The sequence below is a fragment of the Pinus tabuliformis genome, chromosome 2_1 (genome assembly GCF_031772625.1).
Source record: "Pinus tabuliformis cultivar Carrire ecotype Pingquan chromosome 2_1, CPIR1, whole genome shotgun sequence".
In the NCBI taxonomy this organism is placed as follows: domain Eukaryota; kingdom Viridiplantae; phylum Streptophyta; class Pinopsida; order Pinales; family Pinaceae; genus Pinus; species Pinus tabuliformis.
The window spans coordinates 42,532,635-42,604,723 of record NC_142299.1 but is presented as its reverse complement, the minus strand read 5'-3'; positions in this window follow the sequence as shown (position 1 = coordinate 42,604,723).

Below are 72,089 nucleotides of genomic sequence, written 5' to 3'. Positions count from 1 at the left end.
AAATATTGCCTCCTCCTCCTCCTGAGGCAACTCTTGGATATCGTCAGAAGAACAAAAAGACGTAAACTACCAAATCTAGTACTTCAAGGGCTACTCCTTTTGGTCCTCCATCTAAAATAGATCCACCAGAATCATCTCTTCCTATGAGTACTGAACCCGAGATTACTTCTTCATTTGTTGGTGAGTCTGACATAATCGAAAAAAGCACCTAGTATTTTATTACCTGAGGTTATTGAACTTAAGTATCTTGAATCAGAAACATTACTACCTGAGCTTATATAACCTCGGTTAACTACGTCTATTACTTCAAGGCCTTCTTCTTCTCTTCCTCTGTCTCAGACCCAACTACAACCCATATATATTGGACCTGATGTTGAACCACTTCAACCGGGTCTTGTGAGCATTAAGGAGATTCCTTAAGAAGAGCCTCGACCCTCCTCTCTTATCCATTTGAGGGGAACTCCTCTTTACAAGGCCCATACCTTTCCTTCTCCTCATACTCCACCACAAGTCCCTTTTTCTGGTTCATCTCCTTTCAACTCACCCTTGAATTTCCCTCGACAATCATCTTTAGGAAATTTAACCATGACTGAGTCTGTTATGGTTTCTCATCTCGTATCTACTACCATTACCAAGAAAACCCATGTTGCAACTTCATCCATGTTTTCAACATCGCCAAAGACACATTTATATGGTGTCCCATCCGTCTCGCCTGGTTCCCAATAATTATACGGTACCTTTTTTAGTGCAACATCCAGTCCATGGACTTATCCCATGTCATCCTCTTCTAGAATCTCATCTGGCACTTCTTTGTTGAGTGCTACATAGTCTTCTCATTCTCCTCCATCTAAACCTACAATTGAGCAGCATTCTTGTCCTTATGTCAGTGGGTATGAACACCTACAACAACCCAGTCTACCTCATATTGATAACCCTCCTCTTGGGGGGCAATTTCCTTTGTATTCCCCTCCTCTTTCAGCAGGGGGAACCTATTTTCTGAATATTCCCATATCTTGGCCAAATATCAAAGTTATTGCTCAGCCTCATTCGAGTCCTCCACATTTAGTAATGGCTAGCAATTCTTGGAAACCTACATTTTCCATACAACCTAGCTTGGTTGTGAATAAAGTTCAAACCTCTCAACCCATTCCATCTACATATCATATTCCTACTTGTCAACCTATACCCCAACCTGTTCAAGCTCAAGTTAATGCAAGCCAACCTTTACAAGTTGCATCTATTCTACCGGTATTTGGGGCTTCCTAGACCCCACTTACCTAGACTCTTCAAGGTATCTTACAACCCCTACCACTTGGTCATGTTATTCCTCAAATCTAAGTGGTTCAACTTGTATATGGTATAGCACAGACCCAACCTAGCCAACCTTATGTTGGAATGATGCAAACTCCCACGGGGCAACTGTATCAAGGTATCCCTCAAATGCCTTACCAAGGTCAGCAAATCAAAACCCAACCATTTCAACCTTTAGATGGTTATCCTAGAGTTGGGCATCAAGGTTATATGTATCCGGGTTATCAAAATCCTCCCTATCTTGAAGCACAAATACCTATTTCTCAGGCCATCCCATCTTACCTAGTGTATCCTCCAATGGAATTCAATAGGGAGTTGTCATTTGAAGCAACTCTTAAATTGTCAAACCTGACCCAACTTACAAATGATCTCATTTTCCATTCTCCTCGGTCGTTGGTTATTCCTACGAAATTTCCTAGTGATATCCCTAAGTTCAATGGAAATCCTAGGGAAGACCCATCTACACATTTTATGACTTATAATTTATGGTTTTCTTCGAAATCTCTAAATTATGACTCTATATGTTTTCATATTTTAGAGCGCACACTTACCGGTATGGTAGCACAGTGGTATATCGAACTACCATGGTCTTCATTCAACAATTTCAGTGCCTTAGCAACCACATTCTTAGCTCATTTTCAGTTACTCATTTAATATGAGACTAGAACTGAACATTTGACCAATTTCAAACAATCTGATTCCACTCACATTTCTGATCACATTTATAAGTGGAAACATTATCGTCGTTTGATTAAAACCTTTGTTCCTAATCAACTATTAGCCAAATGGTTCACTAAGTCTTTATTAGCACCTATCACTAAAGATTTTGTTAAGGGAGGAGTTGTGACCGAAGAGAAAGTAACTGCTTGTGCCCAATATTTGGAACTTGTTTATGCACGAACTGGCATGCTTTATGATAAAATACCCAATGCTCTGCGACTCGGACAAACTGTTCCCCCATCTTCCGGTAAAGAATCACATGTTGTTGATGGCGTGATTGCTTCTTCTAGAAAATAGTTGATGAGTAAACCATCTAGTTTGAATCTTGTTGTGCTTTCCAAAAACCCCTCCTCCACTACTCCTACGGCTTCTACTTCTGAGATCAATTTTGTTTAATCCACAAAAGAAAAATCTCAACAACTAGGAAGTAATAAGAAAGGCAAAGGTAAAAAGAAGAAAGATAATCCTTGGGACAAACTGACTAACCAGTCTTCTGAAGAAAAGTGGATACCTCGTTATCCATGCTTAATTTTTAATGAGGAGCATTTCACTCGTGATTTTCCACATCGAGCGGAAGTAAATCAATTCCTTAAGTTGTTATTTTTTCTTAGGGCTATATTTTTCTTTGCTTTGATAATTACATTTTATCATTTCATATTACTTTCACCCCATGAAATCATAGCATTATTCATATTTACATCATTACCGAGCAACATTTTTGTAAGCTTCGGTAAGACCCACTCATATTCCACATTACAACATTTTTACAACCTCTCCGCAGGATTTGAACTTGGCTGGGCGGTGTGAAAGCCATCCGCCCCAGCCATTACATCATGCACGTCATGTGCAGCATTACCGAGCAACATATGCATATAGAAAGAGTAATATCATCATCAATGTAGCAGAACATAAAGGAACAATAGAAGAAAATCATTCACACATAGAGACATTAGGTTTGGTTAGAGACCATGGAAAAACTCACTATGGGGAAAACCCTTTCAAATTATTATTCTTATTAGATTGTCATTGAATGATTCAGAAAAAGAGAGTACAATGATCCATATCTTCATTCATACAACTATCCAACAAAGATCAACTAAATAATATCCATGAAATGAACCCAACAATGTTCATACTCAAAACCTTGACTTAGAAGCCTGTAATGAATTGTTATTGTCTATGGTCAATTGTCGAACACTGCAGTCAATGAGTGGAAGCTTTGGACAGCTGAAATTTCAACCTTTAGGTCCTATACGCATGGAGGAGGAGGTATGTGAGTGACTGAGAGGATCTTGTTTCTCCCTTGAGCCTGTAAGCCAATGACTGCAATCAAAATCATCCTTTGGAAAGCCTACAACTGTGACTTAGAAACCCTAGATGTCAGTCGCATGGAGGACGTGTTGTGCATGCAACTGAAAATATTCAATCACACAGATGAGCCAACCATCTAGTGACTACAGTCGATATCTCTCTATGTCATGCCTATGACTAAGGCCCAAAACCCTAAAACATAAATGCAAGCTTTGGACCCTAGAATTTCTTCTTCGTGCAAACCAATTCTCCGTGGATGTGCCTCAGATGTGTGCGAGCCAAAACCAAGAAAGAGAATAGAATAATGTCTTATGATTATGTCCAAATGAGGTTGAGGTCACTTGTATTTAGACCCTTCCAAGGGTGTCCATTTTTATTTAGGGACGACCTGATCAAATATGCACATGTGAGCTTTTAATTCAAAAGTACACTTTCCCTTGTCCAAATTGAGCACTTCAATAGTCAAAATCGGTCCTCTTGAAAAGAGGAATCGAGTCCCATGGTTGGAATTTATCACTGAGCTACCAAATTAACACTCCCTCTCAGTTAGGGAGAAATTCCAAATGCATCATGTAATCATCACAAATATATTGTTGTCAAATCATATCCAATCTCAAGTATCTCATCATCAAATGTCGTCACTGCTCATCTTAGTTCATCTCTGCTTATTCATGCTCATATCTTGATTTCCTTTGCTCATATGAAGATTCTTGAATCTAAGCTACCACACTCTATTCATCAGGGAGCCACTACTACCACCCATAATCATTGCCAGCGGGGAGCCACTACTACCACCCAGAATCACTACCAACGGGGAACCCAATGCTATCACCCAAGAAACATCAGCGGAGAGTGAATTCTACGACTCACATCATCATGAGAGGGAATATCATCAAGGAGAACATCTAAACCTGAAACCACATTCGGTAGCACATATCAACCCAAAATCTCATGGGGGATTTAAACATATATGACCCCATATCAAGAAATAGGTGATATAGGGGAGCACATATCAACCCATCCTATTGCCTGTCGATCTTCCCAGTAATGACCCTCAATAGTCATATGGTAGAACACCTGCATCATAATCTATGGTTGGGCTAGATACCCAACTTACCAAAAGGTAAGGATCACATGCCCTAATCCTCCTCAACCTGTTGGCCAGATGGGGAGGGACAATCCCAACAAGCCTCAATTGTGGGTATGATGCCAACTGGGGTATACTCTGCAAAGACCAAGATATGGGAGAAACATCTCCAACCTATGGGTAATCAAATAGGGGTGATACCATATTTTCCATAGATCCCTCAACCACAGGAGCCCTTCATCTCAATTCCAAAACCTAGGAGCTCAAACAAGGGGGGAAGAGTTGGCTCAGTGTCCTCGATTAGCGATGCTCTCTACATATTAGCAACATATCATCGTATTCATATCTACTAATCACATGTCTCAATAGAATATATATCTATATATATATATATATATATATATATATATATATATATATATATATATATAACAAAAAAGATACCATAATCATCCTCCCTCGTACGGAGGTAGAAACCACAAGCCTAATCTTGTCTCGTACAACAACCTCGTCTTAATATATGAAGTTATCTAATTCTCAGCTATATACAAGATTCTATGCCAATCAGATCCACTCAATATTATCGCAATGTATCCATGTCATATCCAGAACTTGCTCAAATGGATCTTCAAAGAGATTCTTCATCCTGTCTCATAGCTAGCCATGCTCGAAACATCGTATTCAACCTCGATTGTGCTTAAAGCTACAGACTTCTCATCCAAAACATAATGGTAGATGTCATACTAAGGCAACACCCAAATGTACTTATCTCATCAACAATGATCCCAAATAGTATTGGTACATCCACGCAGTCACATATCGCAAGGAGAATATCTCAGACCAAAAATAGATCATCCTAGGCAAATATCTCAATGTGACCTCGGTGGTAACTCAATGTGTATGAAGCGGTTGAATCATGCATTGGCTCAGAATATACAGACAGGTGTTCACGTGGAACATCAATGCTTCAATCAACTATCGGTTTCCACTTTCTTTAATAGGTTCACTATATAGATTTTATTTTCCCAACTTCAGGATGTGATACATCATGCCATGATCCTTCATTTCAAACTTCAAAGGCCATCTCCCTCTTGCTTTGATCATAAGAGGCTCATTTCCATTCAAGAATACGTATATAAAACCAAAATCAAAGCCATACCTTGGATCGCTTTTGATGTTTGGATCGACACATCATCTTGGCTTTACCAGATAATTGTCAATGTGGACATATTAGGATCGGGGAGCTTGCTTCATACAAAGTTGTATGCAAACATAACACTTTACCAAACAATATGCTTAGCCTTACATAAAACAATATTGTGCAATCAAATCAACTAATTTATCTTATCAAACCTTTAGATGCCAGAGAAAAAACTAATATCTAACTCATCAATATCACTATATCAAATTCTTTAGACTAGGTGACAGGTAGAGCTCACATCCAAATATCAAGTTATGACTTCATCTATTGTCATGCCAAAAAAAAATTATTGACCAAGAAATATCAAACCCAACTTCATCATGTCATCATCATTATCATAACATAAAGCATTGATGTCATTAGTTGCAAATGCATACATCAAGGATAAGTCATGCAGGTTCCATCCATTTATTGTGAGATTGCTTCATATTGAATCACAATTGTTTATACTTCAACCAATGTGTCAAAGCTAATGATGTCAACACATAATATCTATTGAGTACCAATATAAGTCTCAGAAAGTCACTATGCCCATATAACATTGTTATCAAGGCAAATCATCAGTCATCAAATCAAATCATTAGTCATGAGGTCAAAACCAAAAATTTGCTATCATAGTGAGATATATAGCCCACAACATATCTTAACATCAAGTCAAAGTTATAAATAATTATCAAGCATCATGTCAAAACTCCAAACACTGCTTATCTATATCAATCAGCCAAATCTAGTTAAACCCTTGCAATTGTTATCAAATATTGTCATACATAAGCCTCAATGGTTAAGTCATAATGACATATTGATATGCATATCCCGGTCACCTGCATACAAAATTTTAGTCAACATATTCATATTCTCTATAGTAATTCAAACATTCCAACTTCCTTGCTCATAGGACATTCTAATGTTTGCTCCATATCTATAAGATTCTCATATTGTTGGTGTATTCCTAATTTTATGGATAAGACTTTAACTTTGTGACCTTCAGGAATAACCACACCCATAGGCTTTCTTCCATGTGGTTGACGCGTAAAGTAAGGAAAACTCTTTCTTCTCAGACCAGAAATTTGTTGTAGACCAATAATATCATATATTTGTCTATTCATGTCCATAAATATTACTTCAACAGTAAATAATCTTCTACAAATATAATTCAAATGATAATAGGATCTTATGGAGGGTTTCTCCCTCTTAATGAGCAACCCCTTCAGCCATTAATATTCAATTCATCAACCTATCTATAATACTATCATGCATCAGCAAAACTGTTAGATCATGGAATTGAACTGTACCAGGTTCTAAAATATATATCCATGTCATCATCATCCTATACGAACATGGTATCGAACTTTCATCAAAAGTTAGAGTCTTATGATTATGGCAACAAACAAGTGTAACATCATACTTCAAGGATCGTGAACAAAATAGTACTTTCATCAAGTCATGTCATTATTACTAAGATCATCAAAACCTAAACACAATCAACAAGAAGATAATGAATATCAATCTCATTGTTACACTTCTATCATCATGGTTATCATGCTTATCACAAGCATTATCAATAGTGTCAAGCTACCATATATAAGGATCAATGTGCAAGCCTTATTTATGAGATCAAGATATCCAAAATAGTAGATGTTAGCCAAACATCAAGTATATCAATATATCAAAAATCAATATTTCTAAGTAGCCTCATAGAATCAAGAAATCCATCATGTCTAAAAAGTCAGATACTTGTTCAATGCCAAATGCACCATTTCATCATAAGAACCATGAACCCTTATCTCTTTCATATGTATGTATGAGCCATTTTTGAAGGGGGAATTTTCATCAAACCTTAGGGATAACCTTTCCATCAATATTGTACCTGAAACATAACATTGAAACAATACACCATAGATACCTTGTAGTATGCATATACATATGCACCTTATTATTTGACATTGGAAATGAGAGCACCTTTTCAATTTCTTTGTCATGGATAGTTGTAGCTCTTCTCTTCCTGCACAAGACATGTTTTCGTGCATTTCAAATTATCCTCAAGAAGGAACCAATTATCACATCTCATCAAGAAGTTAGAGGTATCCAAATACTCTCATATACATGCAGGAATTATACGTAATAATAAGATCAATAAATCTAAACGAAAGTAAATGCATAAAGGAGCATCATAAATCCGAAAGAACTTATCTTCAATGAGAGGTGATCATCTCTCTCTTGAACCAACCATCAAGAGCCATCATTGTCCATTTTCCACTTGTTTCCTTCAATATATTCATCAACTTCATCAACAACCAAGCCTAATAGAAATACCCCATCTAGGGCTTCATCAAATCTGTCACAAATGCTTAAGAATATTCACACAACCATGTTATGGTTTATATATTTCATATCTTATACATTTTCCATAAAACAGGGTCCTCACGAACCCTAACCTCATAATATCCATCAAATCGTAGTAGCCAAATTTGTTTAGGGTTTCCTTCAAACCCTAGAATTATTTTAGGCCTCCTCCATCTTCTCATGCTTCCATCAAAGGTGTCTTCATAGGGGTGATATTCAATGACTTCTATTCATCCCAACTCTGAAACCATGTTAATTTTGTTAGGGATATATTTTTCTTTGCTTTGATAATTACATTTTATCATTTCCATATTATTTTCACCCCATGACAGCATAACATTATTCATATTTACATCATTATGTAGCAACATATGAAATTATATAGAAAGAACAATATCATCATCAATGCAATGGAACATAAAGGAAGAATTGAAGAAAAGCATTCACACATAGAGACACCAGGATTGGTCGGAGACCAAGGAAAAACCCACTATAGGGAATACCCTTTCTTCTTATTAAATTGGCATTAAATGACTCAACAAAAGAGATTACAATGATCCATATTTTCATCCATAAAACTATCCAGCAAATATCAACTAAACAATATCCATGAAATGAACCCAACAATGTTCATACTCAAAACGTTGATTCAGAAGCCTATAATGAATTGTTATTGTCTGCGGTCAACTTTCAAACACTACAGTAAATGAGAAGAAACTTTGGAAAACTAAAATTTCAACCTTTGGTTCCCAATCACATGGAGGAGGAGGTATGCGAGCAACTAAGAGGATAAAGATGCTCCCTTTAGCCTATAATTCAGTGACTACAGTCAAAATCAGTCTTTGGAAATCATGTGAATGTGACTTAGAAACCCTAGATGTCAGTCGCATGGAGGATGTGTTGTGTGTGCAACTGAAAAGATTCAGCTGCATAGATGAGCCATCTAGTGATCGACTGTAGCCAATATCTCTCTATGTCATGCCTATGACAGACGCCCAAAACCCTAAAACTGAAATGTGAGCTTCGGACCCTACAATTTCTTATTCGTGCGAACCAATTCTCCGTGGACGTGCCTCAAACCTATGCAAGCCAAAACCAAGAAAGAGAATATAATAATTTCTCATGATTCTGTCCAAATGGGTTTGAGGTAACTTGTATTTATAGCCTTCCAAGGTTGTCTAATTTTCTTTAGGGAAGACCTGATCAAATATGCACATGTGGGATTTTAATTCAAAGTATTATTTCTATTATCCAAATTGAGTGCTTCAATAGTCAAAATTGGTCCTCTCGAAAAGAGGAATCCAGTCCCATGGTTGGAATTTTTCACTAAGCTTCCAAATTAATATAATTCATTCTCTACACCTGTTGTGTTGACAGATCCCTTTCCTAATTAGGAGACTAACATGGTTGATCGAGTTCCTGCTTCCTCTTCCTTGGTTATGATTCTTTCCACCACCAAGTCGAAAAATGACGATATGGTGGCAACCAAGAATAAATAATATGGTAATATGAATCCCTTGAATGGTTAGGCTATTGATCAAGCTTCTAGTTCTACCACATCTCCATCAGATTCTACTCCAAATGTGATTCCTACTGAATTGACAATTAATCCTCCCTAGGGCATTATCCATAAATCTGCATTAAACCCTCATGCGAGAGATGCATAGAATTATAACATAGTTGAGGATATGGCTCAAGCTCCTTCAACTATGTGAACTCTCGAGGTGTTGCAAAATTGTCCTACTCAAAAGAAGGCTTTACTTTCCGTAATTTTATGTATTGGTCCCTCATATTCTAATCTTGTAGTCCATAAGAATCATATGCCTCAACTTCCATCCCAATTATATTTCATGATTCAGATTATTGTTTGAAATAAGGCCATCCATTAAACCATTGTGGATGAAGGAGCTTCAATCGGTATCATGTCACTTTCTTGCTAGAAGGCCATTGGTTCTCCTTAATTAAATCATTGACCAACTACTCTAAATGCTTTTGATGGAAGAGGCTTCAAGCCTTATGGAATTTTGACTTTATCACGAGTTGAATTAGGTGGCAAGGCAGTGTCAGTAGAAGTCAAAGTTATTGACAGATCGTTAGATTATAACATTCTACTAGGTCGTATGTGGGTTTATGCTATGGTTGTTGTTGTTTCACCATATTTCAGGATGACAATTTTCCCTCATAATAATAGCCATTTATCAGCTCACTTTCTTTTCCACCAATTCTCAAGTTACTGGAAGCATCCCTCTTGTGGGAGAAACCCCACATCCGTATTAGCATGTCGAGGTGGGACTTCTTAAGGATTCTTCCCTCATGGGAACCTTTTCACTTCCTCCTCCTTTTCCTCATCCCCTTCCCAAAAACTCTAATCTAGTTTCCTATGTCAACATGATATATTCTTGTGCTACTCCATTTGATCCTTGGGAAGTATTGGATGAATCTAATATTTATACCTTTGGTGACACATGATGCTCAGTCCCACTGAGCTCGACTATGAATCCATCTATTCATTATTTCTACCACATTCTGACTTCTCCTCTTTGATCAATTGGGTTGATCATTCCTTAGATTACGACACATCCTCTGATCCCTTCTCTCGTACATTTTCTACTAATGAGAGCATCATGGAGATCATGATGCCAGATGATGCACCATGGGACGACCATCACCATCGTTCCTCCTTGACATATTCCTGTAAGGATAAGCTTATTTATCTCTATTGGCCCAATGTCATGGAGATTTTTGTGAATTTTGTATCCATCCATGATATCAATTCTGAGAAGAACTTGTTAATATTAAAGAGATTATTCCCCTTGATATTTCGATCAAACTCGAAATTATCGAGAATGTACATGTTGGTGCATATTTCTCTCCCGGTGAGATCAAGACCTGTAAATACCTTTTGTATGAGTTTAGAGACGTTTTTTCCTAGCCTTATGAAGAGATGTCAAGTATTGACCCAAACATTGTTGCACATGAAATCAAAACATATCCTGATGCTAAGCTAGTTTGGCAGTGCCTACATCCATTCCATCCTAAGAAGGTTGTTTTTATTAAGGTCGAAGTTGAAAAACTTCTACACGTTGGTTTCATCTACCCAGTACCTCTAACTGATTGGGTGTCGAACATTGTTCTTGTCATGAAGAAATGGGGAACAATTCGTGTGTGTGTCGATTACCGAGACATTAATCGTGTTTGTCTTAAGGACAATTATCCTACCTCGTTTATCAACCATATTGTTGATGATTGTGTTGGTAGTGAAGTATTTTCGTTTATGGATGGCTTTCATGGCTACAATTAGATCAACATTCTCCCATCAGACCAACATAAAACTGCATTTATTTGTCCATGGGGCACATTTGCATATCGAAAGCTCCCTTTTAGATTGAAAAATGTTGGGGCAAATTTTCAGAGGGAAATGAATTATGCCTTCCATGACATTAAACACATTGTACAACCATATTTGGACAACCTACCTACTCACTCGAAACATCATGTTGATCATCTGATGCATCATAGGTCTATATTTTTACGTTGTCGGCATTATAACATTAGGATCAATCTACACAAGTGTTTATTTTTTTAAGCTTTGTTTGACTTCTCAGCTTCGTTATATTGAAGCAAGGAATTCGAATTGACCCATTGAAATTCCAGGCGATCCTAGATCTGCCTACTCCTTCCTCTCTTCTTAAGCTTCAATGACTCTAAGGGAAGGCTAACTTTCTATGGATATTTATTCCCAACTATGATGAACTGACCAAAGGATTTACTCGCTTTTTAAAGGAAGGGGTTCCCTTCAGTTGGGATGACACTTCCCAAAAGGCGTTTGATGCCTTGAAAGATGTTCTGGTTTGGGCATTGTTATTTTATCTCCCAGATTACCAATGTGATTACTTCATGTACCTCGCTGCTACAATTACTACCATCGCTATGGTATTGGTCTAAGAGGACGATGTATGGAATGGATATCCTATTTATTATTTGATTCAGATCTTAAATGATACCAAGATCAAATATACTCATGTTGAAAAGTTAGCTTTGACAGTTTTTCAGGATGTCCAAAGGTTTCCCCACTATATCCTGCTTCGCAAGACTATGGTTTTTTCTGGTTGCAACCCCATGACATGCAACTTATAATTGTTGGGGGAGAAGTACTCCAAATGGATTGTCACCCTCTAGGAATTTGATTTGGAGTTTATCAATTCTAAGCCAAAGAAATCCTTAGTCTTTGTCGAACTAATCGGCAACCTTCCCACTACTGAAATGGAAATGATGTCTAGTAATTTTGTTCCAGATGAGTCATTGTTCTTGATAGATTCATCTGACTCTATTAATCTAGGTTGTCATTGATGTCAATATGGCAGTGTTTGTGATGGAAAATTATTGTGACATGTGAGGTTTCCCATTGATGCTCATTGATCATGATACTGCTCATGGAGGATCCAAGGATTGAATATAGACATAATAGAAATAGTGGAACCAAGGAGGAAAGATATCGGGAGCCATCAAAAGAGAAAGAGAAAGAGTAAAGAGGAGAAGCCATGAAGCTAAAGAGTGAGATGAAGAGTTTACCGAAAGCCATCAAAGAAGCAAGTTACAGAGCAACAGAAGCAGGTTTTCGCAAATGCCCAAGAGTAAGTGTTATTGGAAGAACAAAGAGAAATAGCGATATCAGAGGAGTAAAGAAGAAAACATTGGAGGATCCATATCAGAAGTATCGCATGTAATATATGCCCAAGAGGAACTGATAGGAAGAAAACAGTGGAGGAGCATAAATAGAGTTATCGAAGGTCACAAGAAGATAAGCCATAGGAGCAACAACTATCAGAAGAGTGGAAGAGTGAAGAGAAGTCACAGGAGCAAGAACCCAAGCGCTCGCAGAAGAAGAATGGCGGAGGAATAGATCTGTATCGTCAGATTGAAAGATCTATTAGATCGACGGTGATTAGCAACTGCGAGTGTAGGAAAGTATGGATTTCCTTGATCGTGGCTGAAGTCCCACACTTAATCGTAGTCGTCGATTTCATATTCAACTCTTAGATCACAGTCAACTACGAGGGTTAAGGTCATTTTAATCCGTGTGCCAGTCGAAGTCCCGCAAACCCCTATTGCAATATAAGGTGCGGACCCGATCGCTCCATTATAACACGCCCTATTGTAATATCACATCTGTCGTATCGGTACTTTCATATCACAAGACTTAAATGGATGTTACGTTAAAACCCCCGATTGTGATATGTAACATGGATGCGATAGCCCCATTACAATACGACCTAATATGACATCGCATCTACCACATCGCAAGCCTCTTTAAAGCCTTTCCACATTGAAATCTGCCAATTGCGATATGTATTGTGGACCCGATCATTTTATGGTAACAACTATTTTGAAATATAGCATCCAGTGCATTGCAAGCTTTAAAGCCTTATCACGTCGAAACACCGATTGTGATAGTATGCAAACCCGTTGCACCATTATAATACGTCCTAAAGAAATATCGCATCTGTCGCATATCGCAAGTCTTGAAGAATCGCGACAGAATTGTGGACCAGATGGATTTATTAACAATTGTTTAATATCACATCGCATCTGCTCATTCGGAAATAGGGGCATCGACAATGTTATATCGTGAAGCCAAAGGGTTGTGATTGCGATTTAAGCAATGACGTGGCATGTGGGACTGTCAGACATCTATTATAATATGAAATCCTTTGTAAATAAAACAAGTTTATGAGTAATTGGATGAATATCCATAAGTCGGCCTCTCCTTCCAAATGGACGTGTCCTTTGGTCATTGGTGAAACTCATATATATACAAGTTGAAATGCTTCACTTCAGGTAACAGATTTCGGGCATCTATCACAGAGAAGAAGGACAGTTCACAACTCGTGAACGTGAATTAGCATAAGAAAGGAAGCCAAAGGGTTGAGCGAACGAATGTGGAAGTTGAAGGTCGAGCGAGCGAGGAAGGAAGCCTAAAGGTCCAGTCGAAGACAAAGGTAAAAACATTTTGTTGATTGGGTTAATATTTAAAAGGCTCAAACCTATGATAAATTAATCTATGGAAGAAGTACAGAACACAATTTGAAGAACAGTTCGGTGAAATGAAATAAAGTTTCATTTGTCATCTTTTGAAGGGAGCAGTAGACAGCACTAGCATTGAAGTGTTTGTGAGTTTGTTTCTTGCAAGTAAGATATCGTGACAATAAGAAGTTGTCACTCCTAGAACAGTTACCGCAATAGTAAGAACAGAGGGTTGAAAAACAGAGAATTGTTTTTCTTTTGTGTAAACATTGAGGCTTAGCGCAAATTATCAAAGATATCTTGTTGAAAAGCATTAGCAGATCTTGGATACATTATTGGAGATCATGATGGCTATTTGAAATCATCATGAGGTAACTTTGCAGACTCTGTGTGGGCAATATGAATAGTTGTGAAGACTCCTTCATGTGAAGACAGGTTGTCATTGATGATGTAGCATGGAGACTACAGTGAAGTTGTAGATTGACAGAATTCAGTGAAGAAGATTTCGGGAGCAGAGAATTACTATCAAACATATCTTGACAAGATAGGGCCAAAGCCCTTGGGGTTGGTGCCTCAGAATTGGAAGGATTGGTGTCCTTGGAGTTGGTGCTCCTAAATCCAAGGTTGGTGCCTCAACAAGATAGGGTCGGAGACCTTAGGGTTGGTGCCTCAAAAGTGGAAGGATTGGTGTCCTTGGAGTTGGTGCTCCTAAACACAAGGTTGGTGCCTTGAGAAGAGAAGGTTGGTGCCCTAGAGGTGGAGCCTCACAAAAAGTCCAAGTTGGTGCCTTGAGAAGATAAGGTTGGTGCCCTAGAGGTTGGAGCCTCACAAAAAGTCCAAGTTGGTGCTTGGAAATAGGTTGGAGCCCTATATATATTGTACATGATTTATTGTAAAGATTATATTAATAAAAGCATTTATTCCTATTGTTCATTTTGTGTTCTAAATACAAATGATTTAAATGGAAAAAATAAAAATTGAAAAGGAATATTGATTCACCCCCCCTCTCAGTATTTCCAATAGACTCATGGTATGGAGACATCATCGTATATCTCTAGACCCAGAATTTTCGGCCTAATACCTCTTGCTCTGACCAATGATGTATCCGATATCAAGGTAAACCCTATATTATAATTAGCGACACCCTTTATCCTCGTGGTATCAATATGATTTTTTGAAGGTACCTCACCCATGAGGAGGTTGATAAAGCTATTAATGAATGCCATGTTGGGGAATATGGTGGAATATGTTTGGTTACGCCACTATATAGAATATTTTTCATTTTGGCTACTTTTGGCTTACTATGTTTCACAACTGCATCTTCACAATCCAAAAGTATCATGCCTGCCAAATATTGATCGTAAAACCCGTGCTCCACCAGCTCCTTTACACCATGTTATAGTCGTTTAACCTTTCACAAAATGTGGCATTGACTTTATGACATGTAACCCTCACTTGGTCGGGGGGCATGACTACATCATTGTGGCGATAGAATATTTTACCAAGTGGGTCGAGGCGATGCCTACATATAATAACACTGATGAAACAACTGCTCTTTTTCTCTTTAATAATGTCATTGCAAGGTTTGGTGTACCATAGGATATAGTTAAATACCATGGAAAACATTTTCGTAATCACAACTCACTGCCAAGTTAGGCATCCACCATGAGATCTCAACTCCCTACTACCCTCAGGCGAATGGGCAAGTTGAAGCAATCAACTTTTTTTTTAAATAATGCTTCAATGCATGATAAGGATCCACAAATTGGATTTGTGCCTTATCCTTTATGCAAACTTGTGGGCATATCAAACCTCTATACGGACTACTATCAAATTCACAACATTTCAATTAGTGTATGGTATGGAAGCAGTACTTCTTATTCAGTGCGAAATTCCACCTCTCAAACTTGTTATCAAACTCCTCCCCGCCACTTACACAAAAAAAGAGCATCTCTTGCATCTGACACGCTTAGATGAAACTCGGCGTGATGTCATGATGGATAATGAGGCCCATAAGAAACACATTAAGGCACAATACAACAAGAATGTTAAGCCTCGTGCCTTCTCGAAAGGTGACCTTGTCTTGTTGTATGACTAAGAGTCTGATAATTTAGGATCTGGGAAGTTCGAGCCAATGTGGCTAGGCTCGTACATTGTTAAACGTGTTCTTGCTAAAGGGGCCTACGAGCTTGTTGATTTCAATGGAGTTCCATTGGCGCAACCTAGAAATGGGTTGTACCTTAAAAAATACTATGCTTAAGTTATTTTTGTGTAGTTCATTGTGTACATGTTGTATATAGGTGTGTTGAGTGTGTTTGCAATGTGTTTCCTTTGGAGTTTCCTACGGTTTCTGTTAATCCTATTTACATTTGGTTTGCAGATGTCGGCATCCCTTCAACCATATGTTGGTTATGCTAATGATGCTAGTCATAGTACTTGAAACCTTTCCTCCACAACATGGGCTATATATGCTCCAAGTGGCGAGTTAGTGAGTTTACAAGGGATTTGTATTGGTCACTCTACCAATAATATCGTTGAGTATAGCGTAGTGATCAAACTATTGTCTGATGTTATTTCTCATGGTATCCACCATATAGTTATCAAACTTGACTCACAACTTGTAGTATTATAGCTGACTAATGTATATTCAGTTAGAAGTCCAACTATACTTCATATGTTCTTAAGGGTTTGCCTTTTAGAAAGACATTTTGATTATATCCAATATCAACACATTCCTAGAAGTCTAAATACATTGACAGATGCATTGGAAAATCATGTTTTAGACAGACATTTACGACATATGTAAATTAAATTCAATTCACATCACATCATTAACAAGATAATATAACACATAAGAAACATCGATAGGTAGATAGCTATATATACATCAAAGTTTGGTTTTACAAAAACTTTTGCCCAAGGCACATATAGCCACATGGCCAGTCGTATCAAAAATGTGCATGCTATCAAAATATGGCTATATAGCCTCCTAGTAGACTAATAGTGATAATGCTCATGATAACAAGCAATTGCATGAACCATCCTACACAACAGTCAGCTAATACAACCAAGCACACCAATAGTATGACGTTGCAGTCTCATAGGGATCTAATCAACCCCAGTCTCAACTATGCCCTAGGTCAATCCCTCCATGTGTCACTCAACCTCTGCAAGAGTCTCAGCCACATTGAGATCCTGCAATACCTCTCGTCCCCCTATAGCAACCTGTACTCCAACTGGTGCTTGTTGTGGGTCTCCAACATCTGCATGTAAAAATCAATAGTTAGTCTCAGATACATAAAAATACAAATAAATTGTAAAACTTGAAAATAAAAAAATGATCAAAATGATTTTGTTTTACCTATGGCACCCCATCGCTCACCATCAGGAAGCACGAGCTTTGGGTCTCTGTGGAAATCCATCCCAATGTATGGATAGTCTTTGATCATAATGAGTTGCATGCACAACCATCAGAAGAAGACTAGTGTGAAACTCATGGATGATGGACCTGCATGTCTAGACATGAGATCCACCCATCACCGCATCCATGGGATTCTAGGATTCAAAAGATCGAGTGAGATATGTTGTGGTTGGAGTAATGGATTATGCTCTAAGAAAAATGTGATCAAAATGGAACAATACCTGAATTTTTCAATCACCCATCCTTCACCTTAGTGAGTTGTTCCTTCATGTTTGCTACTACTCTCGTGCTCCAGTTAAATATTGTCGACTCTATGCACTCTAAAACATACTACATTTGGGAACTATTAGCCAAATGCAAGGTAGCGCTACTGACCAATCTAGCAATGATAAACAAGATTTTCCTCAAAGGCAAACAGACCACATCCTTTATCTCGATTTTCCCATATTTGGTTGGTTGGGATTGAGGTCTACAATGTGCAGTGATATAGTCCTTGACAATCTCTCCACCCCTTCTCAAACCAGATAACGAGATAGGGGCACCTCTCCTTGATAAATATGTCAAGAAATAGATTTATTCCACCTGTATGTTGAGCATATGTGCTCCAAACCTAAAATCTTGTGCTTGAACATCCCATGCCCGAACAAGATATTCTAATAACTCCATCTGTTGCTTCATTTTAGGAAGCCAAAAGAATTTCAGAAGCCCGCAGTTTCTCAATGCTTGGGTGGCAGTTGGATCATTAGCAGAATTTATGTATTTTTCTTCATGTTCTCTTTCTCGCCATATCAAAGCCATTTTGTTTTGACGGATACCTAAAACATGACAAAAAAATCATTAGAGTGAATCTCAGGCGAAAAACTTAGAGAAAATTGAGTGAAAGGAGCAAAATATTTTTTTGAAATACACTTAGTGCACCCTACAAAAGGGAGACAACATGCTGCAGCACCCTCCACAGTTCAAATTTTGCTAGCCCGTTGCACCTTTCGACACTGTTGGGGTGCACTGGAGCTAGGGTGCAAAATTAAAGCCCTAGGTCACCCAAAACTTGAAAAAATATGCATGAAATGAAAAATCAAAACCATAAAAAGAAAGAGGAGCGTGAGATTTACTACCTGGAAGTGATGAGACTCGAAATGATCCATTGAATTGGTCATAATCAGCTGTTGAATATTGGGAGAAAAATGCACTCACAGCTCACTCACCAAAAGGTAAAATGTAAAATGGTAGAAATGAAATTAATTTTTGCCTATTTATGGTCATTTTATTAATATTTTATTATTTGGACCTAACTATGACTTAATTTTACCATGTATCATATATTTTAATCTTTTTCTGATGTTCTGAACAGGTTAACAGTGGTTTGACGGACTTAATGATATTTGAATCGAAATAAATCATTTTGACCAACGAGCATACTTTTATCACTTTTTCAAGCTCTGTAAACTCACAAAAAAGTAACACCCTGGAGTCCTCTTTCAGCTCTTTTCAGACTCCCTAAATATGAAAAGATTGTCAAGCACTTGTATTTTTCAACTTGTTAAAGTAAATGAAAATACATCTACTCAGTATAAGTTTAATCTATTTCCAAACTGAGATAGAATATTTACAAAAAATGAATACCTTAGTCGATCATGGCTAAGAGTTTTTCCTGAGGATCATTTTCTGCCTTTTTGGACTCGAGAATATTTACGAAAAGGAACCTTTGGAGTTTTCTTTTTCGTGTCTTTTTCAAAGTCTCTAAACATGAAAAAGGTGTCGATTTAGACCTTCGCTGGACTCATAAAAGCATCAAACAACGATGGACTCGTCAAACATGACAGGACTAAACTACTCCTTCTCAAGGTTCATTAAAAATACTCAGAGGGATTCATTTGAAAGATGAACTTACAAATCAAGCATATGTTATCCTCCTAAAGATTAGGAAAAAATAAAGAGTTATTGACCAGAAATGGATGAGGAAATTGGAAAAATAGGTTACTCTACCTATTAATGAAAACAAGTCTCTCTTGAACATGACACTCTTCCACTGCATCCTCATGATTGTTGAGTTGGAAAATCTACTTATCTTTTTCGTTCATCACACCATGTCAAAGCCTCTACATTTGGTTTTGGGTCAAGGCTGGAAACTCCATATAAAATGTCATCGATATGTTCAAGAGAATTCATTCAGTTGATATCTACTACGATACTCTTAATCTTTCATTCATGTTTGTTGTTCTTGAACCATTTCCACATCAACATCATTATGTCTCAAATCTTGATATCCATTTTGTGTCGTTGATGGGGGATACATCAAGGCCCTCTTGCGATGGGTCGCTTCTTGTTGACATTAGCTCATTATCTAGGACGTTGACTTAGAAACTCCCATTGGTACCTTGGGGCTTACATACATCAATGACAAGTTTCCTCACTCTCAGCAACAAGTCTTCATCATTGACCTTTGACCAGAAGATTCTATGTGGTGTTCGACTTCAACTCATTCATTCACACCATACGGATTATACTATGGTATCTTGATAACCATTAACATCATTGATGGTTTCTCTCCCTTCTATTAATGACATACATCATTGGTTGGTAATCATATGGTGTCTACCATGTTCAACTCCAACTCATTTATTCGCATGGTTAGACTCATACAGTGGACGATCAAGTGAACAATATAGAAGACCCTGGATCTAGTTCCATCCATTCGGGATGTGCTTTCAGGATTAATACAAGATTACAAAGTATGGTGGCTATGATCATACAGACAGCCATACAATCATGGGTCCACACTTTGTAATCAATGGATGCAACTTCTTGACCATTGTACATGTAATGTTAGCTTATGAGATGAGCATGGGTATGCCTCCCTCAACAAATATATCATGATGAAAATATAGTGTAACAAATGATGGTTTCGACTAGTTGTTCATGATCCAAACTTATCACAAGGTAAGGCACCTCAGTTATCGACTATTGTTTCTGACTTTACGCTTTAGGGGGAAATTTGTTATAGGCCATTTTGTCACACCTGGTCAATAGGCCTACAAACCGAATCAACCCACATCCGTGAACATGTTGTCATCATCCATACACAAAGCCCTAAGCATGAAATTTCCAAAAAGTATGAGTTTTTATGATTTACTACATAAAATAATTGTTTCTAGCCCCAACTCACCCTACCCCTTTAGACACCTGTGTTTAGCTTTGGTTGCTTCCTTCTGCACTAGTGATGGTCAACACTAGTTACTCCTTTTTGAGGGTGCATTGATTCTAGAAATTTGGGAAAATTAAAAATATTACTGAAGTTTCCTCTTCCAGAAGCTTCCAGACGTTTTTTTTAACCATTTACCTTGCAAAGAAGCTCGAGTTCTATTTGATCCTACCTTGGAGACTTCACCTTTTATCCCTTGAGCTCATCTGCCCATCATAAGTGGATCTTAAGCTCATTATGGTAAATCCTAAACTACCATCCCTCTCCTATAAATTTACTACCATCCATAGAATTAGGGTTGGCTTTTGGAGATTTATTATGCCCTTATGTTGTTGCCTGTAACTTAAAGGAGTCATCATCTTCATGCATTAGGGTCGATATTATGGTGTGCTTTGTGACAAGGAAGGACAAGTCAACTTGGGGAGACTTCTACAAGATCAGCTACTATTTATGGTTGTAAAATCTCTCCTATTTCTATTAATAAAAAGAGTATATTGTTCTCTTATATGTGTTATGTTACATTTGCATTCATGTATTTCAATGCCTTATTGATTCATTGAATATAGTATTTGAATTATGTCATGTAGATGTTGTGGATCCTTGGCTTGTTTTAGTTGTATGTGTAGGTTCTAATTATAGCAATCAGAGCTATGATTGGAGCTTACAAGCGAGGAAAGTAAATCTTGTCACGGATTCCAAGTAGGCTTCTTTCCCATTCTTCATTTTCTCTAAGGAAAAATCTATATTCTTTTCCTTCTATTGTTCTAGACCAATCCACTAGGTCTAGGGAAATTAATTTTGTATAGTAAATTTTGAATAACAACAAGGAGGTCAAACAAGAGAAACTTAGGAATAGCGCACGATGGAACCTCAATAGACCAAGAACCAGGAGGAAAAAACCCTATCCGTGCAGTTCCAGAGAGAGAGTATTCCTTTCCCATTATATTCCTTTTGAAGTTCCAAAATTCAAAGTGTCAGAAAGGGGTCAACTTTATATTTATTTAACCAAAATTTCGTAAGGATCATAATGGTGTAGTCATTTTTTGCATCTAGGAAACATAATTTAGAGGTCATTGTAGAAACCCACCTTCATCATTAATTGTTGGGCATGAATTTTGGACAACAATATGCCTTTCAAAAGTGGTTTGTGTTTACAGTCAAAAGTCTCAATATGAAGATACATCCCTATTGGTATTGTGATTGTTGTGTTTTGAGTAGTCAAAATTCAAGTCACTCCGAGGAATGGCGATATAATGATGTGTTTTTCCTTGTACTTGTCTTTCTTTTGATGAGATGAATGAAGTGGCCTCCCCACTATTGAAGCAAGGCTTGGATATGTAGTCCACACTAGAGGAACTCTATCATCAAACTTTTGTGTGCATTGTCTCTATGGTCTCCTTTATATTGCTTCTTATTTAAGTGTTTCCATACATGGTTTTCACATGCTCTTTCATGCAATTATGCTAACATCAACCAAAGAAAACATCTTGGATAATCTTGGCAAATCATAGATTCTGGATCATGTTTGGTATGAGAGCGGTCTTATTGTTGATGTGAATTGTGAGTGTGAATGATAACAATAGGTTGAATGTGCAATGTGAAGAATGAAAATGGAGAAGGACAAAGCTTTTCGTCAAGACTTCTACGTGATGGCATACATCATAGATATATTGTTTGTAGATCACGAGAAGAGATTGGAAAAGAAGAAGAAAGAGAGAGTAGCAAATAATGCTTTGGTAAATGAAGGAGAACTTCCATATCCATCTTCAAGTGAATGTTCTTCTTATTCATCTTCTTCTCATCATTCAAATGAGGAGGTCAACCAAGTATTCAAGCAGAGAATTCCAAGTTTAGGAGATTGTTACAAGAAGCAGAAAAGGAGAAGAAAATATTGCAACTTCAATTATGAGCCATGGAAGAGGCCTTGGAAAAACTACAATGACCTCAGTTACTGACTTTATCACCTACCTCATAATCAACAGCTGAGGTAAACAATGATTCTTGAGTTTCATATTCTCATTATGACGATGATTTTGGAGCTTTTGAAAGGCACACTATAGGCATTGGTTCGAAACTCATGAAGAAGATGGGATATGAATCCAAGGGCCTGGGAGTTGATTTCTAAGGCATTGTCAATCCCATACAAGTGGTGGAATTACCATGATATGCAAGACTAGGCTATGTCAGAAACGAATATGGGACATTCTCCAAGATCACTAGTGAAAGACACCCCACACCCAAGGAGACAAGAGAGTCTTCAAGTGACAAGTCTAAGATAGTGGAGGATCTTAGGTGCACATCACAATCTTCCAGTGACAGTGGGAATTTCAATGAAAGAGCTAAGGCAAGCTCTCCTCGCTAGATTTACAATAGAGACAGTCATTCAAAGAAGGTCAATAAAATCTGGAGAAAGAAAATTCATTGCAACAAGAGTGGAAATTAGAGAGCCACATGTTGGAAGCTCCATCCAGAGCAACGACCAAAGAATGACAAGAAGCATGTAAAATCACTTGTGAAGGAATCAATCCGTGAAGAAATTCAATAAGGAAGCTAGTTATGGGGAGAAAGCCCATTAACCTGGTTAGGTAAGAAAGGGGTAGCTTTTCTAAGTAGTTTGGCATGACCACCATTGTAAATCACATGTTGTTTTTTAAAGCTTGTAAAAGTGATGGAAGTGTAATATCACTTGTCTATGCAACATAGTGATATTTTCGCATTTAAGTTGGATAGCATGGGGTGTGGTTTTTGTTGTAAAACTTGACCATGAGTGTGTTATAAACTCTTGGAAAATATGGTCTTGTTTGTGGTCTTGCAAGTTAGACATGTATTGATAGCTACATATTTTCACATGGGTACAGGTGTTGACTTCATCGTCCAAGTTCCAAAATACAAAGGTAAAGGAAAGGAAAGGTGACTCATCAAAGGAATTTGTTGTGCATACCAAGATTGCAGTATTGTTTATACTTTTAGAGAAACATAAGTCTTTCAGTGGGGAGGAATGATCAATGTGGCTCCAAGAAACCTCAAAAATTAAAGTGCTTAAAATTCAATGGAAACATTTTCAATTTGTAGTTCTCGTCGTTATGATTCCAGTGGCACAAACGACACTCAAATCTGAGTCTGTATGACCAACTTATCGCAATTTGAATTTGACTGGACAAGAAGGAAAGGAGGGCCTACAACATGCTAGGTGGCACCCACGGCTTGCATGGCATCCAACTAGTCGCTTACTAGCCAATAACACATATCACTAGATCATTGGTTCCTTGAGCCCTACAAAAGACAATATATATATATATATATATATATATATATAGATATTGAATAACCATATAAAACAAAGATTGTATATAATAAAATATAACCAACCAACAAAATATTTAAAAAAAACAAAAACCAAAAAAAAAAATTGTTTTATGGTATTAAAGCAAAATGGTTTAATCATATACTAAGTTTGATCATGGTTATATGGCTATACCCATATGGGTATTAAAAACCATATTATAACTATGGTTATGACATGCAATGATGGAGTTCCCAAAACCATTGACATTCAATGGTGTTATGATAGCACATGTATTATAAACCAATGGTTCAATGGGTTTGCCAACAGTTCGGTTTGTACAAAAAAAAATCATATAAAAAAAGACGTGTCACAGGGTTTGACCCCAGGCCATGGCCCAAAAAACTCCTTCATATACTATCTGCCAACCGGGAAGCCCAATAACCCGAAATTTGATAAATGTGTCGATCGATTCGTATATAAACTCGAATTTTTCCATTTGACGAGGAGGTTGGACAAGCGAAACTTAGAGTGTGGAAACAAAGTGCGACCAACCTCGACAAATCAGGAACTAGGAGGACAAAATCCTTACAATGCAGCTCCAGAGGGAGAATATTCCCATGGAATATTTTCTATAATATTCCCAGTATATTCTTTTTTATTTTGTAAGGAATATAAAAGATTCCTTGTGGGGGCCGAAATTGACAACATTAGATTGGGTTTGAATTTGTACTCATTTTAACCATAATTTCACAACGATCACAATGGTGCACTCAGTTTCTACATTTGGGCAGTGGAATTCAAGGGTCATGGTAGAAACACGCCTTCATCATTAATTGTTGGGTACTAAGTTTGAGACAACAATGCACCTTTCAGAAATGGGCCATGTTTACAGTCAAAAGTCTCAACAGGACGAGATAGACCTATTGGTGTTGCGATTGCTTTTTTTTGAGAAGTCGAATTTCAAGTCACTCCCAGGAATGGAGGTATAATGATGTGTTTTTCCATGTACTTATATTTCTTTTGATGAGATGAATGAAGTGGCCTCCCCACTATTGAAGCAGGGTCCGGAGACATAGTCCATAGAGGACGAACTCCATTATCGAACTTGTGTGTGCATTGTCTTTATGGTCTCCTTTGTATTGCTTCTTTAATGTTTTCCTACATGGTATTTACATGTTATTTCATGCAATTCTACTAACGTCAATCGAAGAAAAGGTCTTGGATAATCCAAGTAAATTATAGATTCTGAATTAAGTGGGGTTCATGGTTTCTCTAGTTTGGGATTGTATTCCTTGATTCAAAACCATGGGTGTTATTTTTACCAGTCATGTAATGACAACGCATGCATAAAAGGCATGGGGGGAGGGGAGAAGGGAGGGTGCAGTCCCCAGGGCTATAATCAAAGCCAACAGTAGGCCTAGGTTGTTGCTATTACTTATCATGCTTTTATTCCCCCCAAAACTCATAATGAAATTCACCAGCTGGAGACACTTGTTCTTCGTGATACACAGGCCCTATCAGATTATGAAATTATGGAGGATGCATCACCATGGATTCCTGACCCAAGGACTACTCAGGGAGGAAGGAAACATTATTTCTCAACCCTAACCTTATAATTGCAAATGAAGACCATGTTGGGGAGGGTGTTGAAGGACAAGCAAACATAAAATTTTAATGTCTTTGCTAGCTTGGTAGATGTTAAAATAGTCCAGCATAACTAACAGGTGTGTCTAGAGAGGATTGATGCGAGGTTGGCACACATTGAGCTTCATTTTCAGTGTGAACCTACTCCACATGTCCCTCCAGGTTCTAGTGCGAGAGATCCATCTCCCATCACCTCCTCAAATTCTTGAGACTGAATGTTTATTTTAAGGTTTTAGCTTTACAATATTGTTGTTGACACTTTAGTGATCCTAGATCTATTGATACCTTTTAAATTTTGGGCTAATTATTCTATTGGTAGGTGGTCAAAAATATCTAGTTTCCCACTAGGCATATTGAGACCACCTACCTAGTGACATTATTGATGATGAAGTTTGGTAGATTTATGTGCTTTCATGATATTTTGAGGAAATAAAATCCTTAACTTACAAAAAAATAATAGAAATTTTGTTTTTCTCTGAAGTATCTAAATTGTTACCATTAGAATGTTTTTAAGTTTCATTATCTGAAGAATTAGAAGGATTTTTTTATGAGGAATTATCATAAGTATGTTTTTTGGTGAATTTCAATCCATTTCAAACCACTGTTTTTTATTTAGTCAAGTTTGCATCCTAATTTTCTCCTTATCCACTTACTTTCCAATTTTTCAAGAAGGCTTTCAATCTCTGTAACATTTTTTCTTTTTGTTTTGTAAAATATGACATATCAACTTACAATAAATTTTCCATTGGATAAAAAACAATATCCATTTTTCTCTTTGGAATATCCAATGATCATACACTACATACTTCGTATCTCTGGTGTAGTCCACTTTTCCTTATGAACTAAAGCATGGCATAATGAATTAAAGACTCGAGAATTTATACCTCTTGGTTTGAAACCTACCATGCTTCATATGGTGTGATGTCATCTAGATAATCAGTGGGAAGGGAAATTTGTTCCTTAAATAAATTGTAATATGTATTACTTTAGTCTAGTGGGAGGCACTTGAGCCTCTGAAAGTTAACATTGGTCTTGTCATTCCTAACAAAGTTATGTTCATCCTTTTTGTCATTACATTATACTATGGAGTGTAGGAATTTATAAATTTCCCTCTGATTCCCTTATCTCTGCAATAAATTTTTAATTCATTTGAAGTAAATTCCACTCCATTATCTATCTTCAATGTTCCTATTTTGTATTTGACTATAATTTAACCTAAAATTGAAAATCCTTAATCTTCTCAAATGTTTCTAACTTTTCTTTCAAAAAATACACCCTATTCATTCAACTAATATCATCAATAAAAAGTATAAAACATTTGCATACTCCAAGAGAATTCCCTAGGGGGCCATAAATGTCGCTTTGAATAAGTTGTAAACATATGTTTTCTTTCCATGATCCTATAGGAAATGTCTCTCGATTTTGTTTCCCATTAATGCAAGATCATGCCTTGCATTTTCCTTTTTAAAAGTAGGTAAACCTTAATCATACCATGTTTTTTGTAGTTGAGAGAGACTATCAAAGTTCAAATACCCATAACATACATTCCATAATGTGATGGCTGAAATATTTGAACTTACTACTCCTACAAAATCTTGTATCCTTGGAATGAATTTCCATTTCATCCTAAGAAGCTTTCCATCTTTGTAACCTGTCATGATTATTTTCAAATTTTGTTTGGCGGTTGATTTTTGTTGATCCAAATTCCATGCATTATAATCAATCTCCATACTTAGTTATTTTCCTCATGGTTCCGTGTAGAGCAAACCCACACAAGTTATCTCTTTGCACCAATTTTCCTCTGCACACATATTCTCCATACTCAACACTTAACCAAAAATATAATTTGTGTATGGTTTTCATCCATATGTTCCCCCACACATCTTACTTTCCTCGCACACTATACTTTTGCACATCCTTCACTCCCAAACATTACAGCCTCCCACACACCCATTATTATGTATACATTGATTCTCATGCATGGTAGTTCTTCATGCGTGACACATCAAGAGGCCATTATACCATCTTTACTTCAAGCCTTTAAGTAAAACCGTCATTTCCTCATATTGAGGTTAATTTGGAGACCATTTAAGGAAGTTTGATCCTCAAGGTAAAGGAAGTGCTTGATGTGATACATTGTCATTAGTTCTTATGGTTCTTGAAATTGTACTATGTGGATTACTCCCCATTGCCTCATAAAGAGAGTGACCATAATCATTTACTTCCCTTTTTTGTTTCACATGGCCCAATGGGAGTGGTATGAAAGACAATAACATATTGTTAATTGTACCAAAGAACGAGGATTTAATAGCTAAGCTCCACTAAATCTTTATTGATTTATCATACATTTCTAAGTACATTGAATAGATGGTGTTATGAAGATAAATCCCCTCTGCGGACAGAAGCAATCTCTCTAGCCAATGAGTGGGTCTAGCAACAAACTGAACAAACTAATGCAGACTTTCCTAGCTTATGTTTAAAAATGCAGAGAGAGAGAGAGAGAGAAACCTACCTCGCTCTAATGTTAATTGCTCAATCCTTTGGTGATGGCTTTGATCCCTTAGCTTCCAGGCTCGCTCCTTGCTTGTTCCTTACGTTCGAGTACCTGAAAGAGAGATCAAAGGATAATATAAGATATAAGAGCATACATAGTGTATATCAAACATAAACTACTTGATAGATCAAGGAGTATCAAGCTAAATGCATAAATATTTAGACATTTATGGAAAGTGAACATCAGATGTATATATTAATGAATCAAAAATGGAAGCATACAACCATTTCCTTGATGTTGGAGACCTCCTTTTGGTGGATGTCCAAGTCCAAGCCAAGACTCTTCAAGCACTCCTTCTCCAAGTTAGATGGGCAGAATTTAGGCATAATCTCAACATAGGAATGCAGGCAATCAATGACCAACCATTTGGGGATGGAGGGGATTTGATTTATAGGAAGGGAGAGGGAGTTAGGGATCCACAAAAGAGGGAGGAAGGTCCAATTCTCAAGGTGAAGACCCTTAAAGGAAGGACCAATAGCTCCAAATGGGAGAGCTCAACCATATCTCTACCCAACAACATCCAGCTCGTTATTTCTTGAAGTTTCCAACATACGAAGCTTCTCCTTCATTTTGAGAAAACCTGCCAAAAGAGGTTCAGCGTGGGTTTTCATATCAAAATCTGTGCTGGTAGTGCTAGTTCAAAGAAATACAACCTGCTATTAGCACGGGTAAGCAGTGGAGAAAAGAGCATTAATCTTTAAATTTAGGGTTTCAATCAACCTTCTCCAGAATTGACTCAGGGCAATTTTTCTTCCATTCTTCGGAGATGTTTCAATATGTGTTTCATGATAAATACACTTCACAATTTTCAACATTTTGGCACTTCGAGATGTGAAACAAGAAGTGAGCATGAGGTGTGACAAAATACTGTGTAACAGATGCCCCCTAAAGCACGAAGGAATAATAGGGAGTGATAGGTGAAATGATTTACAAGTCAAGGCAAGGACCAGAAAAACATCGTCACGAGACTTGAAAATCAAGCATATACATATACATATCTGACATATCTGATATAAACATGCCTAATGATACATGAATAGGCATCTAATAATACATGAATCCATAAAATGGGCATAGCCATCCGAATACAAGGGATCATGTGCATGGATCCACAGTATGGACGCAACCATCCGAATAGAAAGGATCATATATATGGACCCACGGTATGGTCGCAGCCATCCATATAATCATGTATACAATCATGAATAACTCACAAATCCACGCAACCTAGATTTTATCAAATGGAATCTAAGGTCTTGAGCTTTGTCCTGGTCTAATCAATGTACGAATTCTAACATGCGAATAGATGTGTCAAAGCCGAACATGATAGAAAACCACCTGATTACTGATCAATGATGTAAATTGTTAACATGCACAAGAGAAACCACCAATAATGACAATGGCTCTCAATGTACAATCAGCACAATCCACGAGTGTGAATAATGAAGTTGAAGTCGAACACCCGTAGAATCATTCAATCGAAGGCTAATGATTTAAACCTATTGTTGAATGCGAAGAACTTGCCATTGAGGCCTGCAAGTTCCAAGGTATTGGAAGGGAGTTTCTAGATCATCTTCCTGGATAATGAGTTGAAGTCGATAGGAAGCAATCTGTTGAAGGAGGGCCATAATGTGTCCCACATCATCGACACAAAACAAAGGATATAGTAGAGTAGATAAATTTGATTCAGGATTTTGGTAGAAAGGTCAGACAATGTATAAGCGGTAAAAACTATAGATAGATTTCTCTTGAACATATTAGCGACACGACTCTGGAGTTTGGTAGCATTTGACTCAACATGGGATCAGAGGTCATGATGACGAAGCAGTATAATCAGATGAGAGGCAAAATGGATTTCCCAAACCCAGGAAGGAAAGTGACTAAGTGAGGATATCCCAAACCCGACACGAGTAACATATAAGTGTCATGTTCAAGAGTGACATGCTGCCTTTACACAAAATAAAAGAAATGTTCGCTTTCATTTTTCCCCCACTATTTCTAGTGAGTATCCCATTATTTTTTATCACAAGCTTGAAGGGGATAACATATGCTTTCCATATAATTTCATCCTTCGAATGAATCCATCCTAGTAATTTTAACTAGTCCTAGGAAGGAGAAACTCGGTCTCGTCATGGTGACAAGTCATGCATTGTTTAAGTTTTACGAGTCTGACAGAGGTGAAACTCAACATCTTTTCATGTTTAGAGAGTTTTAAAAGAGGCAAAAAAAAACTCCAAAGTTCCCTTTTCGTAAATCGACTCTTGAATCCTAAAAGGTAGAAAACAATATCTAAGAGAACTTCTTAGCCATGTTCGATTAAGGTATTCCTTGTTCGACTAAGGTATTCCTTTTTCATACAATAGTCTATCTCAGTCTAGAAAAGGGTTAAACTTATACTAAGTAGACGTATTTTCATTTTATTTTACGAGTTCGAACAGACAAGTGCTCGACAATCTTTTCATATTTCGAGAGTTAGAAAAGAGTTGAAAGATGACTCCACCTGGAAGAGCAAGTGGTATAAAAGGATAACAACTGGTTCCAGTCATGATGGCACTACTCAAAATATGTAAGGGTCAAGAGATTGGTTGATAAGACCACTCATCACAGATGTTCCTCGGGCAAGGGTAAAACAAGCAAGTGAAAGCATATGATCGGCTAAAGAGATGGTGACACTGGAATGAAAAATCCAAGGCTCATCCAACAAGACAGACTGATAAAGATGGCAATCACGAGAGGTAAAATGGGAATTAGTTTCATTTTTACGCAAGCTTGAAACATGGGAAACTATCCATGAGTATACTTGAAGATGGTTTCATTTTTTCACAAGCTTGAAACATGAGAAAAAACTATGCTTGGATTTGGTTTCATTTTTACACAATCTTGAAACGGAAACAAACTATGCCTGAGAATGGTTTCATTTTTACATAAGCTTGAAACAAAGATAAACTATGCTTGATATGAGTTTGCATGTCCCCATCTTAATGACTCAATTAGAGGTGCATGCCCCCCCAAGCTTCATTTCATTCACCTAAGCAAACTACAGGTTACAAACAGGGGGATGGAATTAAGGTTCACTTATGAGATCAAGTGAAATACTCGACTGGGATTTTACAATATCTAGCCAAAGACTTGAATTGGAAGGGGATTTGTTTCATTTTTTAATGAGCTTGACACATGAAAAGAAATATGCTCATGATACCTTGTTTCATTTTTTAACAAGGTTGACATAGTAAAATAACTATCCTCATGGGAACTTATCTCATTTTTTAACGAGGTTGACATGGTAAAAGAACTATCCTCATGGGGACCTATTTCATTTTTTAATGAGGTTGACAGAGTAAAAGAAATATCCTAATGACCTTGATCATAAACTATAAGAGACCATGTCTTCCAAGAGGTTCTCATTATGTGGTAAAACAACTCTTTGGAAGGGATATGTGTCAAGGGGTTTAATGGAAAGATCAAGCTCCAATGCCCCCAGAACATGACGTACTATATCACTGACTAGATCATCAGTAGACACAGACATGGCATAGGTGGCCACATAATTAACCTATGGCGGGGGTGATACCACTTGCATATAAGAACCATTTAGGGAAGATGGTTGATCAGTAGCCAAAATAGGACCAACAAACGAAATTTGATCAATGATCACAATTCTTCCTTCATGCAAGAAACACATCACTCGAAAGAGGGAAGAAACAAGAGCTCCCATGACATAAAAATAGTCACGACCAAGGATTAAATTGAAATCCAATGGTTGTTGGACAACCATCATGTCTATAGAGACAGTCTTACCTGCCAAAGTAGTAGGCAACTTAGGAAGGATCCCTAACAATTGACTGGTTCCTCTGTTAAAAGCCAATAGATTTTAGGTGATGGGGACAAGCTGCGGAGAACTTAAAGCTTTCCAAGTAGTGGAGGAAATAATACTAACAGATGTTCCCTCGTCTATGATTGTGCTAGGTATGGCCATATTATAAGCTTTCACTGTAATATGGAAAGTCACATAAGACAGAAGACGATATTCTTCCAGTCAACTCCAATCAAAAGAAGTGACCAAACTTCTCGGAAAGGGTGCCATAGGAACATGAGAGTTGTCTCCTTGTGCTATAAGAACAGGAGAACTACTCCCATTCACCTTGGGAACAGGAGGATTGCCCTCTAATTCATTGGAATCTGATGAGACAAGAAGAACTTGAGTGGTATGAGGTTCACTCTCTATCAAAAAGGTATGGTTAATTGAAGGTGGATCCAAGTCTACCATCTTCTCAACCAATGGCTGGTCAATAATGGACTCATGAGACTCACTTTTAGAGAGAGTGGGGTTGATCAAATATGACTTTTGATCAACCACTTGATCAACTAGCGAAGGGTCAGGAGAATCTTTCAATAACCAGCCGGAAGACAAGGCTAAGAAGTTGTAAGGTTTTCCAACTCTTTGGAAGCTTCATCCATAATAGGACAAAGGTGAATGGGATTATTACCCTCACATAACTTACAAGGAAATTTGACTTTTCCTCTTTTTTTCCCATGGAGCTTATTATTACTAGTTGAAGGTTTATCACCAGCATGATCTCCAGAGGCTGATGATAAAGGTTGATGTGAACCTTTGGACCACACTTCTAAGACCTTGGCAACACCAGGACAATTTTGAAGAAGGTGGTTATCCTTACATAACATGCAAGGGAATTTTACTTTCTGGGGTTGGTTGGAAAAATTTTCTACATCAGCTGCATCTATAGCAATGGTTGTTTGGTTGCCCCATTTCTTATTTTGCTTCTTCTTCTTCATTCTCTTCTTCTTCTTCTTCTTAGCTTCCTAGTTACTAGAATCCAGATTTTCACCAAGTGAAGAGGAAGAACATGGTGAAGAAATAGGTGAAGAAGGTAAGGGGTCAACTTTAGGATCAACATGAGGTTGATGATGTTCAAGTGGAGGAGAACTCGGTTGAAAATCCCTTTGGACACTCGGAATCACTGAGGCCGAAAATAACCAAACTAGCATACCAATGGTCAATCTAGGAAGGGACAACATTGCCATATAAGGAGCACCAATATTTCAAAAAGAAGGAAAAGGAATAGGCTTCCTGTTAGAGAGGTTTCCTTGAATGGTAGACTTAGGAAATGTTTCCATCAATATCAACCTAAGATCTACTAAGGAGTATTTTCATAGGAAGGATGTTGTTCCACGATCAAATAATTGATTTCAAAAATTAACAAAATAGAATAAAATAGGGGTAAGATAGGTAAGAGGGTTTACCAAGTATCCATGAACCACAATATACACCTTAGCCGAAACCAAGGACTTAACGTACAACGGCCAATCTCCCCAAATGTTGTGTTCGGTGTATCATGTTTACAAGGCGGCTGACTCGATTCCCTGTGGCTAAAGGATATAAACCTAGTGGGGTCTCCCAATATATACGCGACGGTACTGGGAGTAGAAGTATTTGTTAACGTTGTTTAATGCATAACAATTCGATGAGAGTGTTCCCATATACTTTAAATATGTGGAGCGCCTCCGATATACCCGAGATTACTAGAGAACGATCTTATATACGTCTATATGTGGAATGGGATTTCACCCCCGGGATACAATGCTGGCAGATAACCACAACTACTAGTTTTATAGACGTCGGAACACGTCTCTAGCCTAGACCTTTAAGTATTTGCGTTAAGTTCCAAATGCTCCTTAGGTTAATTGAGTAAATTTTAACGTTTATCTTGAATTATGTTTCAATTTTGGGCTCAAAACGATGTCACCTGAATCCCTAAGATGCAACTATATGAGAAAAGGAAAACTTTCTACTTTGATGAAAGCTAGACTAATTAAGGGAAGAAATTTCAATCAATAATGCATCAAACAACATGCCTTCCACTAACTTTCACTTTCACTTTCCAAATGCAATACTCAAAAGTAAAAATGATCTTCACTTTTCACTATCCTAAATGCAACTTTTTCGAAAGCAAAATGATCTTCACTTTTACTAATATGCACTTATAAAAATGATGTTTTTTTTTTAATGTTCTAATGCAACTAAAGCATTAACTAAAGAAAAATTAAAATTTGATTCAAATGCTCTAATGTAACTAATGCATCAAACAAAGCAACACCAAATCCAATTCAAAAGCACCTAAATGAAAATACCTTTCACTTTTTCCTTTTGAACAAAATAAATAATTCACTCCTTTCAGCTTGAAAATCAAACAACATAATCTATGCTTGATTAAAAACAAATATGGTTCCAAAATGAAAATGAACTAATGCAACTTGAAAAGCAATTTTGTGAAAGACAAGCTAAATAAAATGCAAATTGATGTTTTCAATGATTTCCACATAAAACAAGACTGAATCAATCAGCAAACCAGTATCTCAACCACACAACAAGCAACAAGTGATGACTAATTGACCTAGAAACCCTAGAACCCAATCAAATTCTAACTTCAAGCACTTCAAAGCCAACGAGAATACTTTTCTAATTAAACAAGACAATTAGACAAAAACACTAGCAAATCTAGACTCAAAGGACAGGAAAAGACCTTTAGAGGCAATACACACTGGATCCTAGGGTAGAAACTCTAATTTTTCTCAAACTTTTGAGATTAGCATAGCTGTCATAGAAAAAATGTGTTGAAAGTGGCTTCAGCATGACTGTTTTAAGGAAAAAGGCGTTGGGCGAGAAAGTTGGGATAAAATAAAAAGAATTTCAACAAATATTCCAGACTTAACACTCTAAAGCAATGATCATTCAATGTGCAGACCTATAAAGACCTAGGCTAACTGATAATTCAATGGTCGGTCAAAGTGATCAAAAGACCAAATAAAGAAAAGAGATTAAAGAGGTTATAACTTCCTCAGTAGAGTCACCATTTTGTTGTGAAGGTAAATCCCCTCTGCGGACAGAAGCGATCTCTCTAGCCCAATGAGTGGGTCTAGAAACAAACTAAACAAACTAATGCAGAATTTCCTAGCTTATGTGTAAAAATGCAGAGAGAGGGAAAGAGAGAGAGAGAGAGAGAGAGAGAGAGAGAGAAACCTACCTCGCTCTAATGCTAATTGCTCAATCCTTTGGTGATGGCTTCGATCCCTTAGCTTCCAGGCTCACTCCTTGCTTGTTCCTTATGTCCAAGTACCTGCAAGAGAGATCAAAGGACAATACAAGATACAAGAGCATACATAGTGTATATCAAAAATAAAATACTTGATAGATCAAGGAGTATCAAGCTAAATGTAAAATATTTAGACATTTATGGAAATTGAACATCATATGTATATATTAATGAATTAAAAAGGGAAGCATACAGCCATTTCCTTGATGCTGGATACCTCCTTTTGGTGGATATCCAAGTCCTAGCCAATACTCTTCAAGCACTCCTTCTCCAAGTTAGATGGGCAACATTTAGGCATAATCTCAAAATAGGAATGCAGGCATTTAATGACCAACCATTTGGGGATGGAGGGGATTTGATTTATAAGAAGGGAGAGGGAGTTAGGGATCCATAAAAGAGGGAGGAACGTCCACATCTCAAGGGGAAGACACTTAAAGGTAGGATCAAGATCTCCAAATGGGAGAGCTCGACCATATCTCTCCCCAACAACATCCAACTCATTGTTTCTCGAAGTTTCCAACATACAAAGCTTCTCCTCCATTTTGAGAAAATTTGTCAAAAGAGGTTCAGTGTGAGTTTTCATATCAAAACTCACGCTGGCAGTGCTAATTCAAATAACTGCAGCCTTCCATCAACATGGGAAAGCAGTGGAGAAAAGAGCGTTGGTCATAAAATTTAGGGTTTAATTCAACCTTCTCCAGAATTGACTCAGTGCAGTTTTTATTCCATTCTTCGGGGATGTTTTAGTGTGTGTTTCATGATGAGTACACTTCACAGTTGTCAACATTTTGGCACTTCGGGATGTGGAATAGGAAGTGAACAAGAGGTGTGACGAAATATTGTGTAACAGATGTTGACTAAAAGAAAGGAGGAATTTTGTGGGGATACAATTAGTTCACATGTTGTCGCGACAAGAGATTTCACTAGTCAACAACATACAATTGGTATTTGAATTTGGCCCCCAAAGCAAGGTAAAAAAAACCAAAATTTGGACCATGGGGTTAGTGAATGTTGCATGTGTTCCCGAATTGTTCGGCTTCAGATAAATCATTTATCTTTATGCCAGAAATTTCTACCAGAAGACCAAGACTATCAACTCAACATTAAAAGGAATCCAATTCCTCTAGATCCCAAGGTCTTCAGGAAAATATTTAAGTTTCTAGATCCCACCAAGCAACTCAATTTATTTGAAGTCGATGCTTTTCTTAACTCTTGAGGTGATGGGATGAATATCATCCAGGAATTCCTATCAGAATCAAGACCAGACTTGCCTAATATTTATTTTATTGATATTTCTATAGACGCAAATCCATATAGATATTTATCAGGGTTGTTTTCACAACAAAACAAATGGGAAACGATAACGACAATTCCGAAGTCACTTTTATATGTATTATATTATTATTTCAAAAGAGATGTTATATTCAACTTGGAAGAGATCATCTCTAATGAGGTTTCTTTTCAATAAATGAATATATTCAAGACTCAGGAATTTTTCATGATTTCTTATCTAGTAGTGCCTCTCATCTTATGACATACTTTTGGGACTACCACATAAAAACAAATTGAATCCAAATGTGGAACCAATGTAATTCTTGTATACTATGTTATGGAAGCATAAATATCCATTCCATTTTTGTCAAATTCGAGATGTATTTGTTAAAGAGGTCAATTACACATCGATTAGGTGAGGGCCTCGAAGAATTTTCTACTAAAACACATACTTTCCTATGGAGAAGGGAATACATGAAGAGAGAGGATACCATACCTTGGTTGGAATCTATAGATTTCAAGATAAAACCTTTTATTACCCAAGTTCATGCTCGATAGATATTTTATTGTTGAAATTTGCAGATAGTACTGTTGATTTTTATGTAGCATTGGGATGTATTCCCGCACGCTAAGAGGCCTCCCAAGTCAGCCAAGGAAAATTATGAAAAATGAAATTAAAAGTTTAATTTTTGGTGTCCATGTAGACTCCAAACTAAAAAATCGACCCCACCATGAATGGGTATGACCTTTGGTCAAACCCACTTGACAAGTATAAATACACAAGAGTCCACATCATTTCAACTACCACTCAACACATCATCTTCTACACAAAAACAACTACACGTGTGAATAGTTTGATCGAGTCCAAGTTCGACCAAGTTTGGTTTTTTACTGAGGATGAACATAGTACAGATTTTTTACCACAAGCAGAGTTGGTCGTAGGTCCGAAATAGACCACAAATTGAAATTCTCACCACTAACCGACATTAACTTTTATGTTCTTGGGTGGTTTGACTAGCATTGTTGGATGGTATTTTGACCAGGTTTTACTAGTATTTTGGGCTTGGTTTTTGGCACATATTTTTAGACTATTTTGTAATTGTAGACCTAGTTGAAGAATATTTTCTCCTACGATGAAAAGTTGGGTTTTTCCCAAGGGTTTTCCCAGAGTAAATTTTTTGTCTCTATTGTGCATGCCTATCTCTTTATGATCTTATTGTTGAGATTTTTTGCATATAATTGCTCAATGATATCAGTGGATTAAAGATAAATTAATTGAAGATCATTAGGAAGTAATTATCGAATCAAAAAATTAGTTTCTATTGTGCATCCTTGTAGAAAAATCAGCATGGTATTAGAGCATGGTTGAGAGAGAAGCCACTAAAAACAAGTGAGATGGACTTCATAAGAAGAACAATTTAAAGATCATAAAGAAATTTTATTTGGGTGTATTTTTTGTCTTTTTATATATGTTATGCTTCATTGTTAAACTAATCCTAGACCTAGTTTTTATGAATTAAACACCACGAATGAATCATTTCCAAACTCAAGAAGGCCGAATTTATTTTGCTCTGTCAAGGGTTATTTATGAGGTCAAAGATCTGACCAATATTTATGTGGAGGTTCGATTTTAGGAATGTTTTAGGTCGCAAAAAAATGATCATGTAACGCCTAGTCAGGGAAATAATAACCTTTGTTTATGGCACAATGAAGAGGTTGAGGTGAGATATGTTGATACTGCAGTGGTGAGGCCTATATAAGTTATAGATAATGCCTCATATCTTGTGAAAAGGAAGGCAAAAGGACGCACCTGGAGGGTCGAGGACTAGTTGAGCCAACTAGAGGGCATCTGAAGTGAAGATAAGGAAGTTGGCTATGATTGTGGGATGATAGGAGTATTGTTGTAGCAACATATTGAGAAAAGTGGCCAGCTGAAGTGCCATGATTAGTTGAGGGGAAATCCTTCCTCGCCTAATTCTATATAAAGCAAGAAATTCTAGTAATGAGGCTAGTTAAGACTTCTATTTTTTAAGAAGATCAAAAGCATGTGAAAGCACTTAGATATTTAATGAGATTGAGTATACCTCCTACAATGCATAAAAAATGTATTGATCATGATGTTACTCTTGCATCAGGATGTTGGGAGTTGACCTAAACCAATTTATTTCAATTTATGGACTTTTTGAGGTGTAGGAAAGGGATTCTGAGGTTCACAAGTTGTTGACAACCCCACATTGATTATTACCTATATCATGATATTGATGTGATTATCCTGATAGGATGTTCTACACAACTCATCTGATATTTTGATCCTTGATGTTGGCATAAGGGATGTTGGAATTTGGCAAGTTTCATATGACTCAAAATTATGTTTACAGGAGGTCAATATTATTCAAAGGTTTATGATTTTGCGATAACATCTTATGATGGATCAATGAAAATTTTCTTTTTGGAGCCAATGATTGATTTTGTTATGGAGTTGCAAGGATGTCAATAATAGCTGGAAGACTTAGGGTTTGTAAACCCTAGAGAAGACTTGAAGCCTTGGATGAGAAATTCCTAGGGTTTTTGGGATGAAATCCTAAGAAAGAATCGGAGTGTTAGATGAAAATCATGCAAAGGATAAGAAAGGAAAGTAGTAGTTGATGTGGAATACGAGGATGAGCATCCATCTCAGAAGGAGACAATGAATCTAAGCTTGATAATATTGTAAATGGACTTCGTTGATTTCTACAAGGAGGCAAGGATCAAGAGGGAGTTAACAATTTTGTACAAACCTCAATAGTTTCTTTCTTAATCAAGAGATAAGTACCTCATATCTTTATCCCTTAATCATTTTCGTTATTTTATTTTATGTTCATCCTCTTGTCGTTTGTATACTGCTTGGTTATGATTTTTTCTTCCATGACCTCTTGAATGGACAGAAGAATGGGTATATTGTGGTAACTACCAATGCAATTATTTATGCAATGACTAGCAACATATAGAAGGTTATGGCAAGAGGTTTCTCCTAGTAAGAGGGAGTGGACTACGAGAATAATTTTTCTCTAGTCACCAGATGGAAGAGCTTCTAGTTTCAAGGGAGCCAACAATTAGGCAAAGTGGAAGGAGCAACCTTCCAAGAAGATGCCATGGAATTGAGATTATCATACTAGATGCTCAGAGAAAAAATGTCTCTAGGAGCAATGTGCCTAAGGAGACCATAGCAGAAGGATTTATTTATCGCTATAGAAGAAGGATTTTCTTTCCTGACAAAGGGAGAAGCTAGGACTACCACAAGAAGACATGTTTCACTACCAGAGGGAATTGGCCTCGGGATTGAAATGAAGGATTTTTATAGATACACTATTTCTTGGGATTGAAGATTTAGATTTTGTAAATCCCATGATGTATAGGCAATTCATTAGCTTCACGATGTACCTTACACCAAACCATATATTCTCTTTGAAATGAGCACCCTGAACCAGTTTATGGTTTAGCTAAGGCATGTCAGTGGATGGCAGCAAAGCATGTGGTACTTGTGTTGTATAGTTGGATGTGGTTTTAGATATGTCTCAAGAGGTGAAGTGAGTATTTGTAGGAATATACATGTTCAATAAAAGTATATTGCAACCCATATCACAATACATGAAGTTTTGAGGCTTCAAAAGCCAGAAGGACATGGCCAATTCACTTCATTTAAGACATGAGGGGAAGAGGAGCAGTAGAGCTTCAGTACATATCCATAGATGAGTGATTGGTGTACATATTTCAAAGGTGATTTTAGTATGATGCTAAATGCCTCCCTCAATGGAAGGGAATGGGGATGTCTTTGCAAGATTAGTCAAACCATCTCCTAAAGTCGTAAAGGACTTTGGATGGGTTATAAAGGAATTTTACTGGGGGAGATGGATACATTCACCTTTGAAGCCAGAAGGATTTGGGTACCAAAAGGACTTGGCTAGGCTGACCAAGAGGTGAATGACACAGGGAAATTATAAGATTGGAAGACCTTATCCTTATAAGATATAAGGACTTGGCTAAGTCAACCAAAGGAGATATATGTAATTCACCTTTGATTCCAGGAGGACTTGGCTAGGTCATAAAGGACTTTGACCAGAAAGGTGAATGGTCCAAAGGTAAATTCTCTCCTAAGAAGACAAAAGGACTTGGCTGCCAGAAGGCCTTGGCTAGGTCATAAAGGACTTTCACCAGAAAGGTGAATGGTCCAAAGGAAAATTATCTTCTAAGAAGACAAAAGGACTTGGCTGCCAGAAGGCCTTGGCTAGGTCATAAAGGAATTTGACCATAGGATATTGATACATTTGACTAAGAAGCCATAAAGGAATTTGGCCAAAACCTTGGATACTTACATTTTCCACTCCATGATGAAGTTATCTTATAGACATGAATCAACATGGCAACCTCATGAACTTCTATTATGGAGGAAAATGTTTAGATAAGGGTAAATCCATTGCAAATAATAACTCCCTAACTAAGAGGGAGTGTTGATTTTTGTGTAGCATCAAGAGGTATTATCATTTTCTAAGATTCCTCCAAAGTCAACCAAGGAAAATTATGAAAAATAAAATTAAAAGTTTAATTTTGGGGGTTCATATAGGCTCCAAAATAACAGGTCAGCCCCACCATGAATGGGTGTGACCTTTGGTCAAACCCAATTGACAAGTATAAATGTACAAAATTCAACATCATTTTGAATACCACTCAACACATCATCTTCTACACAAAAATAGCCACACGTGTGAATAGAAGAGAAGCAAATTATCTGAAGTTTGACCAAGTCCAAATTTGATTGTTTAATAAGGCTGACCGTAGTATGGATTTATGAACGTGAACCTTGATCATAGGCTGATTTGACCACAGGTTTGAAATTGACCATAGACTAAAATTATCACAGTTGATCGATGTTGACTTTTTTGTTCTTAGGTGATTTGAATAGCATTTACTAGCTAATATTTTGACCAGGTTTGACTGGTATTTTGGGCTTGGTTTTTGGCACATATTTATAGACAATTTTGTAATTGTGAACCTTTCTGAAGAATAATTTCTCCTAAGAAGAAAAGTTGCTTGTTTTTTCCCAAGGTTGGGCTTTCCAAGGATAACTTTGTTGTCTCTATTGTGCATGGTTCTCTCTTTATGATCTTATTGTTTTCACTGCATTATTGTTGATATTTTATGTGTATAATTGCTCAATGATATCAATGGCTTAAATTAAATTAATTATATATCATTAGAGAGTAATTATCAGATCAAAAAAATAGTTTCTACTGTGCATCCTAGTATAAAAATCAACTAGTACCACCCATGGTTGATTCTATTTGAAAAAAACTAGAAAAAGTTGTTCCATTCTTTACCATTTACCATTGGGGAGATTACTGTAAGGAATTTTGCTCATAATTTTCCACGTCACTTAACACTTCAAACTCGACTGAAGCAAGACTTATCTTGACCCTGAACGTATATTCTCAGATCATTTGGTCATCATTAGATATCAAAACTTGTTTATGAGAATTTTTTAATAAAGAGAATAAAGTGGCATAGGCTCACCCAAAGAGAAGGAAGTATCCACCCCTGCCAAATAAGAAATCATGGAAACTAACACCAATATGGGAGGAAAAACTAAATAGAGAGGTAAAAGGTCAACTACTACTCAATCAAATTCAATGCCACAACCATGCCCGAGTTCCTCTTCTAGTCACAAGAAATTAGATCATGTCCATATTAGAGGAGAGAGTGATTATAGTAGCTATGGTCTAGAAGATGGAGAGGAGACACCTACTTGAGTGCTTTAGAAAATCACATATTACCAATACATCCAAAGTAAAAATTCCACCAAGAAAGGGTTCCATATCACAAAATAATCGAATGATGTGGAAGTTGATAGTACCACCATGCTTGATTGGGTTAGGGCATATATGGCCAAAACCCATAAAATGATCTAAAAAATTGTTGCTGAAGAATCGATTACCTTTAAGGACCAGTATTTGACTATATAGAGCACTCAATCTGATAAGGAAACTAAAATTTGTGATATGAAAAAGTTAAAGTTCAAAATAAGAAGGTGAATAATCAATGGAAGTATGAATGAAGTTTCTAGAGTTGGACCCGCGTGTCCCTTAAAGTTGCATCAAACTATAGGTAAGGTCCTTGCACATTCTATTACTGAACAAGAGACAGGAAATTCAAATATTAAGATATAGATCAATGAACTTGAAAAAGCTTTGAATCATGCTTCACTATTTATGACTCTATTGGATATTTAAGAACAATAGATTCCAGTCACTACCGCAAGCACATCCCAAACAATTAAGAAATCATTGAACCTATTGAGTGGCGTTAGATTATATATAACAAATAATATTAGCTAGTGACTGGAAATTATGGAAGAAGTATGGGAAATTGCTTCGCATATGAGGAACGTATCCCATAGGATTCATTAACTTGCTGCATATTTGAAGAAATATCTCCAAGATGATCAACACTTCGTTAATTATCATTTATCTACTTTTGTGAATAAATTTCTCTCTAAATGAATTCTATAGATGATCCAAATTGGATATTTATATTTTCTTCTATCCATTTTGATGCTTTCATAGTGGAAAAAGTGGAGGAATTAGCACATAGGACCATTTTTACCAGTGGGACCCAGTTTGGAAAATTGGGGTCCCAAACCTTTTGAGAGCAGTTAGAGGCAATAAATGGCATTTTTTGGGGGGGTAATTTTTTCTGCTTAAGTACAACAACTTTTAATGTTATTCTACAGATAGAAACCTCTCCAATAGCACAAGAATCGCCTCAATTCAAATCTATATACTAGATTTAGGTCTCTCAGAATTTCACCATTCTATTTTGACCACCATAATTTGAGAGGATGCCGTGTCAGCCCCCATTACTCATGAAAAATCATATATCCACTTGATCATGATGAAGAATTCTCAAGAAGAGTTCATATCGTAATTCTAATTAAAGTTGAGGGAGTCAAACTTAACCACTATTAGGCCATCGAGTTGTGTTATAACCAGGCCACTAGGAGGAAAATGGGTTACATTCTATTCGAGTTTTATTCCATAAATAAGCAGATTAACTAAGGGTGGATAGAGAGAGAGAGAGGAAACATTAAGGATTTTCACACTATAGAAGCCCATGGTCCATAGACCTCACTTCTATGTACTTGCATCAATTTTCATTAAGAGAAAGAGAGTAGAGCAACCTCACCTTCCACTTGGGTTTCTTCCCGAAAGGGTTTCCTAGGATATATCTTATGCTAATTTGTGTTTTATGAGTTTTATTTCATTATTCTCTATTTTTTGTATACTTATAATACGAATGCATGTGCAATAAATAGTAACTAATAGATCCAGAAATCTAAGGAGAAATAAACCCCCATATTGTAGATTCTAGATATTCTAATATATTTTAGTATATTTGTTGTGACAAATTGTCAAGTAGAATATTCACAGAAGTTAATGGATAATATTGGTATCACAACAAGTTTCTTTGAGCATAATTTTGGGAGTCACAAGGGATCGAGATTGGCAAAGCCAAAAAGCACAAAACCCTAGTCATGGCCAATGAATTTGTGAATAACCCTCATGATCCTACAAAGGAGAGTTTGGCAAGGATGGAAGCACAAGTTGCAAATATAAACCATAATGTGATCCTACTCGTGGCATCCCTAACCAATAAGATCATTTTATTCGGAGAAGAGGGGCATTCTAATGCAAAAGGTTCAATCGGAGTGGAGATTAGGAGATCGGGAAGAAATAGAGAAGGAGATGAAATGGAAATCGAAAAAGATCAACCTAGTTTGAGTGTTGTGAATTATTCCTATTCCATATCCAAAATGGAAGTGAAGGTCACGTTGATGTTATATCAAGCTGGGATTGATGCTCTGAAGCAAAATCACCAGTTGTAGGATTTAGAATTTTATTTTGGTGTTCATTGTATGGAGGAAGAAAAGAAGATTTGATTTTCTTTGTTGAAATTAAAGGGCCATGCCTTGACCTAATTGTAAATCCACACAAATACCTTGAGGTCACAAGGATATCTTTTAGTGACTAAGTTGAAGGATTTCAAAACTCTCATAAAGTCACAATTTTACCCTATCAAGTATGTAGAGGACCAGTGGATCTAGTAGCATTACTTTAGGCAAAAGAAAGGACATAGTGTACATGAGTACACCATAGAGTTTAGAAATATGGCCATAATTATGGGTATCTCCCCAAAGAACCCATACTTACTCCTCTTGTATCTCGAGGGTCTACAAATCCATCTATAGAGGCAAGTAATGTTGTTCAATCCCAGATCGGCGGATGATGCCTGCGTGCAAGCACAATACCTAGAGAACATAATCCAGAAGAAAGGGAAATCCAGACGGTCAAACTAACCACATCACTAGGATGATTCTAAGGAGGGGGAGAGGAAGTAGAAACGGGGGGAAGATAAAAATACAACGGCCTTAGCACACCCGTGCAAATATCCTAGCAACCACTACAACTAATTCAACAATGATTGTCATATAGAGGAGAAGTGTTAGAAGTTGCATCCAAATCTTAACCTAGCGAACAAAAGGAAAGATAATAAGAAGAAGAATCTCATAGCCGCTTATTCGAGTAACCATGTTGAAAGCATTTCAGATGTGGATGAGAATATCATATGTACATCAATGCATAAGGAGGTGAATCTAAGTAGCCTTTAGCAATAGGAAGAGAATGAAAAGACCAATCTATTCCATATAAAGATATAGGTTAAAAATACCAAGATTGATACTCTATTCGACTTAGAATCATAGGAAAATTATCATTGTACTAGAGTTGTTCAACAAATTTGGATTGGAAGTTCGTGATCATCCATACCCATATCCATTGGGATGGGTAAATAAGGATGCAAAAATAAAGGTAACAAAATGGTAAAAAATCATATTTGCTATCAATGTTGATTTTATTGATGAAGTAGAACTAGATGTAGTTCCCCTTGATGTATGTGAAGTGGTGTTTGGAAGTCCCTATATGTATATGAGGGATGCAATCTTCATGCAGAGAGCCAACCAGTACTGCCTCATAAAGGATGGAAGCTTTTTTATCATCAATGCACTCAAAGGATATTCAAAAATTTCACTGGTAAGTGCCAACCAAGCCAAGAAACTGGTCAATTCTAGCAAGAATTATGTTTTACTATTTATACGAGAAATTGGTCTATTGAAGATTCAACGAGAGAAAAGGCATCCCTAAAGGGGTGTAATAAGAACTATAAATATCAACTAGAAGAGTTTCTATAAGCATATAGGGATGTGTTCTAAGAGCCTAAATAGCTACAACTCAAGAGGGTAGTGGAGCATGATATCAAGCTATTTTCAAACTCCCCATTCCTAAACATTGGGTTGTACAGGAAATGTGTTATAAAAAGAAGTAAGGTGAAGAAATGATTGCAACAGTGATCTAGGTGGATATTGGTGGCCACCCACCTATTCCACCTAGACCTCTAGTTGGTTTCATCAGTTTCCTTGTTTATTTCATCATTTACTATTTTGAGCATTTTTTCGGGTCTTGGACTTCCAGAGTTGTTTTGACCCCCGAAACGATGTTTTTTGAGGTCTGCTATAGGATCATAGTCATAGAGAGGGGCCTGCCACAAATCCTGTACTACTCGGAGAGACATTTCCAACAAGGTATCGTATGCACCAAACGAAGATAATATGACCAAGTTACGGCCCTGCGAAGTTGGCTACCCAACTAACCCCAACGAGGCCCACAAACTCTTGGTGTTACATCTCTTGGGGTTATGGTTTTGGCTGTTTAGGGTTTTCTCTTGTTTTTCAATCATAAATAAGCCCTTGAGCCTCATTGTAACATAGTTCAGAGGCATGTAGATGCCACATCGTTTCTCAGAGATAAGCTAGCATCGTCCAAGCTAATTTATTTCCATTCTCTTTGTAAGCATATTTCAGTGTTTTAATATTAACGAAATGAAGTGTTATTTCTACTGCATCTCTATATTTATGGTTATATATGTATTTTTTTGTGTTCCTATTTAAGTTTCAGATTAGTGGTATCAAAGTGGTCTGCTCTTTCTCTATTTTTCTTTGCATGTCCCCAACAAGTTCAAGGTATAAGGAGTTGGGGATCGATCTGGTTGAAACTTTGTAAGACCAACCTCACAAACCCCGACGACCTCTTATGGCGGAAGAAAATAAAGAAGAGGGAGCAGGATATCCTATCAAAATATTGCTCGAGGAATCCCTCAAGCGACAAAGGAACACGATGATGGGTAAATTTGCTCAGATCCTTTGACATCTACCCATGGGCGATGCATCTTCATCCAATAGCCACTCTGAAGACTCCACTTCTTTCAAGGTACAAGGTAACTTTGACATTCCCATATTTGAGGGCCACATTTAGTTGTCATAGATAAATGGTTGAATCTATTGGAAGGATATTTTTCAGTTTATGACTTTTCCAATTGGGAAAATATTACTTTTTCACTTCTCAAAGTCACCCCACATGTCAAGGACTAGTGGGAAACCTACTGTGAACAAAAGGACGAGAGAGAATCCTCACTATTTTTAGTCACACCCACTTGGGATTCTTTCCAAGATGCCATCAAGGAATAATATTACCCTATAGGTAGGTATGAAGATAATTACATAAAGTGGACCACACTACAGCAGGGAAGGGACGAATATGTGCTAGAGTTCACAAATGTTTTCCATACCCTTCACACAAAGTTGGGTATCAAGGATTATGAGTGACATTTGGTACTCAAGTACTGCAACTGTCTAGCCAAGTACATCATGGATGAGACGGAGTTCCTGGACATCTCCTCGCTCTACACGACATACCGATACGTTGTCATGATTGGGTAGAAGTTTAAACAAAAGAAGCAAGACTTTGGATCTGCAAATCCAAAGCAAGGAAAAGGCAACCCCAAACCACAGAGCAAAGGCCAAACCCAAGACGGGGCAACCCAAGACAGCCCTTCGAAGCCACAAGAAAATAACAACACCATAAAGACAAAGAAGGACACGGGAAAATGGTGTGAGTTCCATAAGAGCTCCACTCACAATACAAGTGAGTGTCGGGCCAGTCAGTCACTGGTGGCCGAATTGAAGGCTTCCGATTCAGACACATGTTCCAACTCTAAGTCAAAACCCGATAAGGGGAATGACAAAGGGAAGAAGATCATTGACGCAGAGCCCTGTGCCACCATGGCCACCACCAAGATCCAAAATAATGAGCCTAAAGACCCATAGGAGGAGGAACACCTCTTACACTCACAAATGTGGGTGAAGGGTTCTCCGTTACAATTCATTATCGATAGCGAGAGCCAAAAGAACCTCATTTCTGCAGAGGTCGTGAAGCGTATGGGCCAACTGACGACAACCCATCTACAACTGTACACAATTGAGTGGATTCACCAATGATGAGATCTTTGTGTCAGACAGCAATGTCACCTTCCCTACAACATCAAGCCCTTCATGGATGAGGTGTTGTGTGATGTTGCTCCTCTTGAGGTTTGTGATGTATTATTAGGATAACCATACTTGTGGAAGTGACATGTTGTATATGAGTCTTGACCTCGCTCTGTGATTATTATTTTGGGAAATAAGTTGTACAGGATACCGAAGGTAACCCTGCTTACCACCATCCCTTTGATCACTGCAAATCAATGTAATAAGATCATTTCCTAGACTAGGAAAAAAAAATTCCTTATGATTCACCCTCGAGGCAAGAAGAAGGTTGTGGTCACTGCTTTCAGATAGGGCTCCTCCGCACAGAAGCAATAGATGGACAAGGTCGTGGAGGAGTACAGGGACATTTTTGCCTCACCTACAAGGTCAGTACCTATGCACTGTAAGGTCAAGCACCCCATTGATCTGATCCCAGGCACACCTCTACCCAGTGGACCTTTCTATCGATGCTCTGTTCTAGAGAACGATGAGATCAAGAGGCAGATTCAGGAGTTGTTACAGAAAGGGCACATCAGGCCAAGCTCATCACCCTGTGGGAGCCCGATTATATTGGTAAGAAGAAGGACGAGAGTTGGAGACTCTGTATGACCATCGAGCGTTGAACAAGATCACTATCTAGAATAGGTACCCAATCCCGCGAATTGATGAAGTTCTGGACCAGCCCAATGGGGCCAGATATTTTAGCAAGATTGACTTGAAGTTCGGTTATCACCAAGTTCCTATTGAACACTCCGATGTGTAGAAGACTACCTTCAAATCCAAGGAGGGCCTTTTCGAATTGTTAGTCATGCCTTTCGGGTCGACAAATGCTCCTAAAACCTTTATGAGATTTATGGACGACATCTTGTGACTCTTCACCAATGCATTCGTGGTGGTGTATTTAGATGAAATCTTGATCTTCAGCCAGAGTTTGGAAGAGCACCTTCACCATATTCAACAGGTCCTTCAAACCCTGCGACAACACAAGTTTTGTGCCAACTTGGAGAAATGCACTTTTGGCATGGCACATGTTCAATATCTAGGGTACATCATTGATGAGAAGGGTGTGCATGTGGACCCATCCAAGATACAAGTCATCATATTTTTTTAGCATAGTTTTTGACACTTTAAATTTTTTATGTACATTAGTTTTTAGAATGTTAGTGATTTGCATGTTGATTTTAAAAAGTGTTGACTCTGCATCAGACCCTTTTTTTAAAAGACCTAATTTTTTACTTAAATTTTCTAATGTATTAAATGTGAATAATTATTTTCTACATTTAACAATTTTTGAAGTGGTCTTCTTCTTCATTTTTTTTTTTATTTTTTTTTTTTTTGGTAGTGAGGTTTTTAGTTTTTTGCATAGTTAACGAAGAAGGTCGATATTTTAAAGTTTCGATATTCTACATATTTATATATCTATATTAATTTTTCAATGCACATCAAATAATTATCTCTAAAAAACATTTTAACAATTGACATAAAAATAACCATTTTTAACATAAATATAACTAAAAAATTACACATTTAGATCATTTTGTGCTAGAAATGACATGTCAAAATCACAATTTTTATAGGAAAAATTTAACAAAAAATTATAGAATAGTTTTTATTATGACTTTCATGTCAAAAAATAATAATAATCACTCTTTTTTCCAAAAAATAATGATTCACATAAAAATTAAAGCGAAAATCACGTAATACAAATATTGAACACATAACAACATTAATCGAATGCTTATTCTTCTCATAAAATGTCAAAGTCAAAAACATTACAAGTATAACTAATTACTAGTTACAAAAAATGAGCTTGATTTCCAAGCATAACTTAAATTTAATCAACAATATCACGTAATTCAAACTCTTCATCCTCAAGAGTTTCATCATTGTCTTCTCCCACAATATTTTCTACTCCATTTTGCTCGTTTTCCTCTTCTAATGGATCTATGATATCTATGAATCTCCCAATGTATGCCTTTCCAATCATTCCATGTAATGGTGTTTGAGGTTCCTTTGCCTTTTTTGCCACACGTTTTTCATTAAAATCCCCTTTCTTCAACCCCATCTCTTGCATTGCATCTAGAAGAAATTGAAGAGTATTAATTCTTTGTTGAATAAATTTGCATTGTATTGGATCTTTTTCAATGGTAATGCAATTTCTTCATTTTTGTAGGCAACATGCTAGTGTTGTACCTAATTATCAAGCACAAAAGAAATAATGAAGTAAATTAATATAATGACATATAAATTAAGAAAGAAGATATTGAAATTTAGTTCTATATAATAAAACTTACTTGAGCCAAAAAATAAATCCAATACCCAATCTCCTTCATTTGAACATATGTCTATAATATAGTTAATCAATGACTGTGGTTTTTGATAAATGTTAACTATCTCCCATTTTGCTTCTTTGTCTTCATATGTCAGTTTTTTCACAATAGCATCATAATCCAGTACTTGGCGATGACTCTTTCCATCTACCCGATTAAAAAGCATAGACATATAGCTATCATCTTTTTCCCAACTATCAATATGGATGAACTCACAATCATTTATAAATGGTTGATCTTCACAGTTAAGAAGATTTGACTTTTGCCTGTAACATGAAATAGTAAAAGTTCAATTAACTTATACATAAATAATTTTTTTAACATTAATCAAACATACATTTTCAACGTCTTACCATGTAAGCTGCATCCTTGAGTTTGTTTTCCCCTTGAAGCTTGACAATAACATTGCCAATTGTGTGTTTGAATGAAATTTCAAAAATCTCCATAATGATGATGATGTGACTTCTACAAATCCCACAACCACTCTACTAAGATCTTGATAAGGGTCGCTATCATAGTCAATGTTTGGGATATTGAAACCATGAGGAATATCTACAATAACTAGGGAATAATCCCTTTTAGGTATGAGTTTAGCAATGTCTTCACTGTCGCCTTGTATTACTTGATATTGAATAATGTCAAGCCCATTCCAAATGGAATGAGTAAGAGTTGGATCAAGTTCAAGATTCTTAAGACGTCGCTTCTTTAGTCTTTCGATCTTAATTTTTTCAATAAAGCTTTTGAAACTATCTAGTGCTCCATTTGCATCCTTCATCATCTTTAATAAAATAAGCAAATATATGTATAAGTTATAAAATAAAAATAGTATACAAATGAATAAAAATGAATGTATAAGTCGACATACCTTTTTAAACGCAAGATAAAAATCATTTAGTGTTGATGAAGAACTTGAATCTAGATAGTTGCGTACAACATCATCCCAACTATCTTCATTCAACAATTTAACCATTTGTTCTTGTATTTTGATGTAAACTTTGTGACTGAATATATAAAGTTTAAAAAGTTAATATAATGATATGTATAATAAATACTACCAAGAACAATATGTTATATTTAAAATAAAATTATAATCTAGAAATAAGTAAAAATAATTCAACAAACTTAATTTTGAAGTTCCTCATACATTTCCTCCAATGATAATTCCCCTGACCTCACACGACATAATATTGCTTTGACATTTTTTTCATCCTTCAATCCTTGCATTTCTCTCCAAGGTGTAATAGTCATATATTCTGGAAGCTGCTTCATTTCAGGACCTAATTTATTGTTGCTACATATCAACGGTTTAGACCTTTTGACCTTCTAGTTTTTAATGTCAATGTTCTCCCACATGCTAAAAATCTCATTATTCAATTCCAATATCTCTCAAGTTCTAAATTCCAACTGGAAAATGTTATCAATACCTATGAATATATGAGTAATATGCCACCTTTTGAATTGGTTTTCTCCTAAATTTGATAGCCTATTTCCATACAACATTCCTTTCGTAAATCTACAGTAACATTTATCTTATCCCCACCACATTTTCTTCAAATTCACTATGAATAAATCTAACCCATTGGATGAGAGTCATAGACATCCTATATTCATTTTCTGAATTATGATTCCATGCCAATAACTTTGCTTTTGTATCTGATAAACCAACATAAATGATACATTTCATTATTTCAAAACATGGTTTATTGGGATATTCCTCCATTAATTGCCTTTGAGCTTCTACATAATGGTTCCCCAAGCACATAATAATTGTATGCAAAGCATTTTGACTTATCAAATGCTTCTTTGTTGGGAACTTGAATTGGATCAACAAGAAGCACATAATTAACCACATGAGCATATGGATTGTACCTCATCAATGTCTTCAAGTTGTGAACATGCAGGTGGTGTGGCTTTCTGATTTGATATTTACATTGTGCTTTATTTGCCTATAGACTTGTCTCACATTAAGCTGAAATGTATGACCACCCTAAATTAAGTTTCTCTTTGTCAAGTTCTGTCAAATGGCATTTTGTTTTGTTTTAATAATTCCATCCTCTAAAGCAACTCCTGATATAATGATTTCCCTGCTTTCTTTTGAAGTTTCACTAGGATCTTCACTTTTGGTAATGACTACTTGAGAGTGTTCAACTTTACCTTTCTTCCTCCTAACATTCTCATCATTAACTAGAACAAAGACATTCCTGGGCATTGTTACTTTTGATCTTTTACGGCTCTTCTCCTTTCTAACATCAGTTCCAATGTCATCCTCAGTAATGGCAACATATTCTTTAGTGTCAGCTTCAACTTCCTCATCTTCAAAAGTAACTTGTCTACCTTTGCTAGATTTATCCACCAGAGGCATTTTTTTCTGATCCCTTCGATGTAGTTTTGTAGCATCATGAATTACTACTTTTTGCTTGTTTGCCATATCTTCTTCTGACCCTGAGTAGAAACTGCTGACAACATTCATAATATCTTTCTCTATGAAATGAATGCCTCCCAACATAATTGAAAGACTTTCAACAAAATTTTGTAAAAAAAATATCATATGTCAATAAAAACTAAGTTATAAAAATATAATGAGATAGTTACAATAACACAAAACACAAATATAAATAACAATACTTACGATATCTTGTGCAATCTCATTTACGATTTTTTTAGACAACTTTGTAGATACCTCTCTTGTGTCATACAATGAATATGATAACTAATATTTAATCATGTCATGTGACTTGGGCGGTTTTGTAAGTATATAAACAACTTCAGTGTCTGGTACCAAACACAAGTCTATGACCTTTCCCAGCACCTCAAAAATTCCACTATCGTTAGGGATATCAACATATAGATATATTTGAACATCTTCGCCTTCTCTTTCTTTCACATACCATACATTTTCTGGAAGTTTCACTTCTTTTGATTTCTTCTAGTATGAAATCATCTTCTTATCATTTGAGGGACTTGATAGATTTGTAGCTATTAGCTCAGATTTGGTTCGTTCAACAATGATTTTTGAGGATCCACCTTTAATTTTAGCAGACTTTGGTCCAAAAAGATTCACAGAAATCTTATTTGATGTCATTTTCCTGCAAAAATACACACACACACACACACACATATATCAGTAAATTACAAAAAAATTATAGCTTAAATTAACAAACAAAATGATAAATGATAAATAATTTTGTAAAACATAACCATTTAAAAAAAATAAGAAATTAAAAAAATTCAGCCCCCCGCCGCCCCACCCTGGTGGCCCAATGGTCGGTCGGGGTGGGGCAGGGGGTTGAATGGCCAGTTGGCGAATCAGTCTACCACCCCAACGAGTCGTTGGGCTGCCAAGGTGGGGCGAGGGACTGGGCAGCCTGCCACCCCTGTAGGTCGTTGGGTCGTCGAGGTGGGGCAGGGGGCTGGGCAGCTTAATGACCAACTAGGGTGGGGCAGGGGGGCTGAGCACCAGCCCCCCTGCCCTACCCTGGCCGGTTGTTGGGCTGCGGGGGTGTAGTGAGGGGCCGGGTGCCAACAACCCCGCCCCACTCTGACGGGTCATTGGGCCACCAAGGTGGGGCGGGGGGTTGGGCGGCCAACCCCCTCGCCCCTCACCACGGGGTTGTTGGGCCGATGGGAAGCACGATCAAGCCCACCACGCCCACTGTAGATGTAGTGGGTAAATCTGTCTCATCTAAATTTTCAATTTCTAAAAAAAAATCATTAAACCTATTGAATTTTAAAACTTGCACACAGCAAAAGAGAAACTATCCTTTCAAATGCAATAATCTTTCGTTGAATATGTTGTTGATATCAATGTAGTTGCTCCATAAATTCACTACAAGTCTTTTAACGAACCTCGAAAAACCTTGATGTGATGTGAGGAAGAGTGATAATGAAATTTATTTTATAGCGGAAATTACGGAATTGTTTTACTGCACGGTTAATGTGGGACTAATTTTGTTTTTATAAAAGCATTAACATGTAAATTTTGTTATGACGATATAGGGAACTATGATAAAACGAACATTACGTAATTGTTTTACTGCACGGTGAATGTGGGATTAATTTTCTTTTATAAATACTTTAACATATAATTCTTGTTATGGAAATATAGTAAATTATGATAAAGCAAACATTACAGAATTGTTTTACAACACGGTGAATGTGGGATTAATTTGTTTTAGAAGATATAATAAAAATAAAAATAAAAAACATTCAATTGTCTAGTAAATATTATATAGTTTAAGTAAAAAATTAATTTAGGTAAAAGATTTAGTTTACAATTTTAATTTAAAGATTTAGTTTAAAATATTATTTCATAAGAAAATTTTAGTTAAATTTTTTCAATAAATTGTAGAAGAAAATTATGGAGGAAAATACATGAAACAAAATTTTTGGAGGGAAATTTTCATTCTTTAAGCTATATATTATCATTAGGAGAGAGTGCATTTGTATCATTCAACCTCTTCTGTTTTAAAGGCATGGATTATCTGATAGTGAAGTTTCACTTTGTGAAACATCAACATCTTCGTCGCGTAACAACCCTATTCATATTGATGAATATAACGGAAATTCTTCCACTATGAATAGAGAGTCAAATCTTCCACTTAGTCCTGATCCTAAGGACTCTGAGAGCAGCATTGATGAAAGACGGGATGAAGAATTTCAAATAAATAAAGAGTCAGTTTCCACTTAGTCCTAATCCTATGGACTATGAGAGCAGCAGTGATGAAGAGCATGATGAAGATTTTCAAATAAATAAAGAGTCGCGGTTTCCACTTAGTCCTAATCCTATGGACTATGAGAGCAGCAGTGATGAAGAGCATGATGAAGAATTTCAAATGAATAGAGTGTCACGGTGTCCACTTAGTCCTAATCCTATGGACTATGAGAGCAGCAATGATGAAGAGCATGATGAAGAATTTCAAATGAATAGAGTGTCACAGTGTCCACTTAGTCCTAATCCTATAGACTATGAGAGCAACAGTGATCAAGAGCATGATGAAGAATTTCAAATGAATAGAGTGTCACGGTGTCCACTTATTCCTAATCCTATGGACTATGAGAGTAGCAGTGATGAAGAACACGATGAAGAATTTCAAATGAATAGAGTTTCACAGTGTCCACTTATTCCTAATCCTATGGACTATGAGATAAGCAGTGATGAAGAACATGATGAATCATTTCAAATGAATAGAGTGGCACAGTGTCCACTTAGTCCTAACTTTATGGACTATGAGAGTAGCAGTGATTAAGAGCATGATGAAGGATTTCAAATAAATAAAGAGTCACGGTTTCCACTTAACCCTAATCCCATGGACTATGAGAGCAGCAGTGATGAAGGCCAGGATGAAGAATTTCCGAGAAATCGAGAGTCGCATTTTCCACCTAGTCCTAATCCTAAGGACTATGGGAGCAGTAGTGACAAAGGATAAGATGAAACACTTAGTCCTAATCCTAAGGACTATGAGAGTAGTAGTGATGAAGGGCAGGATGAAGAATTTTCAGTAAGTACAGAGTCACATTTTCGACGTAGTCCTAATCCTATGGACTATAAGAGAAGCACTAACAATGCACATGATGAAGAATATCCAATAAACATCAAGTCAAATTTTCCATTTAGTCCTAATTCTAAGGGCTATGAGAGTAGCACTAAAGAAGGGCAAGATGAAGAATATCCTCCAAGTCATAATTTCAAAAGAACAGATGATCATAGTGAGGATAACATTCCTCATAATGATGATGAAAATGCTTATACAAATGATGATCCAATGACGTAGATGTTGCCAAGAAATATTGTATCAAGGAGTAGGAGTAGACCTTTTTGTATCAATCCAATATGTTCTAGTTATACAAGGGCTAGAGAAAAATATCTGACGAGAAGAAGTTCTATTAGCGCTCTCATTTCAAGTGAATGTTGTCAAAAAGATTGCTTGAAACATGTGGATTTCAAGTTTGCATTAGAGAAAAGGAAAAGATATTTGTCAATGAATAAAAGCATGCAAATTCATATTTAGTGGGGTGCAAGAAAGCTACATTGTCAGGTTATGATTATCATATTGGGTCTTTATTTATCTGTAGAAAGGTTTTCAAAATGTTTCATTCAATAGGTAATTTTCGTCTATCAAGAATCTAAGAAATTTTGGAAAAGGATCCCACATTTTATTCAGAAGTACATCATAAACGAGAGGTTGGTCCATTATCAGATACTGCAATGTCATGGATGAAAGATTTCTTTTCAAAGCATGGAGAGTGTATGCTAAATAGAGAGACAATACATATTCCAGATAATTTCTCAAGATCATAAATCTACAACTTATAAAAAGAATATGCCGAAGGTGCTGAGGGACATGGTCGATTTATTACATATCAATATTTTGTGAAGATATGGAAGAAAGAATTCAACAATGTCTATATTCCTTAGAAGACAGGGATGGGGATTTGTAGTACATGTGCTTCTCTTGAATCAAAAAAGGATAAATGTGAAGGGTGAAAAAGAGGTAAGCATTCATAACTTTAATTTTTAAAATTGTATAGTCATCAACTATGAAAACATATTTCTTAATGACTTTCTTTTATGTTTTGTAGATTCCACTGTCAAAGCACTTCAAGAGCATCGCAAACAACAAACAAGTGAAAGGAAAAAGTTGTACAAGTATTGAAAGAAGTGTTATGATAATCCAAATAAATATTTGGGTTTGATAATTGATGGTATGGACCAGAAGAAAACACTTCTACCACATTTTGTTCGGAAACCCAAAAATTTACAAGAGGAAAATTTTATTTAGTATCACTTGGTCGGTTGTATGGCCTTCAATGGGAAAATGTTGCCAAGGGTATACTTCACAGCTCCAAATATTCATAATGATGCAAATATGACAATAACCATAATTCATGATGTGTTTTCTCATTGGTCTAGTAATCTTCTTGAAGTTTTGTATCTACAATTGGACAACACTTGCCGTGAAAACAAAAATCAAATTGTTTTTGAATATCTAAACATGCTTGTTGTATTTAGAATTTTTCAGAAGGTAAAGATTGGCTTCCATCTTTTTGGGCACACTCATGACCATATTGATCAGATGTTCAGTCATTTTTCAGTCACGTTGAGGAGGAAGGAAGTTGGGATCTTACCATCATTAGTTGAATATATTAAGAAATCATACATGCCAGAGCCTACCTTTGATGTGTTGGAAGAAACTATTGACATGCGAAGGTTTATTCTGGGATCGCATGGTGAGGAGAAATGCATTGAAAAAACTAATGACATTATCTTCCAACATCAATTTTGTATCAAAAAAATTGATGGGGAAGCACTAATATGGGGTAAGAAGTATTCAACTATTGTAGAATGGGCACCGTCATCAGGTTTGGAATTTTTGAAGTTCATTCCAGATCATCCAATATTTGCATCAAATATATTGTTATTACAATCAGTTTCTGAAGTTCATAATGCACGCAAACAAAATAGAGATATAAATTATTCTGATTGCCTAGAAGAAATAAAAAAATGTATTAGATATACATATGAGTACTTTCATATTGTTGATTCAATTTGGTGGGAGTCTTTTTTCAATAATCAAGTCATATCATTTCAAGAACAACAAATAAAGATATACCTTTAAATATCCATTTATTTGGCCACAAAATGTGTCAAATGAACATGAGGAAAGAAACATTGTTGAACACCAACAATCTCAAGGTATTATTAATTCTTCACAAACAGAGTAAAGAGAAATGTATATTGGTTCCAGAAGATCTCGTGCACAACGTGAAGCCATGGAAGATCTTTACAAGGGTTCAGTACATGATATTAAGTAGGGTTGCATGATCGCAGTGCTAGCAGATGGAGATCCCAATGGCTATCCATTATGGGTTGCTAAGGTTATAAAGGTACATACAGAAAATGAAGATGTTGCAGGTGTTGAAGTACATTGGTACGCCACAAATACACACCCATTCAATGGTGTGTATAAGCCAAAAATGGTAGTTGATTAAAAAAATTGGCGGAAAAAGAAAAAGAAAGGGTACAAATATAAATCGTCGCTGCACAGACCTCTTAAAATTGGAGGATGTTGACATACTTGTTTATGAATTCAATTTAACAAAGAGAGGAACCCTTCACTTAAAGATGATAGAGATTCTAAAGAGGTTGTTACCAGAAGGAACAATGTTGAGATGGGACTCTATTGAAACCAGTTGTAGAGCCAGAAGAATTTTGAAACCTGAAATGGTGGGCATACATGTGGACTCAAATGGGGCAATAGTTGATGAAAAAGAAGAGTATGGAACATCTTCATCTACATCCAGTCATTCATCTGAAGATGTGAATTCTGATGGTGTGTAAGAAAATATTAGTGATTTTAAATAATTGTGTAACATAGTTTATATAATTGATGTTTGCATCGTATCTTGAAATAATAATAATAAAAAAATTCCATATGGTGTCAAATGAAGTTATGAGTCATTTTTATGTTTATTGGATTATATGTTTTAATTATGATGATTTTTATTGTTTAGAATATCTACAATGCAACAGAACTTAAAGATATATTGTATGTTTCCAATCTACAACTAATGGTTTTTTAATCTTATGGTTGAAAATTTTCCAAAAAATTTTGTATCTTTAATGTTATGGTTGAAAACAATTAGAATTTTAGCAATCTTTAGTGTCATGTTATTATATGTTTAACAACATTGATGAAAACTAGTAGAATTTTAAGGTGTTTCAGATCCCATTATTTTATCTTTATCATCATTACTAAAAAATGTTGAAATTATACTTGGGAAAAAAAAATGTTATTCTACCAAAAACATTAGTGTGTTTTTTCCTCAAAAACAGTTGTTTTTTGCACACAAAAAAAATTCGATTTTATTGCCATTTTTTTTTTTTTTTGAAAATTGACCCTAAAAAAAAAATCAAAATTCCAGTATACACACTTTTCGTTTTTAGCATTATTTTTCATGTTTTTTGGGGGTTTTTTTGCCAAAGTTCCCGTTTTGATTTTATAGTTCCCATTTAAAAGTTTACATTGTTGCCCCAAGGTGATACACTTGGCCTAACGTATCCATTTTCAAGCATCTCCTTCAGCTGCAACTTTAACTCTACAACCTTAGGTGTGCTCATCCTATAAGGTGTTTTTGATGCTGGAACTACCCCTAGAACTAACTCAATAGAAAATTCTACCTCCATGTTGTAGGTTTTAACCTCGTACAAAAATTACCTGCATATGAATTCTAAAACACAGAAAATAAACAATGCGAGAGCATAACACATAAAACACATATACATAGTGATTTCCCCTGGATCCCAAAACTGGGACTACCAGCGTGATTTTTCATTATATTCTTTTCAATGTTATAATACATATTTATACATGCCGAAGCATCCAATACCATGGACCGAAAACCATCGCATCCAATACCATGGACCGAAAACCATCGCATCCAATACCATGGACCGAAAACCATTGCGTCCAAAAAACATGTGCGAAAATCATGCACAAAACCATAGGTGGGTCTGCCCAACCTAACATAGGGTCCAAAACCAAAATTTTCTACACCTCAAACCCCTTGTGACCCCCCCCGCTACACAATCGGCGCAACGAAGGGGGGCTCCGCCCCCCTCTAACCCCTCGGTTAACTACGTGGGCTAGTCGTGGAAAGAATATAACACAACCCAACATTCTCCCACTTGTTGTTTTCTTTCCACAGGGGGCCACAAGAGAGCTTAGTCATTTTTCCAGCCCTGAAATGCCCATTGTCTCTCTACACCAAGAGAACTTCTTAAAGCTCACAAATTTTGTCAATGCATCTGCAATATTCTTCAAAGTGTCCACCTTTACCAGCAACACCTTTTTGTCTTCTATCATATCCCTCACAAAGTGATACTGAACATCAATGTGCTTTGTCTTTGAATGATATGTGAGGTTCTTTACCAAGAAAATTGAACTTTGGTTGTCATAGTCTATCCTTATAGCTCCCTGTACTAACCCCATACTTGAACACAATCTCTGCAACCAAACTGCTTCCTTGCTTGCATGAGTGGCTGCCATGTATTCTGCCTCTGTAGTTGATAGTGCCACTACAGATTGTTTCTTACTCATCCAACTGACTGCACCTCCAAATAGGATAAACACATACCCACTTGTAGATCTTCTCTGATCCAGATCTCCAGCCCAGTCTGCATCAACAAAGCCACGAATATCCAACATTCTATCCGATCCTGATCTTCCTTGGTAGCACAGACCATAGTCACTAGTGCCATGCAAATACCTGAAAACCCGCTTCACTGCTATCCAGTGCTCCTTCCCTGGTTTTGACATAAACCTGCTCAATACTCCCACTGCATGTGCAATGTCTACTCTATTACAGACGATTGCATACATCAAACTACCGACTGCACTTGCATATGAAACACGGGACATGTCCTCTTCCTCTTCTTATGTCTTTGGACACTGTTCAACAGATAACCTCACACCTACAGGAATAGGAACCTTCACCGGTTTACTATCCTACATATTAAACCTCTACAGTATTGTCCTGACATACTTCCTCTGGTTTAACCAAAGCTTCCTCTTTGCCCAATCTCTCTTAATTTCCATGCCCAAAATATCTTTTGCAGCACCAAGATCTTTCATGCCGAACTTGGAGGACAATTGGGTCTTCAAATCTTGGATAATTTCTTTGTCATTTCCAACTAGCAACATATCATCCATATACAAGACCAGATAAATAACGGTCACCAATTAATTTAAAATACACACAGTGATTTGCTTTGCTTCTGGTGAAGCGAAGTCCCCGTATAAATGTATCAAATTTCTGATACCACATCCTTGGTGATTGTTTTAACCCATACAGAGACTTCTTTAACTTGCATACCAGTTCTTTCTTACCCTTCACTGCAAAGCCTTCAGGTTTCTTCATGTATATTTCCTCTTCCAGATCCCCGTGAAGAAATGTTGTCTTCACATCCATCTGTTCTACCTCAAAATCAAAAGCAGCAGCAACAGATAAAAGTAATCTAATAGAAGTTACCTTGGAAATAGGAGAAAAAATATCACCAAAATCAATTCCCGACACCTGGAAATAACCTTTTGCTACCAACCGAGCTTTGTATTTCTCCACCTTTCCTTCTGCATTTGTCTTATTCTTGAACACCCATTTGCTGCCAATGGGTTTCCTTCCAGTCGGCAACTCCACAAGATCCCAAGCCTCATTTTTGTGCAAAGATGCCATTTCACCAACCATGGCCTCTTCCTAGAATTTTCCATCCTCTGAATCTACTGCTTCCTTCATAGTTCTGGGATCGTTGTCAGTAATAGATAAAGAAAAATTTGAACAGAAAGTAGATGGACTATACCTTTCTGGCTGCCTTCTTTCTCGAACTGATCTTCTCACACCTAAAGTTTGTGGCTCTTCATCTTCTGATTCCTCCTCTGCTGTAGAGTCTGATTCTTCCTCCTTAAGCTCAAACTCTATCTTCTCAGGTTCCTTTGGTTGGACTTCATGTTTAATAAAATCTTTTACCTCTCTAAACACCACATCTCGGCTATACAAAACCTTCCGTTTGACTGGGTTCCAAAGCTTATAACCCTTTAAACCATCCTTATACCCAATAAAGATGCACTTTTCAGATTCACTATCCAACTTGGTTCGTTTCTCCTTTGGAAGATGTACATATGCATCACATCAAAATACCCTCAGATGTGAAAGAGGGGGTTTCTTACTATTCCATACCTCTTGTGGAGTCTTATCCTCCAACGCTAATGAAGGTGACCTGTTGAATAGGTAACATGCAGTATCCACTGCCTCTACTCAGAATTCCTGTCCTAACCCGGCATCATTGAGCATGCTTCTTGCCCTTTCCATCAACGTCTTACTCATTCTTTCTGCAACTCTATTTTGCTGAGGTGTGTATGGAGTAGTCTTCTATCATGCTATACCACACTTCTTACAGAATTCTTCAAATTCCTTGCTGCAAAACTCTCCACCATTATCTATCCTCAGCACCTTTATCTTCTTCTCTGTCTGATTTTCCACGAGAGCCTTAAATTCTTTAAACCTGTCAAAGGCTTCAAATTTATTCTTAAGGAAATATATCCATGTATTCCTTGAGAAGTCATCTATAAATGATACATAGTACACAGACTTACCTGTTATAGACATTTTTGGGCATTGCAACCCCAATCATAAATGTCCATAAACTAAGGGCTCCTAAGTCCCTAAAGGTGTTGTTCCAACCCCTAAAAGAATAAGGTCAACTGATTACAACATCTCCCAGAGGTTCTCCATGAAAAACTACTCAGAACTGGTCAAAACTGGACCATTTCACCTGCCCCATGGTCAAAGTGCGTTGCATCCCACCTGAATACACACAGTAGGTGCAATGCATGTTGAAAAACCCTTCTATGGGGTGTGATGGGTGAGAGTGGACAAATGGCAGGGTCAATCCGCAAGGTGGAGAAGCATGGAATCTTCTAGAAACTTCTCCTGTGACACTTGCCTCTCTGCATTCGACCAGGGATGAGTAAGAGATCATCAATCTCCAAGTGGAATCAAGAACTATTAGAGAGAAGACACTAATCAAATCTCCAAAGATGACTCGTTCCCCTTGCAAACATCTATATATGGATCCCTCATCCCAAATATCCAGAGGCTGGAATTTTGTATCTTGTAAGGAAGTGCTGCTGGTTTCTTGGTGCAATATCATAGTGTTGGGTGATCTAAGCTTTTCATGAGGTGAAGAAGGGATTTCTTGCTGAGAGGATGATGCTGGGTCATAACAATTGGTTGTAATCCTCTTTGCTCTTTCTTGATTATCAATAAAGTTTTTCAAGTTTTCCTCCATATTCTTGTATGATTGATGATTTATGCATTTGTGTGGTCAATATACATCTGATCCTATATTGTTTATGATAATAGATCTATGTTCTTGGATAGTGTTATGCTGCTTTGATTCTACAAGTACTCTTTGAAGCTGGGTAGGCAAGGAAGCGAGTGGCAAAGACCTATCAGAAGAGAGAGGAATCAAGCAAGGAACCAAGCGCAAGACAGAGGTTGGTCTCCTTATTCTTCTCTCATATATTTCTCATAAAAGAAAACGAAAGTAGTTTTTAGTTTGTTTGTTTCTAAGGTAGCTACCAGCCTTAGTGGGACTAGCAGCTCTGCATAGACACTAGTTTTCCCGATAACAAAATGGCGACTCCACTGGGGAACGAATAGATTGTTTGTTTATCTACATTTGTTTACTTTATAAACTTACAGACGGAGCCTGAAGTCAAGCCAGCTAGCCTTCGAACTGCATTTGCTATGCAAGTGCAAAGTAGATCAATGCTGCTTCAGTCTATCTCCAGGTTTTGTTTATGAATTAAACGATTGATTTACAAGCTCTCTAATTGCCCTCATGGTGGCTCTAGTAACCTCCTTAGATCTACCCCTGTGATTGATTTACTGATTACCACTTACTCGGCCTAAATCCCTGAACTGAACTGCAAACTGTGACCCAGAACCCAGTCAAAGTCTCGTCCCTGGTCCAGCGCACTGTCTGTTCTATGAACTCCAAATGCATCGCACTTCCCAAGTGTAGTAGGTGTGTTGCATTTTAGTTTCACTGTGTTACAGGTGTGCTGATCAGACAAGACCTTCTTCCTAAATTTTGGTTTCTGTGTTCATGCTTTTCAGCTCTATTCAGGAGTTTTGCTGCCTGTAGTCAGTACACCTCTGTTTGAAACCCCTTTCCTTGTTGTTATTCCGCCTCCATTGTGCAAAGAACTGTAAATGTTTTTATGTATTTTTGAGTCATTTTCAGTTCTCCTTGACAAAGAAGTAGTGTAAATGTACTGTCGTTTCTTGATTTGAAAGTGTCGTAAGTGTCGTTTTCAGTCATAAAAGAGAATTTGATTGTTCTTGATAGTCGATTACACTGTTACTCTTGTAATTGATTTGAGTTAGTAGTTTTTCAATTGTCGAAAGCAAGTTTTCAATTCCAAATAACAAAGTGTCGTCATTGTCCTCATTTTGTTTTGAAAAGAAACTTGTTAGTAATTGTCGCTTTGAAAAATAATTCAGGTTTGCGCTTAGCTTTCTTTTTATCATTCACACATTAAGAAGGATGAAAACAAATACATGCATGTGTATTTGCATTTAGACTGTTTGTTGGTTTGATTTAGGACAGTGCATATAGTGTGTGCTGTCTGCTCTTTGTTGAAAGAAAATCATCTCTCTTTCCTTAGTAGCTAGGATTTTCATTGCAAAAAGAAGATTAAACGATTGTTTATCATCTTAGATTGCATTTTAGGAATTGTACATCTACATCACGCGGTGAACCTGAAAGGCAAATTTCTTAAGCAAGATCAACTATAAAATAAATTTAATGAATCTAAAAACGCTTTGGAACCTAACGCACAACATCTAGAAGTCTAGGCTAGAGACTTATTCCGGCGTTGTAAAGCCTGGTAACTGTTGTTTTCACTGTTGGTTGGGTGATTCCTCCACTTTGAGACGATAAGTGCCAGTACGGACTTGTGCTCCCACGTACCCTCGAGTATATTTTGGGAGACCACAATAGGCTTTATCCTTTATCCATAGGAAGCCGTGTCTATTGCCCTATCGATCGCAATGCACTGAACACAGCATTTGGGAAGATTGACTGCCGTACCGTAAAAAGTATTCTGTAGTTTTTCGATTGGTTTGGTAATCCCTTTGTCTAGATTTCCAGAGCAGTCCCTTTCGTTCCTTTTAGACTCCTTAACGAAAAGTCGAAGGCGACTAGAGTCATCTTTTGTTTTTTCTCGACTCTTAAAAATTGAAAAAACAAGTTGTGTCAAAGCGTATAAAATTTATTTTAAACAGAATAAACATCACCTTTCCTATGTTGGTCTTAGGTTGAGAAAAATGGAGTCCACCAACCAAGGAGTTCCCCTTGGAGGAAATCCTAGTCCCTTCTCCTCTTGGGGAGATGTTAGTGCACCCCATATGGCCACATTGTCGCTTCCAGGATTGACAATCGGCTTGCCCGTATGGCTCTTCTCAACCTCTGTCGTTCAGAACACCGCGATTCCTGAACAATCAAGTCAGCAACTAAATGATACCAGAGTTACCCCTCAACCCTCTACTTCGTCCAATTCTTCCTCTCCTCCTTCCTCTTCGCTTGATGAAGCTGGTAAAGCCCAAAATCAAGTAATTGAGAAGAAGAAGGAGAAGAAGAAGAAAGAGAAGAAGAAGAAGGAGCCAAAGGCGAAAAGGGGCAACCAAGCATCGTCTAGCGAAAATCCACACACTGCACCGACCAGGCCTAAATCACCATGTGTCATTTGCAAAGGAGACCACTATCATCGAGATTGTCCTTGCATCCCTCAGATCTTAAGGGACTGGTCTCCTCGTTTGCACAATCCGGTGTCATCAACCTCTAACGATCATGTTGAGCATACACCGTCAACTAGTGAAAGTGAAGCCCCTGGACAAAAAGGAAAATATAAATTTCCTTGTAAATTGTGTGAAGGCGATCACGCCGTCCACCGTTGTCCCTTCTTAGATGAAGCTAAAAGAGTTTTGGACGACCGTCCAGTTTCACCGTTACGGCTTCCTCCTGGATATAAGAAACTCTTGCCGAGTCCGTCACTAGTTGAAAATTCGGCTGACACGCCCTTGTGGTCGGCCGAAGCATCTATCATTGAAGATAAACCATCTGAATCTACACCAGACGAAAGTCAAAAGGTCGAGGCGGAAGTTGACCCAGTCGTGCCTTCAGAGGATCAATCTTTAGATGATACAGTCACCGAAGAGAACAAGAACGACACCGTTCAAATTCTCTTCGTAAGCACAGACTCCGATGAACATGGGGGCAGTCTACCCGTTCCTTTACCGCAGGAAGGAAGTTCGTCAGAGTCGTATCCGGCCGTCTATTCGGTCCCACCTCCAAGCAACCTGGTTGTTTCCTTTGACTGGAATCTACTAGGCAGACCCCGTTTACCGGCTAGTGTACCATTTCGAATCATTGCTCAAATATATAGAATGGTCATGGCTGGTACCATCATAGATGAAGGGGCTTCTGTGAGTATCCTTTCCTCAACTGCTTGGAAAGCGCTTGGTTTGCCATTGCTTTTGCCTGAGATGAGAAATCTAACAGGCTTTGACAAAGGAACCAGTCGACCGTTAGGGATCCTTCCCGATGTGCCGATAACATTGAGAAGGAAAACCGTTCACATGAACGTAATGGTAGTCCAAGGACCCCTGGATTATAATCTACTCCTTGGACGAGACTATATTTATTGCATGGGAACCGTCGTCTCCTCACTCTTTAGAGTAATGTGTTTTCCGCACGAAGGAAGAGTGGTCAAGCTCGTAGACCAGCTTTCATTTCCTAGTACACACATAGAAAATAGTCATATACCGACCCTGAATGGTATTTTCACGCAAGGAATGTCTTGTCAATCCCCAGTCCATCCTCCTGATGAACGCAAGTGATTCGGAGGACATGACTGAAGCCCAGGGGGCATGCACCCTGGTCTGTTTCGGCAGGAAAACCTTGGGTATAGGGTAGGTTTCTGCGGAGGATATATGACTAGTCTGACACACCCGTCTATTTAGGAAAATGGGATTAGGCTGGAATAAGATTCCCTCGTCAAAGTTATGTGAGTGGAGGCGTCTGCGCCACTCACCTTTGTCTATTTCGGTAGACATCACCGAGGAAGTGTTTTGTCTGTGACACAGACGGAACAATCTTTGGTAACCTGGAAATTTTTCGCTATACCTGGGGGCATGCAAACCTTTTGGCATGCAAGCGAAGAGCGACCATTTATTTTTTAAATTTATAGGTCCTCTAACCCTTTAAACTCATAGGATTGGTCGTTTCCTAACTTGCATAAAGAAAGGATGCGGAGTAAAGCTTTGTAAGGTGCAAGCTTTTGAAAAATGGCATCTTAGATGAGACATCCTTATTATACGACTGGATCGAGCAGTTTTAACACGGAATTCAAGCTCGTTAAAAAATAAACATAAGAAATGAGCAATTGTTTCCCCCATCGTTTAAGCTCATTAAAAAATGAACCAATTTCCGGTAAATAAACATCGTGAATGTATTACTTCAGCCTTTGAAGCCTTGGTCGTGTTCTCATCATCACCTCCACTCCGTATTGGCCGATCATTCACCTCCACTTGATTGTTTACCCTTTTGAGGAACAACTGCGAAGAGTGATCCTGTTGGCCATCCGTGTGACACTGCCATGATTGGAAAATTCCAAATCTTACCTGGAATCGGCTGCTACTCGAATCTATCACTCGTTCCTAAAAAACGAGTCTCTTTTAAGCTCTTTTCAACTGACTCATAAAATATGAAAAGATTGCCGAGCCATTGGCCTCTCCAGCTCGTTAAAGTGACCGGAAGTGCTATCCCTCCTTTAGATTTTAGTCTTTTTGGACCTGAGGGATTATTACACAAAAAGATCGAGCGCTTGTTTTGTTCGGCTCGTTAAAATTACCGAAAATTCATCCCTTTTGTATTATTTATACTTTTTCGGACTTAAGGGATTAGATGACGAAAAAGGATTTTTGGAGTTTCCTTTACGTCCCTTTTCAGACTCTCTAAAATTGAAAAAGACCGAGTTATCTTTGTCATTAAACTCGTTAAAACCTAATAGCGACAAACTTGTCCATAACAGACAAGAATGAGTTTCACTATCACTAGGCTCGTTAAAACATAGCGATGGGTTTGCCCAAAGGGAAGATTATAGAACAAGCATATGTTATCCTCCTCAAGCTTGACAAAAATAAATAGGTATTGGTCAACAATGACTGGGGAAATTTTGGGAAGAAAACTTGAAGAAATTTTGTTGGTAGCAAGTCGCTCTTGAACATGACACTTTCACTCCGCATCCGAGTCGGGTTGGGTTGTTCCATTCACTGGTCACATCACCATGGTTCCATCACACCATCCACATTTGGGGTTAATGCTACCAATCCATCATGTCAGTGTCGCCGATATGTTCAAGAGAAGTCGCTCAGAGAATTCACCTATGTCTCACCCACTATTATACATTTTCGCTCCATTCTTTCATGACCGCCACCCTGAACCTTATATCACCAGATCATTTTCACCTCCATTAAAATCATTTGCTCTGTTCCGTGTCATTGATGTGGGATTCACTAAGGCCCTCCTATGACGGATCGCTTCTTGTCGACATCAACTCATTATCCAAGAAGTCGATCTAGGAACAACCCTTTCAGTACTTTGAAGCTTGCATGCCTCAATGGCAAGTTTCTCACTTCCGGCGACAGGTTTACATCAATGGCCTTCGACCGAAAGATTTTGCGTGGTGTTCGACGCCAAGTCCCTTATTCACACCATGTGAATTGTACTGCAGTACCTTGAGGGTCATCATCATTATCGGTGATTCCTCTCACGCCTGTTAACAGCTTACATCATTGGCTGATAATCAAGCAATGTCTTTCCATGTTCGACTCCAGAACTTCTCTCACGTGGATGAACTTGTACTTTGAGTGAATATTGAACGAGATTGAAGACCCCGGATCTAGTTTCATTCATCCGGGCTGCGATATATATTCAAGAAAATAAAGACATCAAATGTACATCATTGTTGCACAGATAATCATCCAATCTAAGGGATGATGGCTCTACCAGAATCATCAGTCTACACTCAGACGATTGTCTGTCCTATGTACATGAAAATGAATTTATAAAGCTAAGCATGGGAATGCCCGCCTCAGCTAGATCATGAAAATATTATGAAGATAATGTATTGTATTGTATCTTATTACAGGTCGCCTTCCAGTTTGAAAAAACTCCGGATCCTCATGATAAAGCATTTCACTCGACATCAAAAGATTAAGGACCTCATGCTTTAGGGGGAAACTGTTATAGACATTTTTGGGCACTGCAACCCAATCATAAATGTCCATAAACTAAGGGCTCCTAGGTCCCTAAAGGTGTTGTTCCAACCCCTAAAAGAACAAGGTCAACTGATTACAACATCTCCCAGAAGTTTTCCATGAAAAACTTCTCAGAACTGATCAAAACTGGACCATTTCACCTGCCCCATGGTCAAAGTGCATTGCATCCCACCTGAATACACACAGTAGGTGCGATGCATGTTGAAAAACCCTTCTATGGGGTGCGATGGGCGAGAGTGGACAAATGGCAGGGTCAATCTGCAAGGTGGAGAAGCATGGAATCTTCCAGAAACTTCTCCTGTGACACTTGCCTCTCTGCATTCGACCAGGGATGAGTAAGAGATCATCAATCTCCAAGTGAAATCAAGAACTATCAGAGAGAAGACACTAATCAAATCTCCAAAGCTGACTCATTCCCCTTGCAAACATCTATATATGGATCCCTCATCCCAGAGATCCAGAGGCTGGAATTTTGTATCTTGTAAGGAAGTGTTGCTGGTTTCTTGGTGCAATATCATAGTGTTGGGTGATCTAAGCTTTTCATGAGGTGAAGAAGGGCTTTCTTGCTGAGAGGATGATGCTGGGTCAGAACAATTGGTTGTAATCCTCTTTGCTCTTTCTTGATTATCAATAAAGCTGTTCAAGTTTTCCTCCAAATTCTTGTATGATTGATGATTTATGCATTTGTGTGGTCAATATACATCTGGTCCTATATTGTTTATGATAATATATCTATGTTCTTGGATAGTGTTATGTTGCTTTGATTCTACAGGTACTCTTTGAAGCTGGGTAGACAAGGAAGTGAGTGGCAAAGACCTATCAAAAGAGAGAGGAATCAAGCAAGGAACCAAGCGCAAGACAGAGGTTGGTCTCCTTATTCTTCTCTCATCTATTTCTCATAAAGGAAAACGAAAGTAGTTTTTAGTTTGTTTGTTTCTAAGGTAGCTACCAGCCTTAGTGGGACTAGCAGCTCTGCATAGACACTAGTTTTCCCGATAACATTACCCAGTGATGGAACCTTCACAGGTCCAAACACATCACTGTGCACAAGTTCTAATATATGTTTCGCCCTCTTACTACTAGAGGGGAAACTCACCCGATTCTGCTTCCCATATACACAATTTTCACAGAAATCAAAATCCAGAGAGCTATTACTCATACCTTCTACCATACCTTTACCATGAAGTATTCGAAGGCCCTTCTCTCCAATACGTCCAAGCCTTTGATGCCACAACATGGTCTTCTCTCTAGAGACCACTAGATTTTCTGCTCCACTTTCAGGAACCACAGAACTGTTGCACCCATCAATAACAGTGCTACCTTACAGCTTGTACAGAGTTCCAATTCGAACTCCCCACATCAATACCAATGCTCCCCGAACCATTTTTCAAGTATCCTTCTCGAACACTGTTTTTATACCTACATAATCCAGCTTGCTTACAAAAATTAGATTTTTGGCCAATGCAGGAATATGCAGAACACCTAGAAGTGTTCTAGCCCTTCCACCTTGCAACTTCAAGTTTACCTTTCCGCGACCAATGATTCTAGCCTTCCTATCATCCCCTAAGAAGACATCACCACCATCGTATTTCTCATACTTGCAGAACCACTCTCTATGGGGAGTGAAGTGAAAGGATGCACCTGAGTCAATCAACCATGCCTCATGATCTACATGTGTACTTGAAGAAGCCAAGTACACATCCCCACCTTCATCTGAGGTGGTTTTTGCCTCTGCAGATGAGCATCATCAGATCCCTTTCCTTTATCAAGAGCTTTATATTTACAATCCCTTTTTTAGTGCCCTTCCTTTCCACATTTCCAGCACACCACCTTTACAGGTTTTCCTGGAGATTTAGATCTCCCTCTAGATTTAGATCTCCCACTTAATGACTTATTTTTGTTTCTATTCTAGGACTGTCCTTGTATAGACAAGGCATCACCATTCTGGCTCTCCATATTTTTCCATCTCATCTCCTCCGACTGCAAGGATGAGACTATTTCATCAAACTGCAAGGCAGTTGCATTGCTACCTATTGCAATAACTAGACTATCCCAAGAATCTGGTAGAGAACACAACAAACTGATGCACTTATCTTCATCTAAAATTTTAATATCAACAGATGCTAACTAACTTACCACAATATTAAATGCATTCAGATGCTCTGTCACTGAGTCTCCATCTTTCACCCTCAGGTTATATAGCTTTTTTCGCAGGAACAGTTTATTCAGCAGATACTTAGATTGGTACAAAGTCCCTAACTTGTCCCACAAAGCCTTTGTCATAGCTTCCCCTGATACATTCAGAAATATTGAATCTGAGACACACAACCGTATTGTGCTCTTTGCCTTCTGATCCAACTTCTTCCATTCTTCATTGGACACTCCCATTGGTTTAGTACCCGGATCTACCGTGATCCACTGATCTTTATCCACCAACAGATCCTCCATCTTGAGTTTCCACAACTCAAAACACTAACCATTAAATTTCTCGATCTCTATCTTTCCACTACTCGCCATCTTCTTTCACCACCAGAATCGATCCTGCAGATCTCCCACTGGACAGGGTCTACCACAAGCCCGAGTGAAACCCCTCAGCAACAAAGGTGTCCCCTTGAAGCCAAAACTACTCTAATACCAAATGTAGGTTTTAACCCTGTACAGAAATTACCTGCATATGGATTCTAAAACACAGAAAATAAACAATGCGAGAGGATAACACATATACACAGAGATTTCCCCTAAATCCCAAAACCGGGACTACAAGATTGATTTTTCATTATATTCCTTTCAATGTTCTAATACATATCTATACACGTCGAAGCATCCAATACCATGGACCAAAAACCATCACATCGAATTCCATGGATTGAAAACCATTGCGTCCGAAAAACATGTGCGAAAATCATGCACAAAACCATAGGTGGG